Genomic DNA, 55,321 nt, shown 5'->3' with positions numbered 1-55,321 from the left:
TTAAAATGTATAAAACCATCCAAAATATGTAATACATTTCAATTGGTTTTCTATTGTTTAACAGTGCGATTTAAACTGCGATTAATTGCAATTAATTTTTGTAAGTTAATTGAGTAAGTTAATTGCGATTAATCGACAGCTCCAAATGGGGCATGTAGAAGAAATGTGGAAACACAGGAACCTCAGCCCTTAGTTTATAAACTTACGTTAGGATTTCCTATGCCAGATCAGTAACTCTGGGTACATGATTTGGACTGTTTGGACTTATCAGCATGTCACAGTGACATGACTTGAGCCTTGTATTCCCAGCATTACTTACATCAGGACAGATGACTGTTTCTGTGTGCGTCTATTTGTCTTTTTCTTTCTCCAAAAAACTCAGACCAGACAGAGAAGGAGAAAAAAGAGTAGAATTAAAAGAAAGATAACTACAGAAAAAGTGAGGAGACAGCAAGAGAACTAAAGGAAAAGACTGACAGAGACCGGAAAGGAAAAGGCATCCAGTGAGAGAGAGACCAAGATGCTGTTTCTGATTTGTGAAGGGATGCTTCTTCCATCACAGGTGAAACCACACATTCATAAGTTTGGCAGAGATGACTTGTCTATGGGAGGTAGGTTGCAGAGAGTCATGTTCCTGAGATGAAATGTACTTGCTGTGTCGTGTGTTACGGGAAGTTTGAAATATATGAATGAGAAATTAAAGACATTGAAGGTATAGATTAGTCCATATTTGGAGGGAAAGGATTGAAACATGTGGAGATTTTTGAAGTCCGTCGGTAAATAGACTGAGCTTTTAAAAAGGATTGGTTCTAAAAACATTAGAGAGCAAGAGATTCAGGGACTGAGACCTAGACAGAGCAAAGGACATGGGAGGGAGAATGGATAGCCCTCACCCTGAATATCAGCTCTGACTGGATACCTAGTGCTTAACCAGGTACCAGGTTTGGCTCATTATTGGTCTCTGGACTGAAGTATTTTAATATTTTTTGTTGCTTGATTTGAGGACAAAACTAAATCCAGTTTGTGTGATGCCACCTAGTGACATGTTCCAGCCCTTTGAAGAAATTTAAAGCTGTTGAGTTGGCACTGCTCTCCACAGCCATGGGACATTGGGCTGGAACTGACCAGCTATACAAGCCCAACAAACAGAAGACAGACAGTCCCATTGTGTTTCCACTGCTGGACTGAGTTTTACATTCCAGAGTGGGCACTGGATGAGCCATGTGGATTACAGGGTCAAAATGCAGGCTGGCCTGAATGCCAACAGAGCACAGTTTAGTCCCCTATTTCCCACACATATACTTTATATTTCTTTGTGCAGTATCATTCCCTTCTTTGACCCTTAGATGAAGTGCTGGGAATGGGATTAATTTTGTTTTCTTTTCTTTTCATGGGTCCTTAATTGAATATCTAGAAGATGGGAACTAAAGGATGCATCAGAAAAATATTTCATTGTAGAACTGTTACTGAAAATGACAGAAAATGTTTGTCTTACAAACCCAAAACATAGATATTTTATCAAGCTAGGACACCATGTAACCCAGTTCAGTCTTGTTGTGTAGGTGAGACCAATCTTTGTTATAACCCTGATACTGAAACATTCTAAACCCGTATAAAGACCGGAGGCCTTTAATGTGAACTCCTGCTCCCTGATTTGTCTCAAATGGATGCCACGTACTGAAGACTGCTGGGAAATTTTTGCATGGTATACGAAAAGTGCTCAATTTGCTCATCTCTGTATAAGACTGTCTCCCCTCCCTGAAATTACTATCACAGGAGAATAAGACTTCATACCTTTAAAAAACACTGTCACTTTCTGGAAAGAAGATAGGAAAAAGCATAACAAGCCAGTGTAGGTGGTTATATATTCCTGCACAAAAGATTCACACTGGCAGATATCAGGTCCAATGCACACACTAATGATTGTGTCATTCATGTGATTTCCAACTCCTTTACACTGACAGAGTGATGAAAAAGGGTTGGTCCATAGGAAATGATCTGGCACTTTGGGTTTGGTCCTGCTTTCAGTAAAGTCAACAGCAAAACTCCCACTGACTTCAATGGGAGCAGCATTGTACCTTGAATATATTATATGAAATCTATGGTATGTGAGGATTACACAGATGCCACTTGCTGCATACCATGACCATTTAGAACGTAATTGAGATAGTGGGAGTAAAACTGCAATTCTTCTGCTCCAACATCGTAAGTCCCTAATGCTCGAGTTGAAGGAGGCTCTCCATTAGATAGCTATTAGCAGTACAGGGTCTGTGACACTCTTGAGCCATTCTGATTCCATCCTAGAACAGAAACTAGTAGTATATAGTGTACTACGGTGAAGGGAGAGACCCATTTGGGGGTACATTACTAACTTTACTTTAGCCATGGAGGAAACAGAATTATTTTTGTATTGATTTGCATATTGGGGGTCGAAAATACAACGTAAACAGGAATTTCAATAAGAAGTGTAAGGGAGTCATACTGAAATGATTTAATTGTGGAAAATTGTGGATGTGGAAAAATTGGAAAGAGTCCAACAGAGGGCATCAAAAATGATTAGGGGGCTGGAGCACATGATTTATGAGGAGAGGCTGAGGGAACTGGGATTATTTAGTCTGCAGAAGAGGAGAATTAGGGGGATTTGATAGCAGCCTTCAACTACCTGAAAGGGGGTTCCAAAGAGGATGGATCTAGACTGTTCTCAGTGATAGTAGATGACAGAACAAGGAACAATGGTCTCAAGTTGCAGTGGGGGAGGTTTAGGTTGGATATTAGGAAAAACTTTTTCACTAGGACGGTGGTGAAGCACTGGAATGGGTTACCTAGGGAGGTGGTGGAATCTCCTTCCTTAGAGATTTTTAAGGTCAGGCTTGACAAAGCTCTGGCTGGGATGATTTAGGTGGGGATTGGTCCTGCTTTGAGCAGGGGGTTGGACTAGGTTGGACCCCTGCTTTGAGCAGGGGGTTGGACTCCTGAGGTCCCTTCCAACCCTGATTTCCTATGATTCTATGAATTATCTAGTGATTTTGCTAAAAGGCTTTCAGGAAACAATTAATACCATCCTGATAACATATATAGTATGGGCTAGCACGATTTTTTGATGCATGAGGATATGATCAGACCTCGACAGCTTCTCACCAGACATAGAGCCAGGGATCACAATGTGGAACTAGGAACTGAGGGGTATAAAGCCTATTGGAAGCCCAAGAAGGCTGGACTTGGTAACCAGTATAACTGAAGAAAAATGGAATATGAGAGACATTTTCACATCTACAGCCCAAAATATAAAGACGGACTTAAAAATTCCTCAGTCTTTCAGAAGTAGTAAACAACTTCTCGCTAAAGGGGAGGAAGGGAAACTGTACAATTTTTGGACAAAGGAAAGAGATGGCTGCAACTGCTTTACAGTATGTGAACTCCTGCCACTGAATGAGAAAAAAAAATGGTAATGCCAAATGGACACTGTGTATAATATCCATCATCCCGTTCTCACTGGGAAAACTTGCCTATGAACACATACTAGATGTACTAATGCTGGCTACATTTTATATATTTTATTAGGTCAAGGAAGTTATAAAAATAGAAATTTGAGAGAAGTGGGGGAAGGACAACTGGACAGAGACAGAGAGGGTTCAAAATGCTGCTGGAAAAGTAGAGGCTATTGAGTGACCTGCTCTCCTATCGTATTTCCCTGTTAACTGCCTTTCACCGGAGATGAACTCTCTGCTAATGCAGATGGTCACAGCTGGATGTAGGATGCTAGTGAGTGTGTAATGGCACTGGCAACTGTTTTTTCACATGCAGCCTCCATCACAAAGGTCTCATTCTTGCCTCTGTAAGGCCCTTTGAGACCCTGCATATGGCAAGTGCAGGAAGATCTACCGCTATTGACATACTGTAGTTTGTGATGAAGTCTGTAATCTGTAGCTGGCCACCAAACCTTTCCTTGATCAGAGCTGGATGAATTATGTAGTCTCCATGAAATGCCTCTCTTTTTGAACTGCTCTTGTAATCCAAAATAGCCATAGATGACAAGCATTCTATACTTTGTGAAAGGGGTTTTTAACAACATAGAAACCTACACAATGCTCCCTCCAGTCCTCAGAGGAGAGGGAAGTGGGAGTGTTTGTATTTCACTGGGGCTCAGCCTTCACAGACCAATATGTGGGACCATAGAAAAGTGGAGAGATTCAAATCTAGTGGGGTTCATTTCCTGAGCATCCATAAATTCCCATGATTCAGCTTTTCAAAGATTTAGTCTACTAAGGAGAAGAGTTAGAGGGAGCTTTGTTGAAACATGGGCTTAAGACCATGAAAACTGGTGATTCCCCCATAATGTTTAGCCCATAATGTGATAGGGCCACTCCATGAAATGTAATGTCACCTACATTTATAATAAATGCTCTTTCACACAGTGGGTGATCTGCCTATGGAATTTCACTGTTGCAGGAGATCACCAGTTTAAATACTGTGTCTGGATTTAGAAAGGAGCTAGTAAATTTTATTAACAACTATTTGTTAACAGAGGTGATCAAATCAAAAGCTATGAGGCAATATTTGATTGGCACAGAGGTCAGGAAAGAAGCTTTTCCTTCATGCATGGCACTGCATGTACATTATGATGGAGTTCCCTTGGTCTGAATCATTAGATATGGTCACTGCCAGAGGCAGGATACAGAAGCCTAAAGGATGTAGAATTTCAGGCTAGATGGACCTCAGTCAGGGCCAGATTAACTTTCCTGTGGGCCCAAGGCTATTAGATTTTGTGGGGCCCCTGTATACAAGTCTTTTTCCTGGGAAGGAGTTTGGTGCAGAAGGGGACTGGGGCGGGGGACTGGGGTGAAGGAGGGGATGCGGGGTCTGGGAGGGAGTTTGGTGCAGGAGTGGGTTCTGACCTGGGACAGGAGGTTGGGATGCGGGAGAGGGTGCCGTGTGAAGGCTCGGTCATGAGGCGCTTACTACAGGTGGCTCCCGGCCGGTGGCACAGCATGGCTCAGGCAGGCTGCCTGTCTGCTATAGCCCCATGCCGCTCCCGAAAGCGGCTGGCTGCTGGCACGTCTCTGCTCACCCCTGGGGGGAGGGGGACAGCATTGGTGGGGAACCGGCCAATGGGAGCTGCAAGGACAATGCTGGGGGTGGGGGCAGTGTGCAAAGCCACCTCCCCCACCCCACCTGCCAGGGGCTGCAGAGATGTGCCAGCAGCCAGCTGCTTCTGGGAGCGGCATGGGGCCAGGGCAGGCAGCCTGAGCATCCTGGAGATCACTGCTTGTGATTTATTTTTGTGAGCCCCTCCTTGAGCCGGGGCCCTGGGCTGCAGCCCCTAAAGACACTGCCTTAATTGTGCCTTGACCTCAGTTGGTAGGAGTGTAAGATACAGTACTAAAAGGACCAAAGGATCCACTCCAGTGACCCCTGCTTGACCCCTATGTTTAATTAAACACTAAGGCCCAGATCCTCAAATGTATTTAGGAGCCTAATTCCCATTGATTTCAGTGGGAGTTAGGCATCTAAATACCTCTGAGGAGAGGATCTGGGCCCACGTTCTGAGCAGAGCTTAGGGCTGAAAGTGTGAATGACGAGGAAGGGGAATTTGGAAATCGGTAATGAAGGTTCAAACAGAGGACTAGTCTCTGCTGGTGCTGAACAACTTAACATCCCTCACAACTGCCAACCCCCCCCCCCCCCCCCGCCTTCAAATCAGAAGAGGGAGGAGTGTTAGCTATTTAAGTACATCATTAGTTTAGATAAGAGGCAGTGGCAACAGCTCAGGTGGTCTTAGTTACTTTTTGGTCCCATCAATAGAAAGAGAAGCCAGCAACAGAAAACAGAGAGAGAGGATGTGTGTGTGTTACCTGCCTAGCCACCTCAAATTTGAGTGGTGTTGTAACCTGGTGCATGGGGTTGCAACACCACTCAAATTTGGCCCAGCCACCCCTCTGTCATTCTAGCAGGGAAGAACTCCACTGTTATGACAGCGCTGGTCAAGTGCCAAAGGGGCCTGGGCCCTCCTCCCTTGTTGCTCCCCTGTTGACAGCCTGGCTCACCAGGTTTCCTTCCTCCTCTCATACTTATCCTGGTGACTTCAGTTTCCAGGCTGCTGCCTCGTCTGATGGCACGGCCCTTCACTTCTTCTCCCTTTCCCACATGATTGACCAGTGACCTAGGGTCATCTGCCTTGGTGCCTCTCTCCACCTCACCATGTCACACACTGCTCATCTCTGATCTCTGGTAGATGATTTCCCATCTCTGTTCACCATTTTATCTCCTTTAATGTTGTTCACCATCCCTTGCTGTCCTCCTCCCCATACCCTGTGCTCACAACCTGGGTATCATGTTCACTCACTTGCTCTCCTTTCCCCACACCGCCTGTTACCAAATCCAACTGGATCTTCCCTCACATCTCTGTAAACTCTGCAGAAGTCGCCATGTGCCTTTGTCCTGAAATGCAGCATGGGAAGCAACCGGCTGAATGGAGCCATAAGAAGGATTTAATCAGGGAGCAGGGGAGTTGGGGAACCATCCATTTCTTCTGCCATTTGGTGGCCTTTAGAGGCAAGCAGAAGTGACATTCCAGTTCCCATTCTCAGCTAGGGTGACCAGACAGCAAGTGTGAAAAATCGGGACCTGGGGTGGGGGGTAATAGGAGCCTATATAAGAAAAAGACTCCAAAAATCGGGACATCTGGTCACCCTATTGTCAGCCCCCTCGCCCCCCAGCCTCGGGTGGGCCGGAGTCACTCAAGAACCAATGACATTGGGGATCTCTGCAGGGGTGGAATCCAATGTGCCGGGGTGAAACCAACCAGTTCTCGGCGAGGCGGCTGTGGGGGCGGGGTTAGGGAACAGGTTACCCAATGCGCTCTCTAGTGGGCGGGGCTGGAGGACTCCGAGGGGCGTGTCCCGGGGCAGGGCGCCGCTCGCGCTCAGGCGGACAGAGGCGGTGCTGAACTGGCAGAGCCGGCCTGAGTGCGGCGGCAGCAAGCGGGAATGGAGGAGCCGGAGCCGGCTGCGGGCTCCTCCCCGCGGCGCTTCACCTGGGAGGAGATCGGGCTCCGCACGGGCCGGGGCCACCCGCAGCAGGAGCGGTGGCTGGTGATCAACAGGAAGGTCTATGACATCAGCCAGTTCTACCGGCGCCACCCGGGGGGCCCCCGAGTCATCAGTCACTACGCGGGGCAGGACGCCACGGTGAGGGCCGGGGCTGGAGGGTTCCCTTTATTCCCCGTGCAGCGCTGAGCCCCGCACTGAGGCTGGGGCAGGTGGCGAGCGGGTCATCGCGGGTGCTGATTTTGGGTTGCACTGTGCCTGTGCCCGCCTGGTGGTGCCAGCACACCGTGGGGAGTTTTTGTGTGTGGCAAGCATTAAAGAGTTGGGGAGATCAGCAGGGGCAGTGGGGATGGGAGGTGGCAGACCCTGGGGGATGAGCTAATGGGAGAGGCGGTACTAGGCACAAGCTAAATGTTATGTAAAGGGGAGAGCACGAAGGGATTCAACTGCAGGGATTTTATTCCCTGTAGTGGGAGTGGAGAGCTGTAAATTGGAAAAATCAAAGGGCTGTATCTAGAGGCAATGCCAGGAAATGAGAGGAATGGAGGGAGCACATCAGGAGGAGGGAACAGCATGGAGTGTGTATGGGGCACAGATGGTGGAACACCTGAGTTAGCCCAGTTCCAAAGGGCCACCTGCTCTTTGAAGCCCTGTGCATATGCTGATGATACTTCCACAGTTCTGTGAACAGCACTACTCCCCACACAGAGATCCTGGTAAAGACCAGCAGGATGACTCTGTGGTCCAAGTTCTCCTATGTACCTGAGTGAGAGTCTGGGGAAGGGGCTTTCTGGAGCAGCTGTATGGTGATGGGAATCCTGAAAGTCTGTAGTAACTTAGACAGGGAGGGGAAGAAGAAAGGACAAGTTCTGTAGAACATGTGCCCCACTGGTGGCAAGGGGATGTGCTAATGGGGAGAGGGAGATAAGTAGTGGGATCTGCTTATTTCAGTTGAAGTGGTAGCTTGGCTTATTTGTTTAATTCTGATTGTGAATCAGAGATTTTGAAGCTGCAGTCTGAGGTAAAAAGCAGATCACAGTATGTTTAGCACTGGACTTACCATATATCTGCTAGCTGGAGGTTGATACAAAAGGTGAAGGGAAGGCCCCACCAGCAAAGTCCTGGTAGCATGTTGCTGAACATCTAGATTCAGCAGGGAAGAGATAATTTGGAGAGATGGGGGTTTCTTGTTTACCCCTTACAAGGGTATTGTTGTCAGTATTATCCTCAGCTCCTTCACTTAGGCCCCAATCTAGTAAAGCACTTAAGCATATGCTTATCTTTAAGCATGAAGTCAATGGGATTGCTCACACACTTAAAATTAAGCACATGCTTAACTGCTTTGGTGGACTGGGTCTCTAAAGTGCATCTGCTTTCCAGGATTTTAGTTCTGATTTATTTTTTATATAGCAGTGTAGATGTACTTGGTATTTAGGTAACTGATGCTAAACAGAGACCAAAATCCCTACCCTGCTGAGCTTTCACTTTTAAAGCACAAGCTGACTTATGCCCATTATGCTTCATGAGATCACTTGTCTGTTCACTCCACATATGGTTTCTGGGGTTTACTTGCCAGCACATGAATGCCTACTTCGTTAAAGCATGGTACATATTTTTGCATGTATGCCCTGGCTGTGTGCACCCCAACTGTCAGTTGTCCCAAGCATAGGCGTGCGCAGCCCATTTCATTAGGGTGTGCACCCAGGGAGCCCCACCCTGCCCTAGCCCCACCCCCATCCTGCCCCCATCCATTCCCTCCTACTTCCTGCCCCCTGACTGCCCCCCTCAGAACCCTCAACCCCCATTGGTCCCCTGACTACCACCTCCTGGGACCCCTGCCCTTAACTGCCCCCCGGAACCCCTCCCCCTATCTAAGCCTCCCTGCTCCTTGTCCCCTGACTGCTCCCCTAGGACCCTACCCCCTACCTGTCCCCTGACTGCCCCGACCTGACTGCCTTATCCACATCCCTGCCCCTAGACAGACCCCCAGGACTGCCACGCCTATCCAACTGCTCCCTGCCCCCTGACAGTCCCCCCCAGAACTCCTGACCCATACAACCCCCCCAGCTCCTTGTCCCCTGACCACCGCTTCCAAAGACCCCCCTCAATTGCCCCCCAGGACCTTCCTTGCTCCCTGTCCCCTGACCCCTATCTGCCCCCTGACAGACCGTGGGACTCCCATACCCCATCCAACCCCCCCTGCTCCCTGACTGCCCCCTCCAGAGACCCCCTGCCCCTAACCATCCCCCCAGGATCCCACCCCCTATCTAACCCACCCTGCTCCCTGTCCCCTGACTGCCCCCACCCCTTATCCAACCCCCCTGGCCCTGGACCCCTTACCATGAGATGAGGGTCCTAGCCTCCCTGCGGAGCCAAACACTGCCCCGCAGAAGCATGCAGCCCCAGCTCCACGGGTGGGATGGGAGACAGAGGGGCTCAGGCCAGCTCCACACAGAGTGGGGTCAGGGCTTCAGCCCTGCAACTTTCCCCACTAGGGTGGCTGGGGCTCCCGAGACGGGGACTTCAACCCCACATCTTCTGCCAGGGTCCAGGCTTCTACTCCCTGCCCCAGTGTGGCTCCTCTGCCCCCCCCCGTTCCCCCCTCCCCCAGTGCAGCTCCTGCTGGGGTCCGGGCTTCTCCCCCGCCCCCTCCCCCTCCCCAGTGCAGCTCCTGCTTGGGTCCGGGCTTCTCCCCTCCCCCACTCCCTCCCCTCACGTGGGTCCAGCCCCGTCTGGGGCTTCTTGTCCCCCACCCCCGCGTGGTTCCTGCCGGTATCTGCAGCTTCTCCCACTGCACCCAGCCCTAACCTAGCTGGGCTCCCTTGGGTCACCTGCTGCCTGCTGTGGCCGGAGTGGAGCCTGGCTGGCAGAGAGCAGCCATACACGTGGACCCCATGGCCATCAGCCCAAGAGATGCCAGCCCAAGAGGTGCGGGGCAGCCCTAGGCAAGCAGGGGCTGGCTATGCTGCTGCTGATAGCCCCGCACTCCCACTCACACCTAACCCTAAGGCTTTCTTTCTTTTTTTTTTTTTTTTTTTGTGATACTCACTCGGCCCCTGCCGGAGCAGGGAGTCAGGAAGCAGTTGATTTGAGCCTGCCCGGCAAACAGCTGAGGAGGGGGGAGGAGCAGCCTTCCCAGCTGGAGCTCAGGGCATTAGGGTGTGCTGGGGCACACGCGGCACACCCCGTGCGCACGCCTATGATCCCAAGGCATCTCAATGTGGGGAGCTGACAGCAGAGGGTAGGACTTGGGCTGGGTGAAAGTGGTAAAAAGATTTTCACACGTAAGATTTTTCACCAGTTCCCTTTGTGTGGTTTTTGCAGACCCACAAACTGTGAAGTTTGAAAAGATTTCAGAAGACCGTTTTTTGCAATGAGATGTGAGAAAACTCAAAAAGCAATTTAAATTGCCTGCTCCATTCCTGATTCAGTAGACTACAACATGCCCAGCCTAAATAATGCAGTTTAACTCTCTGGGTCTGAGAAATGGCAATGAGAACTTCTACCAGAGAGAACACCTCCAAAAAATACTGAATTTAAAATCTGCACAGCCACATGTGGGTATTACATTTTACATGTTTGGAAACTGAGGCTTAGAAAAGATTCATAGATTCATAGATTCATAGATTATAGGACTGGAAGGGACCTCGAGAGGTCATCGAGTCCAGTCCCCTGCCCGCATGGCAGGACCAAATACTGCCTAGACCATCCCTAATAGACATTTATCTAACCTACTCTTAAATATCTCCAGAGACGGAGATTCCACAACCTCCCTAGGCAATTTGTTCCAGTGTTTAACCACCCTGACAGTTAGGAACTTTTTCCTAATGTCCAATCTAGACCTCCCTTGCTGCAGTTTAAACCCATTGTTTCTGGTTCTATCCTTAGAGGCTAAGGTGAACAAGTTCTCTCCCTCCTCCTTATGACACCCTTTTAGATACCTGAAAACTGCTATCATGTCCCCTCTCAGTCTTCTCTTTTCCAAACTAAACAAACCCAATTCTTTCAGCCTTCCTTCATAGGTCATGTTCTCAAGACCTTTAATCATTCTTGTTGCTCTTCTTTGGACCCTTTCCAGTTTCTCCACATCTTTTTTAAAATGCGGCGCCCAGAACTGGACACAATACTCCAGCTGAGGCCTAACCAGAGCAGAGTAGAGCGGAAGAATGACTTCTCGTGTCTTGCTCACAACACACCTGTTAATGCATCCCAGAATCATGTTTGCTTTTTTTGCAACAGCATCACACTGTTGACTCATATTTAGCTTGTGGTCCACTATAACCCCTAGATCCCTTTCTGCCGTACTCCTTCCTAGACAGTCTTTTCCCATTCTGTATGTGTGAAATTGATTTTTCCTTCCTAAGTGGAGCACTTTGCATTTGTCTTTGTTAAACTTCATCCTGTTTAACTCAGACCATTTCTCCAATTTGTCCAGATCATTTTGAATTATGACCCTGTCCTCCAAAGTAGTTGCAATCCCTCCCAGTTTGGTATCATCCGCAAACTTAATAAGCGTACTTTCTATGCCAATATCTAAGTCGTTGATGAAGATATTGAACAGAGCCGGTCCCAAAACAGACCCCTGCGGTACCCCACTCGTTACGCCTTTCCAGCAGGATTGGGAACCATTAATAACAACTCTCTGAGTACGATTATCCAGCCAGTTATGCACCCACCTTATAGTAGCCCCATCTAATTTGTATTTGCCTAGTTTATCGATAAGAATATCATGCGAGACCGTATCAAATGCCTTACTAAAGTCTAGGTATACCACATCCACCGCTTCACCCTTATCCACAAGGCTCGTTATCCTATCAAAGAAAGCTATCAGATTGGTTTGACATGATTTGTTCTTCACAAATCCATGCTGGCTATTCCCTATCACCTTACCACCTTCCAAGTGTTGGCAGATGATTTCCTTAATTACTTGCTCCATTATCTTCCCTGGCACAGAAGTTAAACTAACTGGTCTGTAGTTACCTGGGTTGTTTTTATTTCCCTTTTTATAGATGGGCACTATATTTGCCCTTTTCCAGTCTTCTGGAATCTCTCCCGTCTCATTTTTGACTGAGGGTGCCTAGTGGTATCCATCTGTTTAAGTTGTCTTCAAATTAGGCATACAAAATTAGTGAACACTTTTGAAAATGGTGAGTCTGAACCTGTAAACACTTCTGCACATTTAATTTTATTTATCTGAGTAGTCCCATTGAGGTAAGTATTTGCATGGTCAGGGCGTTGGATCTTAACCTCTCTCAGCTGCACTTTCCTCATCTATAACAAGGAGATAATGAAAAATACCTAGTACTTCATAACTACATACATAGTGTAAGAGCACATCACTTGTTAATTGTTTTAGATAAGATCAGTATTTGCAGTGTTATTAGATACAGTAGAATATCAGAGTTACGAACTGACCAGTCAACCACATGCCTTATTTGGAACCAGAAGTACACAATAAGGCAGCAGCCGAGACAAAAAACATACAGAAATACAGTACAGTACTGTGTTAAATGTAAACTTCTAAAAAAGCAAAGGGAAAGCAGCATTTTTCTTCTGCTTAGTAAAGTTTCTAAGCTGTATTAAGTTAATGTTCAGTTGTAAACTTTTGGAAGAACAACCATAACATTTTATTGAGAGTTACGAACATTTCAGAGTTACGAACAACCTCCATTCTCAGGGTGTTCTTTACTCTGAGGTTCTACTGTATTGTCTGTACTAAGCACATGATACTGTGGTGGGTATAAACAGCTGTTCACAGGAGGTAAAACTATCTAAGGCAACACTGGAAGATTTTCAAACGCAATCTCCATAATGGGCCAGATTTTCAAGATTAGGTGCGCACTCTTGCACACATGCATTCAGACACGGACAGTCAAGCCACATCTGCATACAAATATTTCACTTGTGCATACAAGGTACACATCAAATATTTGCCTGAGTAAATTAAGCATGTGCGCACCATTATATTCCTCTACCTTTGAAAATCTAGCCCAGTGTTTGCAAAGAGCTGTATAATTGCAGAGTATTATTAAAGGGTACTATCAACTTAAAAATCACCCTGGTGTCTGAAAATGTTTTCCCTGCTATTTTTACAAGAAACAATAGCTAAGATTACTAGAACTGGAAAAATGTGTGTATTTGATAGCGCCTACATGGGTAGTCACATCACATTTGCTCTTTCCCTGTGTAGTCAGTTTCTCTCTGAGTCTTTCACACAAGGGGAGAGAAAAGCTTTTTAAAAAATTAGGACAATGTGGTTGTAAACAACAAAGTTTGGCACATGGACTCGGGGCAGACATAGTACCTGAAACTACTCTTAACTTATTGTGATTGACGACATTTCAATTTCATTAAGTCCCTTTTAATCCCAGACACTGACCGGAGTAGGAATGGAATTTGGAGCCCAATGCCTTCTAGGGCTGCACAATATGGGTATAGCCAGCAGCCTAAGGCACTGTGCGGACCTTCGCAACCTCCACAATATCATGACAATTCCATCCATTTTAAGCCCTGTTCCAGTGAAGGGGTGTCTGAGAAATGGGTCAGTCATAAGGGTCACAGGCATCTAGGGTTGGATTTATGTGCTATCAGGTATTAACAGACCCGGGGAGCAAATTGTGACAGATATGATAATATCCTGCAATAGCCTGCACAAACCTTATTGAACTGCGTTAAACCTTATTTTATTGAATTGTGTTTAATATCTTTGGAGTCCATTGTATTAAATGAGTGGTATATATATCCTTGTGGGCCAGGTATTATATGTATTTCCACGGGAAGAATAAATCCAGCTTCTCCAGGAACTGAGAAAAGAGGGGAACGTTGATTAGTCAAAGGCGTTCAGGTTATAACATCTCCAGAGAAGCACTCCTCCCTGATGAGGTTTGCATAAACTGGATTTTCCAGAGATCAACATACAAAGAAAGGACTTTTGGTTAAATAGCCTGAGTTAAAACTGACTTGGACCTTCTTTCTGATCCAGCAAACGGCCAGGCCCTCTTATCCCAGGGGGCCCCCACTCCTTAGGAGAGGGTCGGGAGGTCTTTGGTCCACTGAGGCCCCATAAAACTTGGGTTCTTGTTCTGAGCAAAGGGTGCTATAAACCTGAAACCATCGGACAACCGCTGGGAGGGGTCTGAAGGACTGTTAACCTCCCAGAGCCCATGTTGGCGTTGAGGTGATCTCTGGTAAGCATATTACCATGCCTGTAGGTTCTTTTATTGTTTTAAAATACGTTCTCTCTGTAATGCTTTTCCCTTAAGAATTAAAGTGCTTGCTTAGAAAGAGCTGTATGGTAACTCATAACTGTTGGCAATTACCCTGTTATTAATCTCTGAAAAGAAAGCAAAGCACAGACCCTGGCCTGTTGAGGCAGTCCGCCTTGCTGGGGAATAACACAGTGTAGGCAGGTAGTAAGGCATTTGATACGGTCTCGCATGATATTCTTATCGATAAACTAGGCAAATACAAATTAGATGGGGCTACTATAAGGTGGGTGCATAACTGGCTGGATAATCGTACTCAGAGAGTTGTTATTAATGGTTCCCAATCCTGCTGGAAAGGCGTAACGAGTGGGGTACCGCAGGGGTCTGTTTTGGGACCGGCTCTGTTCAATATCTTCATCAACGACTTAGATATTGGCATAGAAAGTACGCTTATTAAGTTTGCGGATGATACCAAACTGGGAGGGATTGCAACTACTTTGGAGGACAGGGTCATAATTCAAAATGATCTGGACAAATTGGAGAAATGGTCTGAGTTAAACAGGATGAAGTTTAACAAAGACAAATGCAAAGTGCTCCACTTAGGAAGGAAAAATCAATTTCACACATACAGAATGGGAAAAGACTGTCTAGGAAGGAGTACGGCAGAAAGGGATCTAGGGGTTATAGTGGACCACAAGCTAAATATGAGTCAACAGTGTGATGCTGTTGCAAACAAAGCAAACATGATTCTGGGATGCATTAACAGGTGTGTTGTGAGCAAGACACGAGAAGTCATTCTTCCGCTCTACTCTGCTCTGGTTAGGCCTCAGCTGGAGTATTGTGTCCAGTTCTGGGCGCCGCATTTTAAAAAAGATGTGGAGAAACTGGAAAGGGTCCAAAGAAGAGCAACAAGAATGATTAAAGGTCTTGAGAACATGACCTATGAAGGAAGGCTGAAAGAATTGGGTTTGTTTAGTTTGGAAAAGAGAAGACTGAGAGGGGACATGATAGCAGTTTTCAGGTATATAAAAGGGTGTCATAAGGAGGAGGGAGAGAACTTGTTCACCTTAGCCTCTAAGGATAGAACCAGAAACAATGGGTTTAAACTGCAGCAAGGGAGGTCTAGATTGGACATTAGGAAAAAGTTCCTAACTGTCAGGGTGGTTAAACACTGGAACAAATTGCCTAGGGAGGTTGTGGAATCTCCGTCTCTGGAGATATTTAAGGGTAGGTTAGATAAATGTCTACTAGGGATGGTCTAGGCAGTATTTGGTCCTGCCATGCGGGCAGGGGACTGGACTCGATGACCTCTCGAGGTCCCTTCCAGTCCTAGAATCTATGAATCTATGAATCTATAAACTATTCAGCCTGGAAATACCCTGTTCAGAAGGGAGAGAGAAATGGGTTTCCACTCAAGAGAGGCAAGGCTGGGGAGCCAAAAGTCTAGCGTGGGATGCCCTTGCTGAACCATATGGAGGGAATATGGGAGCAGTTGTCCTGAACTGTGACACACACAACAAGTGTTACGCTTTCTCATCTTCAGAGAGTAACTACAATTGGGTGAAACAGAACTGCTGACCTCTGAAGTAGCTGAGCTGGAGTGAATCCCAGCTTTTTTTGGATATTTCTATACTGGAAATCCAAAATCAGACTCCTAGAAAAAACAAAAGGAAAGGAAAAGCACTTCTCCTTTAAATGTGTGGCTTGCTTCCTCAGTACCATGATTCTTAGAAGGTACATTAAAGCCCCATCACAATCCCCTACCCCCACCCTCCCTTGAGACTTTACTGCCAGGTTGTACAACCACCACTATGATTGGTCTAAACTTGTGGTACCACCATCTCCTGGTCTGTCCATGTACAACCCCCTTATTCTCCCTCTTCCAATAGGAGAACAGAGATGAAAATACCCCTCTCCCTCTCCCCTGTTTAGGTAAGCCTGAGCTGAGAGGATGCCCTCTCCCCTTCCTGATTAAATACAACAAGGCTGAGCTGGAATTGGCTGCATCAGCCACATTTGAAAACTGTCCCTGGCTAGGTGCCATTTAAAGGGCCAGCACTTTCCAAAAGAACACAAAGCCATGTGGGCACGTGTGGTGCTGAGCAATGTACTAGAAACAAAAAAAACCAGGAGTGGGGGCAGGGATTCCCTTGAAAAGAGAAAGCAAAGTTAGTCCTGGGAAGACTGTAACTGCAATGCTAGGACAGGCACGGGGAGAGGAAATGTAACATGAGACAAAGTGGGAGACTTTCAATGGGAGTGAGGCACCAAACTAACACGTGCGCCCCCTCCAGTGGGTTTGGAATCTAAAGCCAGGTGGATTGTGAATATAGTGATACAGGTATATAAACCCTGACTTGCTTCGTTGAGGCCACGCTTTCCCAGAGAGGGCACAGGGAACATAAAACTGCTAAAAAAATCCAAGGAGTCCGATGGCACCAGACTCCTCGTTGTTTTTGTCGATACAGACTAACATGGCTACCCCTCTGATATAAGTGATTGTTAAGTGATTGATAATTTTCCCAAGTGACAAGAAGTCACTGATTTCCCTGCCAGGGCTCTCCCAAGCAGCGGTGCACAAGGGGGAGTCAGGAGCTTATTACACAGACTGTTCAGTAATGTTGTGGGAGGCACCTGAGGGAACCAAAGGCAGCTAGAGGGGGAGCAGTAGTAAGCAGTGAAGCTGGGGGATGGGCCTGTGGGAGAGTGTCAGTGGGGACGAGCCTGGAACAGCCTGGGGGGTTTGTTTGCAGTGAGTGGCAGAAGTTGGGGGAACCTCCTAAACCAGGGGTAGGCAACCTATGGCACGGGTGCCGAAGGTGGCACACGAACTGATTTTCAGTGGCACTCATGCTGCCCGGGTCCTGGCCACTGGTCTGGGGGGCTCTGCATTTTAATTTAATTTTAAATGAAGCTTCTTAAACATTTTAAAATCCATATTTACTTTACAAACAACAACAGTTTAGTGATATATTATAGACTTATAGAAAGAGACCCTCTAAAAATGTTACCATGTATTACTGGCACGAGAAACCTTAAATTAGAGGGAATAAATGAAGACTCCACACAGCACTTCTGAAAGGTTGCCGATCCCTGTCCTAAACCCTCCTTCTTCACTTGATTAACCTTTTCAATTCAGCCGGCCCAGTCCTGTCCCTACCCTCCAGTTGCCCCAGTCCCCAGCCTGTCTCCCCACTAGCTCCTGTACACCCATTCTGCAGGTCACTGAGGCAGCACTCTGCCTCCAGCCCTTTGCGGTGGATGAACCATGCTGGTTAGTCCAGTAGGGAGAGTGCAGAACATCCATTTAGCAATGCCTATTGGAGATGTCACAGCAGTTCCTGTGATTAGGGGGAGCAACTGCAGCATAAGCTTTGCTGCCTGCCCTTAGCCCAGCTGGAAGTATGGGAAGTGGAGGAAATGGGAGTAAATCATTGCTTGGAATGGTTAGAGGCACAGGAGAGGGGGAAATGGGGTATCAGAGAACCAGGTGGAGTACAGAAGAGGGCACATTGGTTCATATTTTGAAAGTGGAGAGGTTGGAGCCAGAAGAGGGAATGGCTGGTGTTGCACAAAAGGACAGAAATGAGAGGAAACAGGAAGCAGAAGAGAATGGGGTCAAGGAAGCATGTTATGGATTGGACAGGAAAAGAAAGACTTTTGATTCAGGGGTCGGGAGGAAGAGGGTCCAGATACCATGGTGACGTGCATTAGAAATATCTAGCTAGCAGAGAGCTCCTACTGCAAGGTATCTGTTTTGGCTTTGAAGAGATCACCAAGGCATTGGGAAGGAAAGAAGAAGGGTCCGGCAGCTTCACCTGCCCCAATGTGTGATTTATCTCACCCCATTCTCTTGTCTGTGTTTCAGGATCCTTTCACAGCGTTCCACCTTGACAAGGCTCTGGTGAGAAAGTACATGAACTCGCTGTTGATTGGGGAACTGGCATCGGATCAACCCAGCTTTGAGCCCAGCAAAAATGTGAGTGTCGTAAAAGTCGGATGTTGGGATGGGATTAGGGCAGCTGTTGGGATGTGCTGATATCCCTCATTTACTAGCAACCAGAACTCTCAGGAAATGGCAAATCACATTGCATCTTGGACTCATGCCTGTTTAAGGCTTCCCCTTGGTGTCCACCAATACCATCCTAGAAAAACAGGGCCTATTGGTCACAGGTTCCCTCCTGTGTTACCGCAACACTCATCAGGCGGGGAGCAGAACATGTTAGCTACAGGTTCTCCTCAGTGATACAGTCCTACTGACCAGGGGATCCCTTTGGTGTTCTAGTGACCCTCACCTGAGGGTGGGAGTGAGAAGGGCAGATCCAGTCAGCCATAGGCTCTCCCCGGTGTCACAGAGACCCTTTACCCACCCACGGGTTATTATAGCATGTCAGCTGCATACTTTCCCTGATGTCACAGCTACTGCCTCTGAGGGGACCCCAGCTTTCCACTGCTGCTGCAGTGACCCCTCTGGAGCTCCCAGGGCTCCTGAGGCTGCTGTCCTGCACACCCATGGGAGAGTGCTGAATGTTGGGTCTCCCTGCAGAAATTGCTGGTAGAGGACTTCCGCGAGCTGCGCACTACGGTCGAGAGGATGGGACTCCTCAGCCCCAACCACCTCTTCTTCTTCCTGCTTCTCCTGCACATTCTGCTGCTGGATGCTGCCGCTTGGCTCACCATCTGGTACTTTGGATCATCCTTGCTGCCTTTCCTCTTCTCTGCATTACTGCTAGGCACCGTCCAGGTAAACTGCTCAGGGATCATCCTGTACATCCACAAACTCAGGACCAATGATGTATCCCCGGGTGCCTCTGTCAGTACCTGTGATGCTCTTTTACTTGGTGAGCCAAGGAAAAATAAACTTGAAAATGCTTCAGGAATGCTGGGAGTGGGGGGGCTGAAAGCAACTGCATTTTTGGTCTCTCCCAGAAGGAGGCACTGTGAAGAGCAGTGTAGGAGTGGACATGGAGAGCTCACAGCTTCTCCATTCCTTGCCTGTCTTAACAGGAGGAGCTGGAGGGGTGGAGCATTGGTTGTGGGAAGCTCCCAGCTATCTTAGACTCCACCTCTCTTAGAAGGAGGTGCTGTTGGAAATACAGCAGAAGCTCTGGATGTGGCAGGTTCACGAGAATTACAGTCCCCTCCTTCCCAGGGTCTGGCTTGAGGGGAGGGGATGCAGCCCCTCAATGCGTGCTTTTTGAGTAAGCGGAGTTAGAACTGGTATCCTATGTATCTCCTCCCCATAGTCTGCTAGAGAGCTTCATTCGTCCCGGACTTCTTGCTATAGCTGTACTTCTCTGCTCTGTTTTGTATGAACTTTGAGAGACACTAGGCAGTAGCCACGCCCTCCTTGTGTTCCCATGGGAACACATAGTGCACTGGAGCTGAGGACATAGCAGCTATGAAAGCCCCAGCTGTTCCTCCTTTGCCCAGGTGGTCCCTCTGGAATTACAAATGCTCAGAGGAGACAGGCTTCTCCTCAAAGGCTACTTTGTTATGGCGCTCCGACCAGTTTGAAGAGAATAAATGCTCTGATTCTTAGTTCCATAGCCTTTTCTTCCTGGCCCCTCCTTCCCCACGTAAACAACTCTCCAGCGCTCTGTAACCTCACCCGGTCCAGGCTGGAGTCTAGTGGCAGTACAGTGAGGGAGCGATGTTTAGGATTGTGTGTGGAGAATGGAAATATCTCCTTGTGACCAGTACAGGGTGCTCTCACCTGCTTAAGGTGAACCGTCAGGAGAGCAGGAGTGTTGTTCCTACGACTGTATGTGTGGAGAATGAACACTGTTGCAGAAGCTCACTGAATTCTGGCTGCTTTCTCAGTGATTCCTTTTGTCTTCCAGGCCCAGGCTGGGTGGCTCCAGCACGATTTCGGGCACCTCTCGGTGTTCAGCAAATCCAAATGGAACCACTTGGTTCACAAGTTTGTGATTGGCCATCTGAAGGTAAGTGTTCGGTGCTGAGAGCAGTCGCCGGAGTTTCAACAGGACTCGTGAGCAAGGGAGCCCCACAGGTTCAAGAAACCTCTCGTTCCCTAACTGTGACAGGGAGGGGAATGTGGTGCAGCTCTTGGGAAGGGGTGAGGAGTTGACTTATTTTTGGCAGCATTGAAGTTTGAATGGTCTCATTTGTTCCTGCAGGGTGCGCCAGCCAGCTGGTGGAATCATCTGCACTTCCAGCACCATGCCAAACCCAACTGCTTCCGCAAGGACCCTGATGTTAACATGCACCCCTTATTTTTTGCTTTGGGAAAGACGCTGTCTGTGGAGGTGAGTCTGAGGGATGTCTGGGGGCAGGTTGGGTCACTGGAAGAATGCGGCATTAAAAGGATCCAAAATCAGGAAGCAGCATAAAGTTGGGGAGAACACCAACTATCATGCAGAGCTGCAGAACAGCTGGGCTGCCTCTGTATTTCAGGCATTCAGGGAAGGAGTTGGGAGGGATGGACCTCTTGCTTAAAATCCAATTTCCTGTGAGAGAGGAACAGGAAGTGAGATCATGGAGTGGCAGTAGTTTTGTTTTTTTTTTTTTTGTCCTGGTATAACTTTGACTTGGAAAATTGGTTTTGCCTGAAAATGTCCAGCTTTTACTCTGGAGGCAAAAAAGAAAGTTCATTAAACTGCTTTTGAATCAGTATAAAAATTACCCAGATTTAAAATGTTGTCTTATATTAACATTACTTTGTCTTCCCCAGCTCCAAACAACTTGTTACAACTTCTTTAAACTTTCCATACCGTTAAACTTCATTAAAAGTTGCTTTTTTTGCTATGTTTTCGAATGTGTTAAAGATTGCTTCATGATTATGAGTCAGTATTCATTTTCTTAGCTGAAGAAGAGCAATGACGAGATACAGATTTGGATACAAGTTGCTTGTTTTGTTAATTTTTAGATTAGCTTGGCTAATTTTAGTGCTCCAGGAAGTGAAACACCAGCTAGCATATAAAAGTGATTCAAGATTCCTATGCATTCAGCCAAAACACTAGCTAATTCAGTGCTGGATTCATGGGCCCACTGAAATCAGTGGGAATCTGTCAGTCAATTTCAGTGAGATTTGGAATTGGTCCCAGCTGGAGTGCAAATGCATCTCTGGTGTAACACTTCCAGAAATGGTTTTGACATTTGGGTTTTTTAAAACATGAACCCAAATGAATATAGTGACTGGCTCAGACTTTCTGATTTTTTCCCCCTGGAACTGAGGAATTGTTGGCCTACTCAGTGCAGGGAAGCAGTAAATTTGATATATCTGGACTTTAGTAATGCTTTTAACGCAGTCCCACCATGATATTCTCATAAGAAAATTAGGGAAATATGGTCTTGATGAAGTTACTATAAGGGTATGTCTACACTACGGGATTAATCCGAATTTAGATAATTCGGATTTGAGAAACAGGTTGTATAAAGTCGAAATGAGTGCGGCCACACTAGCACAGTAATTCGGTGGTGTGCGTCCAAGTACCGGGGCTAGCGTCGATTTCTGCACCGTTGCACTGTGGGTAGCAATTCCATAGCTATCCCATAGTTCCCGCAGTCTCCCGCGCCCATTGGGATTGTGGGTTAAGATCCCAGTGCCTGATGGGACAAAAAACATCGTCGCAGGTGGTTCTGGGTACAGCCTCACTTCCTCCCTCCCTCCCTCCCTGCATGAAAGCAACGGACGGCAGACAACCATTTTCGCGCCTTTTTTCCTGGGTGGGTGAACACTGCAGACTCCATACCATGGCAAGCATGGAGCCCGCTGAGGTCAAGACAGCACTCATGAATATTGCAAACACCTCGCGCGTTCTCGTGGAGTTTATGCTCAGCCAGGACCAGAGAAACGAGGCGAGGAGGCAGCGGCGGCGGCAGCGCAGCGACAAGCATGATGAGGACATGGACACGGACACGGACACAGAATTCAGTGAAACCACAGGCCCCGGTGCTTTGGAGATCATGTTGTTAATGGGGCAGATTCTATCCATGGAACGCCGATTCTGGGCAAGGGAAACAAGCACAGACTGGTGGGACCGCATAGTGTTGCAGGTCTGGGACGATTCCCAGTGGCTGCGGAACTTTCGCATGCGTAAGGGCACTTTCATGGAACTTTGTGACTTGCTGTCTCCTGCCCTGAAACGCCAGAATACCAAGATGAGAGCAGCCCTCACAGTTGAGAAGCGCGTGGCGATAGCCCTGTGGAAGCTTGCAACGCCAGACAGCTACCGGTCAGTCGGGAATCAATTTGGAGTGGGCAAATCTACTGTGGGGGCTGCTGTGATGCAAGTAGCCAAAGCAATCACTCAGGTGCTGCTACGAAAGTTAGTGACTCTGGGAAATGTGCAGGCTATAGTGGATGGTTTTGCTGCAATGGGATTCCCTAACTGTGGTGGGGCAATAGACGGAACCCATATCCCTATCTTGGCACCGGAGCACCAAGCCACCGAGTACATAAACCGCAAGGGATACTTTTCAATGGTGCTGCAAGCACTTGTGGATCACAAGGGACGTTTCACCAACATCAACGCGGGCTGGGCGGGAAGGGTTCATGACGCTCGCGTCTTCAGGAACACTACTCTGTTTAAAGGGCTGCAGCAAGGGACTTACTTTCCGGACCAGAAAATAACCGTTGGGGATGTTGAAATGCCCATAGTTATTCTTGGGGACCCAGCCTACCCCTTAATGCCATGGCTTATGAAGCCATACACAGGCAGCCTAGACAGGAGTCAGGAGCTGTTTAACTACAGGCTAAGCAAGTGCAGAATGGTGGTAGAATGTGCATTTGGCCGTTTAAAAGGTCGCTGGCGTTCATTATTGACTCGCTCTGACCTCAGCCAAAGAAATCTCCCCATTGTTATTTCTGCTTGCTGTGTGCTCCACAATCTCTGTGAAAGTAAGGGGGAGACCTTTATGGCGGGGTGGGAGGCTGAGGCAAATCGCCTGGCTGCTGATTACGCGCAGCCAGACACCAGGGCGATTAGAAGATCACACCATGAAGCGCTGTGCATCAGAGAAGCTTTGAAAACCAGTTTCATGGCTGGCCAGGCTACCGTGTGAAATATCTGTTTGTTTCTCCTTCATGAAAACCCTCCCCCTTTACTGACTGATTTTCTGTAAGGAACCCACCCTGCCCCTTCCCCCATCTTTCTTTCAAACCAAATAAAGTCACTATCATTTAAAAATCATTTATTCTTTATTAATAGATTAGAAAAAGAGGGAGGGAACCCGGGTGGTATTTGGGAGGAGGATTGCTGGGAAGGAAAAAGCCACAAAGAAAAGGTTAAAAAAATGACAGCCTTTTGCTTGGGCTGTCTACTGGGGTGGAATGGGAAGGTGTACGGAGCCTCCCCCCCCGCGTTCTTACATGTCTGGGTGAGGAGGATACGGAACATGGGGAGGGGGGAGGGTGGAACAGGGGCTGAAGCGGCAGTCTGTTTTCCAGCAGCCGTTCCTGAACCTCCACCAGACGCCGGAGCAGCCCCAGCGTTGCATCCTTCATCCTCTGGTCTTCCTGCCGCCATCTCTCATCTCGATCGTCTCTCCTCTCCTCACGTTGGTCCCTCCTCTCCTCACGTTCACTGACTTCTTTCCTATACTTTGAAACTGTTTCCTTCCACTCATTCAGATGAGCTCTGTCACTCCTGCTGGATTGCATAATTTCAGAAAACATGTCCTCCCGCGTCTTCTTCTTACGACGCCTTATCTGTGATAACCTTCGGGATGGAGGAGGGAGGCTTGAGGAATTTGCAGCTGCTGTAGGGAGGGGAAAAAAGAGAGAATTGTTTTAAAAGCTACATTTTGCAGAACAATGCTTATACTCTTTCACGGTGACCAACACTGTTCACATTACATAGCACATGTGATTTCTGTGCAAGGTCGCATTTTGCCTCTTAATGCTGAGTGCTTGTGGCTTTGCTGCTAGAGATCACAGGTCTGGGCAACAGAATTCGGCTTGCATGCGGCCATGGTAAGCCATTGTTTTACAGCTTCTGCACCCTCCTTTCCCACATACCAAGCATAGCCTGTAGAGTGCTGCAGAAGCCTGGCCAATCTCAGCCAGTTGGGGGGGGGGCAGTGTGGGGGGGCTTGTCTGGGCCCCTTCAGGCAAGTAGAGTGCTGCGGTTTTTCTGTTAACATTCAGCAGCACCAGAAAACAAACTAACCCCCCCCCCCCCGCCATGAATTCTCTGGGATGATCACGGTACCCCTCCCCCCACCGTGTGGCTGGTATCAGGGAAGATCCCTGCAGGCACCAAACTACCCCCCCCCCCGCCGCCGACCCCCCCGCTCGCCATGAATTCTCTGGGATGATCACGGTACCCTCCCCCCACCGCGTGGCTGGTAACAGGGAAGATCCCTGCTAGCCAAACGCGGAAAACTTCAGGGCCAATTTCCCATCTGCGCTTGGCTAACTGCAGGGAAGGATTTATTTTCCGCCACAGGCAAACAGCCCAGTAGGAACGGCCACCTCTGTCCCCTTAATTAAGTTCCCGTATTTCAACCAGGTTACCAGGAGTGATATCACTCTCCTGAGGATTACACAACAAGATAAAGAACGGATGTTGCTTGAATGCCAGCAAACACCGGGACCATACGCTGCCAGGCTTTGTCAGGCAATGATACCAGATTACTTGCTGCAAGCATGGCGTGGTCAAGTGTCCTACCATGGAGGAGGGAATAAGGATGCACTGCCCAGAAACCTTCTGGCAAGGCTTTCGGAGTACCTCCAGGAGAGCTTCATGGAGATGTCCCTGGAGGATTTCCGCTCCATCCCCATACACGTTAACAGACTTTTCCAGTAGCTACAGACTTTTCCAGTAGCTGAACTGACCGCGAATGCAAAGTCAGGCAAAGTAATCATTAAAAACCGTTTGCTTTTAAAACAAGTTTTATATTTTAAAAGGTAAACTCACCTGAGGTCCCTTCCATGGGGTCAGAGTCTTGGGTACTGGCTTGGGAGGCTTGGGAGGGTACTTCAGTCAGGGTGATAAAAAGATCCTGGCTGATGGGGAGAATGGAGTGCTGTGTGCTCTCTGCAAGCTCATCCTCCTCCTCCTCCTCCTCCTCCTCTACCCCATCGGCAGAATCCTCAGGCGTCGAGACTATCCCCGACCCAGAATCCACGAACAAAGGTGGGGTAGTGGTGGCAGCCCCCCCTAGAATTGCATGCAGCTCGGCGTAGTAGCGGCATGTCCGCGGCTCTGACCCGGAGCGACCGTTTGCCTCCTTTGTTTTTTGATAGGCTTGTCTGAGCTCCTTGACCTTCACGCGGCACTGCTCAGAGTCCCTATTGTGGCCTCTCTCCATCATGCCCTTGGAAATTTTTTCAAAAGTTTTTGCATTTCGTCTTTTAGAACGAAGTTCTGCAAGCACTGAATCCTCTCCCCATACAGCGATCAGATCCAGTACCTCCCTCACGGTCCATGCTGGTGCTCTTTTTCGATTATCAGCCTGCATGGTTACCTGTGCTGATGAGGTATCTGTGGTCACCTGTGCTCTCCACGCTGGGCAAACAGGAAATGAAGTTCAAATGTTCGCGGGGCTTTTCCTGTCTACCTGGCCAGTGCATCCGAGTTCGGATTGCTGTCCAGAGCGGTCACAATGATGCACTGTGGGATAGCTCCCGGAGGCCAATACCATCGAATTGCGGCCACACTAACCCTAATTTGAATTGCTAAAATCGATTTTGGCGCTACTCCGCTCGTTGGGGTGGAGTACAGAAATCGATTTAAAGGGCCCTTTACATCGAATTAAATGGCGTCGTTGTGTGGACGGTTACAGGGTTAATTCGAATTAAAGCTGATAAATCCGAATTAAAGTCGTAGTGTAGACCAGGCCTAAGATGGACGCAGAACTGGTTAAAAGACCATTCTCAAAAAGTAGTTAGCAGTGGCTCATTGTTAAACTGGTAGGGCATATCCAGTGGGGTGCTGCAAAGGTCTGTACTGGTACTATTCAGTATTTTCATTAACAGCTGGGATAATGGTGTGGAGAGTATGCTTATAAAATTTGCAGATGACACCAAGCTGGGAGAGGTTGCAAGGTCCTTGGAGGTCAGGATTAGAATTCAAAATTATCTTGATGAATTGGAGAATTGGTCTGAAATCGGTAAGATGAAATTCAGTAAATACAAGTGCAAAGTACTATACTTAGGAAGGAAGAATTAAATGCACAAATACAAAATGAGAAATAAGTGGCTAGGCAGCAGTACTGGAGAAAAGGATCTGGAGGTTATAATGGATCTCAAACTGACTATGAGTCAACAGTGTGATGATGTTGGGAAAAAGGCAAATATAATTTTGGGATGTGTTACCAGGAGTGTCATATGTAAGACTTGTGAGGTAAGTCTTCCACTCAGCTCAGCACTGGTGAGGCCTCAGTTGGAGTATTGTGAAAGATGTAGACAAATTGGAGAGAGTCCAGAGGAGAGCAACAAAAATTACATGATGTTTAGAAAAATCTGACCTATGAAGAAAGGTTAAAAAAAAACATGGGCATGTGGAGTTTAAAGAAGAGAAGGCTGAGGGGGAACATAAGTCTTCAAATGTGTTAAGGGCTGTTATGAAGAGGACAGCAATTAATTGTTCTCCGTGTCCTCCAAGGGTAGGACAAGAAGTAATCAGCTTAGTTTGCAGCAAGGGAGATTTAAGTTAGATATTAGGAAAAACTTTATAGTTAAGCACTGGAACAGATTACTCAAGAAGGTTGTGGAATCCCCATCATTGGAGGTTTTTAAGAACAGGTTAGGCAAACATCTGTTGGGGATGGTATAGGTACACTTGGTCCTGCATTAACGTGAGGGGTTGGACTAGATGACCTGTCTAAGTTACTTCCAGCCTTATGTTTCTATGATTCTGCTTATGGCAGGGGTGGGCAAACTACAGCCCGAGGGCCACATCCAGCCCTCCAGATGTTTTAATCTGGCCCTTGAGGTTTCACTGGGGAGCAGGGTCAGGGGTTTGCCCCACTCCGTGCAGCTCCTGGAAGCAGTGGCATGTCCTCCCTCCGGCTCCTACGTGTAGGGGCAGCCAGGGAGCTCTGCTTGCTGCCCCCACCCCAAGTGTGGCCCCTACAGCTCCCATTGGCCGGAAACCACAGCCAATAGCAGCGCGCGGACAGGGTCGGCTCTAGGTTTTTTGCCACCCCAAGCAAAATTTTTTGGCTGCCCCCCATCCCAGCCCTGGGCTCTCATCCCCCCCCCCCCAGGGCCCTCCCCCACCCGCACCCCCTGCCACCCCAGCCCTGGGCTCTCCTCCCACCAGTACTGACTCCACCCACTCTCCCCTCGCCTCCAGCCAGTCCGACACTGGCAGGGTCGGGGTAAGCAGCGGGGCTCCTGAGCCGCGCCTCAGCCCAGGGTCCCTCCAGCCAGGGCTCCCACCTCCAGGACCAGCGGGGACACCGGGGGGCAGAGCTGGGGGACCACCCCGGCAGGGAGTTGAGAAGTCAGGGCAGGGTAGCCCCAGAGGGAGCGGAGCCCCGGAGAGCGGGACGTGGGCCCTGCACGGCAGCGCCCCGCCCTCTATGGCCCCGCTGCTGCTTCTGGCCTCCCTGCCGCAGTCCTTGGGCGGCACGGGCCGCTTCACCCAGCCCTGGATACGGCGCTGGGGGGTGGCCGCCCTGCGGCACCTGCAGGCAGCTCCGTGTGCCCCAAGGGGTGGCCTCCAGTGCAAGTGTCCCCCGTTTGGAGCCTGCCTGGCCCAGCCACAAGGTGAGGGTGCTGCTCCCCCGTGGCGTGAACCGCAGCGGCCCCAGGGCACCCCACCGTACCACGCGCTGCTGCTGCCAGGGCGGGCTCTAGGCTTTTGCCGCCCAAAGCAAAAAAAAAAGATGTCCGGAATGCCGCCTCTGAAAATGTGCCGCCCCAAGCACGTGGTTGGTTTGCTGGTGCCTAGAGCCGGCCCTGCACGCGGAGCTGCCTGGCCACGCCTCCACATAGGAGCTGGAGTGGGGACACGCTGCTGCTTCTGGGAGCTGCTTGAGGTAAGCGCTGCCCGGAGCCTGCACCCTGACCCCCTCCCGCGCCTCAACCCTCTGCCCCAGCCCTAATCCCCCTCCCACCCTCCAAACCCCTCGGTCCCAGGGGGTGACTGGAGCACCCTCCTGCATCCCCAGCCCCTCAGCCCCACCCCAGAGCCCACACCCCCGGCTGGAGCCCTCATCCCCTCCCGGACTCCAATCCACAATTTTGTGAGCATTCATGGCCTACCATTCAATTCCCATACCCAGATGTGGCCCTTGGGCCAAAAAGTTTGCTCACTATTTGAGGATGGCAGTGATATGGTCTCACTTATCTGTACGTAGGGCACTGAAAATCAAGTGTCTCCACGATAGGAAAATCTATTCACCCTTGTTTCCATGGAGATGATCTACAGTCTAGGTGGTTATCTGTCTCTGCTTTGGAGACTAATCTGATATGGGTGGGTGTTCTAAACACTGCCACATATATTAATAGCATCATGTTTTATTTTGGTTTCTGTATTTTGGCATAGCCTACAAATTATGATTTGTACCATATGCATTTTTCCAGTTCTAGGAACTGTATTAAGCAGCTGTACTAGAAGGTAGCGTGCCTAGATATTGCCAGCTTCTGCTACCAATAGCAAGTTACAGTGGAAAGTAAGGCCCCAGTCCAGCATATGCTTAACTTTATGCAAATGAGTAGTCCCATTGACTTCAACGGGACTACGCACATGAGTATTGTTGGAGGTGAAGATGAATCTATCCCACATCCAGGACCCTGCTGCTCTCTGGTTTATTTCAGAGCATTACTGAAGGCAAAATTCAGCTACAGTTCAGTCTGTTGGCTTATCTGTATTATCCAGGTGATAAGCACTCTCTCGTGACCATGTGGAGGGAGCTTTTGTGCATGTCAGAGTGAAGGGAGCTTTCTGGATTCACATGGAGCCATTTTGCTGATTGTCATTCTTTCAGTGGAGGCAGGGTAGAGCAGAGTAGGACTGTCCGTCCGTTCTCTACAAAGGTGACAGCTCTAATCTGGGCCTGCTACAGTTCTGTCTCACTAACTGAGAGAGACAAGGTGGGTGAGGTAATATCTTTTATTGGACTAACTTCTGTTGTTGAAAGAGAGAAGCTTTTGAGCTACACCAGAGCTCTTCTTCAGGTCCCTCTGTAGCTTGAAAGCGTGTCTCTTTCACCAACAGAAGCTGGTCCACTAAAAGATATTATCTCACTCATCTTGTCTCTCTAATATCCTGGGACCAACATGGCTTCAACAACACTGCAAACATTAATAACTTGGCATACACATTAGAACATTCCTGTTTTCTGAGCCCCAGTGGCTCTGAGTTGAAAGATATGGATTGGGTGATGGTCAGGATCCTGGAGAGGTTTGGGTGTGTGTTGTCTCTCATCCTCGCTATCTTCTCCTCTTGGTTAACAGTCTGCTGTGAGTTAACCCTGAGAGCACAGGGAAACCTGAGCATATGGCCTGCTGTTGGGTGTATTATTCAGTAGTGAGTGCCACTGTTTGTCTGTTTTTGCCCCAGATTCCCAAGTGGCCCCCTCAAGGATTGAACTCACAACCCTGGGTTTAGCAGGCCAATGCTCAAACCACTGAGCTATCCCTGTGTGACTCTTATTAGCTCTGTGGTCTCTTGAGAGGACTTGTGATAAGACAAAACCTTGGTAGTGGTCATAGTAATAAATGGAATCACGTTTGTGATGTGGTTCCAGCGCCCCCTACTGGGGCAGAGCTTGTACAGGTCAGAATTCATATTTCAAGGGCCTAGACTAGACAGTTGTGCATCAGAGGCAGAGCAGGGAGGTGTCCCTTTAGAAGATATAAAATAGGGTGAAGTAGTGCTGTGGGTGACCCAGGTATGAAGAGAACTGGCAGGTACCTGATACCACCTCTCACTGGGGAGGTATTTATGCAGACATTTCTCCTGATGGAGTTGGTAGGAGATTTGTGAGCCTCTCTCTCAGGGAGGGTGATGAAAGTGCTTGTATAAGTGTCTCTGTAGCCCAGGTATCCTGCCATGATCCCTTTTCCTTTCACAGCTCGGGATGAAGAAGAAGAAGTTCATGCCTTACAACCACCAGCACAAGTACTTCTTCATCAGTGAGTATCTCAACTCCCATGCAGTACCAGCAATCATTAGTAGGAGCATTGCCAGCAGCTTGAGGGAAATGATTATTCCCTTCTATTCGGCACTGGTGAGGCCACATCTGGAGTATTGCGTCCAGTTTTGGGCCCCCCACTACAGAAAGGATGTGGACAAATTGGAGAGAGTCCAGCAGAGGGCAGCACAAATGATTAGGGGGCTGGGCACATGACTTCTGAGGAGAGGCTGAGGGAACTGGGCTTATTTAGTCTGCAGAAGAGAAGAGGGAGGGGAGATTTTGATATCAGCATTCAACTACCTGAAGGGGGTTCCAAAGAGGATGGAGCTCGGCTGTTCTCAGTGGTGGCAGATGACAGAACAAGGAGCAATGGTCTCAAGTTGCAGTGGGGGAGGTTTAGGTTGGATATTAGGAAAAACTATTTCACTAGGAGGGTGGTGAAGCACTGGAGTAGATTACCTAGGGAGGTTTTTAAGGCCCGGCTTGACAAAGCCCTGGCTGGGATGATTTAATTGGGGTTGGTCCTGCTTTCAGCAGGGGGTTGGACTAGATGACCTCCTGAGGTCTCTTCCAACCCTAATCTTCTATGATTCTATGAATCACCAGAACCCTCCGAATTAATTCCTTTGGAATATGATTACCTGCTTCATGTCTTTGTATTCTCCTTTTCTCTCCTCCAGTTGGACCCCCAGCCCTGGTGCCTCTCTACTTCCAGTGGTACATATTCTACTTCGCAGTGCAGCGCAGACAGTGGGTGGTGAGTATGTCCAGCTTTCCCAGACCCTGTGGTGCCTCCCCCTAGTTTTCTGAATAAGGTTTGGTGTGGGGAGTTGAGACTGAAATGTCGGAGGGAGGAGTCCTGAGTGTGGAGTGGCTGGTCACCATGTCTCACTGTGACACAGTGGATGGGTGTATGATTGGTGCCGAATCCTTTGACAGAAGAGCAGAGTGGTGTCTTCCTCCTAATGCTTGTGCTTCTCAGTCTGTGAGAGACCAGCTTCTGCTCTGGTAACAAAGGGAGCTGCCTGGACTCTGCTGCTGTGCAGGGATGGTCGTCAGTCAGGAAGGGTTTCTGGGGCTTTCCCCTCATGTTGTGGGGTTGCTGCAGCTCTATGGAGCCTGACCATCAAATGGCACACATGGCTGGTTTTGGGCAGGAAGGGAGACAGTACTTATCCTTCTGTGGCTGCCTGAGGGGGAAAACCATTGAAAGCTGAGGGGAGTGGGAAGGAAAGCTGTAGAAATGAGAGGGGCTGAGAATGGAATTCAATGCCTCATCTTTCTGGGACAACTACATTTAAAAAAAAAAGTTGATTTTTCTATTTGTGGGGAAGGCCCCTTTCTCCTAGTTCCCCCACCCAGTTTCAGTGGTGGGGTCTCCAGGCTCCTGCTCTACAGCCCAGCATGAGAGAGCACCCAGAGCAGCGCCAGGCTTCTGTAGCAAAGATCTGGCTGCATCTGCCACTTCTCCCTGCCCCCAGAAGGTCTCTTGTTATCCCCCCTTTACACTGTTCGGGCTTCCCAATGGCCTAGAACCCAGTCCTTCAGCAGCACAGAGTGGACCGGGCAAAGGAGAATATGGGGCGGATTCAGGGGCATGGTGGGGGGTATGCTGGGACAAGGAGGGATAATGGGGGTTGGGAGGCAAATGCAGAAAAAGAAGGGCTCTCACCTGAGATTTAGGCACAAGAGGGTCTTGACTGGAGAGAGAAGCAACTGAGAGAGGATTATTGCAGGAAAGAGAGTAAGTACCAGAGAAAAGCCCACAGGAAAGTGAAGAGGAACAAGGAATGGTGGGAGGGAAATGAGGCAGAACTAAGCTGTCTATAGCTGCTTCTGTTTTTCCACTTCCTGAGTCTCTCCTTTCTGCCCTCATTGCCCATTCTGGCTTCAGAGGTAAACAAGATATGTGCGCCTTCTTTTGGCCCATGGCCCAGGTCAGGCTGATTATGTGCCAGGGAGTGAAGGGGAGCTAAAGCATATGGGCAGGAAGCGGGGAGGAGGGTGTTTTCAGGGCTGTATTTCAGATGGCGCATGCTAGGAGAGGGGAGGGAGATAAAGACTGGGAATTATAGTGGTGGTTTCTGGGGGTACCAGTGCAGGGCAGTGGGCAGGAGCTGTAATCTACACCCTCGATGCAGGTTTCTCTCTGTCTCCTCTCTGGCAGGACCTGGCCTGGATGCTGACCTTCTACATCCGATTCTTCCTCACCTACTCACCATTACTCGGGGCGAAAGGGCTCCTGGGGCTCTTTCTTCTGGTCAGGTATCACTCACCCTGCTACCCACTATGGCTGCTTCAGCTCATAGCTGTTTCTTATAAATCCCTCTGCTGTGCCCTTCCCTAGCCTCTAGCCACCCTGCCCATCTCTCCTTTTCCTACTACCCCCTAATCTTCTGCCCATTGTGACTTTCCATGAGCTGACAGGGGAGATTATTTTCCCTGTGGTGTCATCACCTGTATGGGCCTTTCACTGTCCGGTTAGTTGGATTCCATGGGAGAGGTTTCATCAAGCAGTAACTGCTTTGGCCCAGGACGAGTGCTTGTTCCTGGGCTGTCACAGGCTTAGGTGGGCATGAGGTGAGTGACTGCTTTGTGTGTGTTTGTCTGCACAGGCTCATAGAGAGTAACTGGTTTGTCTGGGTGACGCAAATGAACCACATCCCCATGCACATCGATTACGATAAGAACGTGGACTGGTTCTCTACTCAGGTATGACCCTTTCCTTCCCCGGGAGCTGTGGGCCTGTGGGTAAATTCCAGACCAGATGGCACTTTGTCATAGATGTCATAGGGGTCAGCAGTGAGCCCGCAGAGTGTTACAAAATTCAGTAGGGAAAGGCCTTGTGAGCACTCTGAAATTTGTGGTAATGGGGTGGGAGTCTGCACTCATTGGGGGTGACATGGTTACGGCAGGGTGATCTGGGGTTTCGCCTGAAGCTTTCCCAGTGCAAGATGCTCCTATGTACTTCTCTCTTCTTGTGTCTTGACCCTGTGCCTATTTCTGTAAGGGTGAGGAGGTCTCTACAGAGGAGAGTCGGGGCAGATTTGGCTTAATCCTGCTGGTGAGGCCAGCTCTGTATTGGTTAAGACTATGTTCCCATATCCCAGAATAACAACAAAGAGTCTGGTGGCACCTTAAAGACTAACAGATTTATTAGGGCATAAGCTTTTGTGGGTAAAAACCTCACTTCTTCAGATGCATAGAGTGAACGTTACAGATGCAGGCATTATATACTGACACATGGAGAGCAGGGAGTTACTTCGCAAGTGGAGAACCAGTGTTGACGGGGCCAATTCAATCAGGGTGGATATAGTCCACTCCCAATAATAGATGAGGAGGTGTCAATTCCAGGAGAGGAAAAGCTGCTTCTGTAATGAGCCAGCCACTCCCAGTCCCTATTCAAGCCCAGATTAATGGTGTTAAATTTGCAAATGAATTTTAGTTCTGCTGTTTCTCTTTGAAGCCTGTTTCTGAAGTTTTTTTGTTCAATGATAGTGACTTTTAAATCTGTAATAGAATGACCAGGGAGATTGAAGTGTTCACTTACTGGCTTTTGTATGTTACCATTCCTGATGTCCGATTTGTGTCCATTTATTCTTTTGCGGAGGGACTGTCCGGTTCGGCCAATGTACGTGGCAGAGGGGCATTGCTGGCCCATGATAGCATATATAACATAAGTAGATGTGCAGGTAAATGAGCCCTTGATGGTGTGGCTGATGTGGTTGGGTCCTCTGATGGTGTCGCCAGAGTAGATACGGGGACAAAGTAGGCAACGAGGTTTGCTACAGGGATTGATTCCTGGGTTGGTGTTTCTGTGGTGTGGTGTGTAGTTGCTGGTGAGTATTTGCTTCAGGTTGGGGGGTTGTCTGTAAGGGAGGACTGGCCTGCCTCCCAAGGTCTGTGAGAGTGAGGGATCATTTTCCAGGATAGGCTGTAGATCGTGGATAATGCGCTGCAGAGGTTTTAGCTGGGGGCTGTATGTGATGGCCAGTGGTGTTCTGTTATTGTCCTTGTTGGGCCTGTCCTGTAGTAGGTGATTTCCGGGTACACGTCTTGCTCTGTCAATCTGTTTCCTCACTTCCCCAGGTGGGTATTGTAGTTTTAAGAATGCTTGATAAAGATCTTGTAGGTGTTTGTCTCTGTCTGAGGGGTTGGAGCAAATTTGGTTGTATCTTAGGGCTTGGCTGTAGACAATGGATCGTGTGATGTGTTTTGGTTGGAAGCTGGAGGCATGTAGGTACGTATAGCGGTCAGTAGGTTTCCGGTATAGGGTGGTGTTTGTGTGACCATCACTTATTTGCACTGTAATGTCCAGGAAGTGGCTCTCTTGTGTGGACTGGTCCAGGCTGAGGTTGATGGTGGGGTGGAAATTGTTGAAGTCCAGGTGGAATTCTTCAAGGGCCTCTTTTCCGTGGGTCCATATGATGAAGATGTCATCAATGTAGCACAAGTAGAGGAGGGGCACTAGGGGACAAGAGTTGAGGAAGCGTTGTTCTAAGTCAGCCATAAAAATGTTGGCATACTGTGGGGCCATGCGGGTACCCATAGCAGTGCCACTGACTTGAAGGTATAAGTTGTCCCCAAATCTGAAGTGGTTGTGGGTGAGGACAAAGTCACAAAGCTCAGCCACCAGGCATGCTGTGGCCTCATCAGGGATACTGTTCCTGACAGTTTGTAGTCCATCCTCATGTGGAATATTGGTGTAAAGTGCTTCTACATCCATGGCGGCCAGGATGGTGTTTTCAGGAAGAACACCAATGCATTGTAGTTTCCTCAGGAAGTCGGTGGTGTCTCAAAGATAGCTGTGAGTGCTGGTAGCGTAGGGTCTGAGGAGAGAGTCCAAATAGCCAGATAATCCTGCTGTAAGAGTGCCAGTGCCTGAGATGATGGGGCGTCCAGGGTTTCCGGGTTTATGGAGCTTGGGTAGCAAATAGAATACCCCTGGTCGGGGTTCTGGGGGGGTGTCCATGTAGATTTGTTCCTGTACTGTTGCTGGGAATTTCTTGAGCAGATGGTGTAGTTTCTTTTGGTATTCCTCAGTGGGATCAGAGGATAGTGGCCTGTAGAATATGGTCTTAGAAAGTTGCCTGGCAGCCTCCTGTTCATAATCCGACCTGTTCATTATGACTACAGCACCTCCTTTGTCAGCCCCTTTGATGATAATGTCAGAGTTGTTTCTGAGGCTGTGGGATGGCATTGTGTTCTGTACGGCTGAGGTTATGGGACAAGTGATGTTGTTTGTCCACCATTTCAGCCTGTGACGTCTGCGGAAGCACTCTATGTAGAGGTCCAGTCTGTCATTTTGACCATCAGGAGGAGTCCATGCAGAGTTCTTATTCTTGTAGTGTTGGTAGGAGGATTCCTGTGGGTCAGTGCACTGTTCAGTGGTGCGTTGAAAATATTCCTTGAGTAGGAGATGACGAAAGTAGGCTTCCAGATCACCGCAGAACTGTATCGTGTTTGTGAGGATGGTGGGACAGAAAGAGAGTCCCCAAGATAGGACAGACTCTTCTGCTGGGCTAAGTGTGTGTTTGGAAAGATTGACAGTGTTGTTAGATGAATTGAGGGTACCACTGTTGTAGCCCCCTGTGGCAGGTAGGCGTTTAGATAGCTTACTGTCCTTTTTCCTCTGTAGAGAAGTGAAGTGTGCATTGTAAATTGCTTGTCTCATTTTTGTAAAGTCCAGCCACGTGGAAGTTTGTGTGGAAGGTTGGTATTGTATGAGAGTCTCCAGTTTTGAGAGCTCATTCTTGATCTTCTGTCTGCTGTACAGGATGCTGATTAGGTGGTTCCTCAGTTTCTTTGAGAGTGTGTGGCACAGTCTCTCACCATAGTCAGTGTAGTATGTTGATTGCAATGGATTTTTTACCTTCAGTCCATTTGGTAAGATGTCCATCTGTTTGCATTTGGAGAGGAAGATGATGTCTGTCAGTATCTGTGCAAGTTTTTTGTTGAAGTTGATGGATTTCCACTCCATACGGCCAAATTTAGTGCCTTGCATGGTGTCAAGTATCAGGGGGTAGCCATGTTGAGACTAACCTGGACTTCAAAATTTCCACCCCACCATCAACCTCAGCCTGGACCAGTCCACACAAGAGATCCACTTCCTGGACACTACAGTACAAATAAGTGATGGTCACATAAACACCACCCTATACCGGAAACGTACTGACCGCTATACGTACCTATATACCTTCAGCTTCCATCCAAGACACATCACACGATCCATTGTCTACAGCCAAGCCCTAAGATACAACCAAATTTGCTCCAACCCCTCAGACAGAGACAAACACCTACAAGATCTCTAGCAAGCATTCTTAAAACTACAATACCCACCTGGGGAAGTGAGGAAACAGATTGACAGAGCAAGACGGGTACTCAGAAATCACCTACTACAGGACAGGCCCAACAAGGACAATAACAGAACACCACTGGCCATCACATACAGCCCCCAGCTAAAACCTCTGCAGCACATTATCCATGATCTACAGCCTATCCTGGAAAATGATCCCTCACTCTCACAGACCTTGGGAGGCAGGCCAGTCCTCCCTTACAGACAACCCCCCAACCTGAAGCAAATACTCACCAGCAACTACACACCACACCACAGAAACACCAACCCAGGAATCAATCCCTGTAGCAAACCTCGTTGCCTACTCTGTCCCCATATCTACTCTGGCGATACCATCAGAGGACCCAACCACATCAGCCACACCATCAAGGGCTCATTCACCTGCACATCTACTTATGTTATATATGCTATCATGGGCCAGCAATGCCCCTCTGCCACGTACATTGGCCGAACCGGACAGTCCCTCCGCAAAAGAATAAATGGACACAAATCGGACATCAGGAATGGTAACATACAAAAGCCAGTAAGTGAACACTTCAATCTCCCTGGTCATTCTATTACAGATTTAAAAGTCACTATCATTGAACAAAAAAACTTCAGAAACAGGCTTCAAAGAGAAACAGCAGAACTAAAATTCATTTGCAAATTTAACACCATTAATCTGGGCTTGAATAGGGACTGGGAGTGGCTGGCTCATTACAGAAGCAGCTTTTCCTCTCCTGGAATTGACACCTCCTCATCTATTATTGGGAGTGGACTACATCCACCCTGATTTAATTGGCCCCGTCAACACTGGTTCTCCACTTGCGAAGTAACTCCCTGCTCTCCATGTGTCAGTATATAATGCCTACATCTGTAACGTTCACTCTATGCATCTGAAGAAGTGAGGTTTTTACCCACAAAAGCTTATGCCCTAATAAATCTGTTAGTCTTTAAGGTGCCACCAGACTCCTTGTTGTTTTTGTAGACTAACAGATATCCCAGAATGCCATTCTCACCCAGGGCTGGTCTCACTGTCCTCAGGAGTGAGAGCTGTCATCCCCATCCTCAGGTGAATCTGTTCAGGCTAGAGGAGAGTGAGGATGAGAAGGTGGCACCAGGTTATCCCGCTGTCCAGGCAAATGAGAGATGAGCATTCATGGAACAACACTCACTCTCCCCTTCCTCCCCCAGCTCCAGGCAACGTGTAATGTTCACCAGTCTCTGTTCAATGACTGGTTTAGCGGGCACCTGAACTTCCAGATCGAACACCAGTGAGTATGGGCGCAGGGATGAGGGAAAGAATCTTAAGGAACACCAGTCACTGTGGGCACCAGGGGAGGGCAAGGGACCCTGTGGGGCATCAGTGAAAACACAAAGGAAAGGGCAGGAAATCTGTGGGGTACAAGACATGGAGGAGGATTGGGAACTGTATTGGGCACCAGATGGAAAGGCAGGAACTCTCTGGGGCACCAATGACTACACCCATTGAGGGAGACGGAATGGGAACCGGATGGGGTATCAGTGAGTACAGGCACTGAATATAGTGAGAAGTGAACACTATAGGGCACTAATTGATTCTAGACTGAAGGTGAGAATAAGGCACATGTAAGGTTGGGTCCTTGAGGGAAGCAGGAAGCCTGTGGAGCACTATGTGAGAGACCAGCTCTCCTGCAGTCTTAAACTAGTGTAAATGGTGGATTCTCTGTAATTTGAAGTCTTTAAATTATGATTGGAGGACTTCAGTAACTCAGCCAGAGGTTGTGGGTCTGTTACAGGGGTGGGGTGGAGTGAGGTTCTGTGGCCTGCAATGTGCAGGAGGTCAGACTAGATGATCATGATGGTTCCTTCTGGCCTTAAAGTCTATGAGTCTATGAAATCTCACTGAATCAGCCCCTTTCTCTCTCCACAGCCTTTTCCCCACAATGCCTCGACACAACTACTGGAAGGTGGCCCCCCTCGTGAAGTCCCTGTGTGCCAAGCATGGCATCGAGTACCAGTCCAAGCCCCTGTTCACTGCCTTCGCAGACATTGTGCAGTAGGTATCAGTCAACGTAAAAATGTTGTGCAGTAGCCTTTGACAAGATGGGGACGCTGGGCCTTGTGGGAAGACAGGTCCGCTAGGGATGTGGGGTGGGAGGGCCACAGCTGAAACAGAAGAGATGTAGCAGAAATAGGATTGGATGGTTCACGGGACTGAGAATAGGATATGGACCTTTTTATATCTAGCCACTGGTTTCAGTCAGTTGCAGATAGCTAGTGTGGACATTCTAATGGAGAACACTCTGCCAGCAGCCTCTTCTCCCACCTCAGGTGCCTCCCTTACTGTCACTCTAGGATTATGTCAGGGTGGGAATCTCCTAGACAGGTCTGTCCCAAGCCTCATTCATTCCATCTTTGTCTTTTTGTAGCCCTTATTTGTGGACTTGAAACCTTACCTGACCATGTCTTCTCCTTTGCTTGCCTCCGTCCTTTTTGTCTCCTGTTGGGTTGTTTAACCCTCGGATCATACAGCAGTCCTTTGTGGCTCCATAGGGACTTGTCCTATGCCTTTCCCAGGATCTGTAGCCTGAATCGTTGTGTCTTTGGGGATCTCCCTGATGTGTTCGAGACAAGGGATTTGAATATTACACTAGATTTCGTCGCCCCCCCACCCCCACCTCAAATTTGCTTTATTGATCTTTACTCTCACTGTGCTGCCACATTTCATCATTTGTTTCTAAACTAATCAGACTCTCTCTCTCTCTATCCCTGCAGCTCTCTGAAGGATTCGGGGGAGCTCTGGCTCGATGCCTATCTACATAAATAAGCAGCAGCAGCTCCAAACAGAGGTATTCCCCACCCTCGCTGCCTCCCAGGGTGGTCACCATGAAGACACAGGACAAAGAGTTGGCTGAGCCAGGGGTATGGAGCTGGGCAAGCTTAATTCCAGTAATGAGTGTGGGTTTTTTTAAAGATGTTTGTTCTTAGTCCTTCTCATGCCTCTCCTACTCCTCCTTTTTTGCGACTGAATAATAGAGAGGATCAGAATGGAGGAGACCACCCATCAGGAAGGAGGAGGAGCCTGTAGGTCTAGGAATTAACACCCTTCTGTCTGGTGACATTTCACTTGCTGTGTCTGTAGGAGAGAAACCTTTTATCTAACATAGATATTTCTGAGATGCCTGGCAGCTTGCTCCCCCCGCTCTGCTCCTTCCCCATGTGAAAGAATCAAGGAAGCTGGGACAGTCTGAGAGCACTGAAGATAGAAGTTGGGGTGGTGGGAAGAGGGAGAAATAAGGAGAAATGTAAGTGTGGAAAAGAGAAGAAACTGTGTAGGTGCTATGTTGTTAAACATCATTGTACATTTAAGAATGGTAAACCAAGTGCCCAAACCTTGGGGGAGTGGGGTAGAGAAGAAAGGCCAAACCACCAGGCAAGGGCTTAGACTACTTTGTAGGATGAGTGTGAGAAGAGAAAGACCAAACCACAGTGCAGGCACTGGTGGGATGCCAGAGCTGTTCCCTAGATGTGGAGTGCTTGGCATGCTGTGTCTAATGGGAGTGCTGCTACATATATGCACTGAGTGCTTTTTTTTTTTTTTTTTTTTGTAGAGGTAGGACAGTGAGCCCCTAGAACTCTGGGTTAATTATCATATTGCAACTTCCACTGGAGATGGCATGAGTAGCTTTCACAGTGCCATACCCTAAAAGTGAAAGAGTTGATGGACCAGTTACTGATACTCTAAAAAGATAGACATTAATGCAAGGGGAACCTCTAGTCCCCCCAGATTAGCTGCTACAGTGCCCCCAGCAATTTAGATTAGGAAGAAGAATGTATAACCAATCCATGGCTCCTTGGGAGTGTACGCTCATTATACTGCACCCTTTGGCTACTGAGGACTTTGTAAATAGGGAGAGAACTCAGGATTTTTTGCATATGAAGCACAGGATGCTCCCATGTGAGCTACAGGCAAATCTTCTTCCACTGTTGAGGCAATAGGGTTCAGGACTGCACTTGAACATGTCTAACATTCCAGCCAGCAGAAGACAGTGGGGGACACGCATTGCACACACACAAATACAGGCCAGTATGTTGTGCCTCTGGTTCTCTATGGGTAAGTATGTCTACACTGCAATAAAAAACCCACAGCACTGAGTCAGCTGACTTGGGCGGAGGGCGGGGGGCTTGGGCTGTGGGGCTAAAAATAGCAGTATAGATGTTCGAGATCAGGTGAGAGCCCAGGTTCCAAGACCCTCCCTGCAAGCCCCATGCCATGGGTCTTTGATTGCTGTGTAGATGTACCCTATTAGGTAATGTGCCTTCAAGACATGCTCTGAAAGGGTATGCGCTTCACTGTAACACTGCCAGAGTATGGCGTTTGCCGACACTACCTACAAGGCCAAACAGCCCAACTGCCAAAGTAAATGTAGCACGTAGCATGACCTTTCTAAAGGCTGCAGTTTGATCACTCGCACCCACCCTACCCCCATCACTTCTTTGTGTTTGAGCCTCCCCTCTCCAGGTTTTGGGTCCAACCTCTTTCCTTCTCTCTCTGGGGTTCTTAAATGGACAAGTGTGACGCGAGAACTCTCCCCATCTTCCCTGCCCTCCCCTCACTCCTCCTGCAGCCAGCCAGCATCATGACAACTTTTCCCAATTAAAGTAACGGGTGATTCAGGCCATGACTACACCACAGACTTCTGCTGGCACAGCTGTGTCAGAGACAAGAAGAGGGGTGATCTCTGACCAGCACAACTGTGCCAGCAAAGCCACTAGTGCAGACACAGCTATACCAGCAAAACTGTGCTTTTCCTTAGATAGCTGGTTTTGCCTGAGGGAGGAGGGTGGGGCTGGAATAAGCTATGCCATTACAAAGCATAGTGTTGTTGGTATAGCTGTATCCACACATGGCAAGCTTTGCCAGTAGAGTATTCCGCTGTGTGTCATTATGCCAGCAAAGTGCTCCTAGTGTAGACATGGCCATAGTATCTAAAGGGGATTGGGAAAGAAATGTAACTTCCCCTCTCAGGCCACCATCCAAAAGGTTGGAGGGCCTGTGAAGCAGGCGGTGTCACCTCACCCTCGACAGCGGCTGGGATGGGAATTCATTTTTGTTTAATGGAAATAATTAAATTGCCATTAAATCATAGGTCCGGAGTGTGGAATAAAGAGTGTAAATTAAATGAAATCCTCCGAGCTCCTGTGGTTGTTTTCCCCTGTTCTGTCCCTTTTCTTTTCATCGTTTTCTTTCATGTGGGGGATTAGTAAGGAAACCCCCTGCCTTCCCCAATCCCTTCCATCATAAGAGTAAATCTCATCTGTGCAGGAAACATGGCTTTCTGAGGGGCTGGTCTGCAACTGTTGAGTAAGCTCCTGCAGGCGCTAAGGACCATCACAAACCTTGCTACCTTCTGCCCCAGCACTCAGGTGCCCACCTCCCTTGGAGTACAGACCAAAGGTATATTGTCTTGCACTGTATAGAAGAATCTGCACAGCGCAAGCTCATAAAAATTTCCCATTTCCTCAATGTGAAGAAAGATATGCACAGCTTCTTGCCCCCTCTCCCCCAGATATGAATTGCACAAACTGGGTAATGTTACAAACCAAACAAATTTATTAACTATAAAAGGCAGATTTTAAGTGGTTAAAGGGATAGCCAACAGAATAAAGCGGATTACTAAACAAATAAAACAAAACCACAAACGAAGCTTGATTCACTAAAGAAGCAGATTACAGAATGTAATTTCTCACACTAAATGTTGAATTAGGTAGGATGGAGAGTTTCTTTAGCTCAGAGTTCTGGTTATTTCTTCTTAGACTGGACCCCTGTCTCAGTCTGGACTCTTCCCACCTTTCCCTTCACGTTGGTTCCTTTGTCCCTTCAGGTACTTTCAGCAGCCTTTCTTCTTGGGTAGGCAATGGAGGAGAGTCCCGTTTCCTTTCCTCCCCACTCTTAAATAAGATTTACATATGGTGGGAATCCTTTGTTTGATTCCCATCCCCCTACAGAGGAAAAATGCCAGGAGTGTCCAAGGTGGTATTTTGTATCAGGTGACAGGGCCACCTGACCTGGTAGTGTCAGAGCTATGTCCCAGGATGCCTCCCAGGAGGGAGAGAGATTAGTATCTTCACAGTCTTGTTGTTTCTTCCTAATGGCTCATCAAAGCTGATGGCCTGTTGTCTGGTGGATGTCTTCCCGATACACACCCAGTTGTAATTGTTACATAGTCCATATTCCTAACTTTAGATACAGAAATGATACATGCATACAAATTGGATAATAACATTCAGTAAATCATAACCTTTCCAATAAGTTACATGAGCCATCTTGCATAAAGTATATCTCAGTTATGCCATATTCATATCATAAGCATATTTCCATAAAGAATATGCAGTGTAATGTCACACATCTGTGAACATCTCAGAACTCTGCATTTTCTCTCTCCGTCATACTGAAAAAGAAGTAGCCACATTACAGTGATCCTGTCGTCCAGCTTACCTGGAAATACAGCATGTACTGAAATAGCAAACAGAGGTGAAACAACTGAGGGGAAGCCTTAACATGTAAAACCAAAAGGGAGACTGAGTCATGGCCCAAAATGTTGCATGTGCTGACTCTGCTCCAAGTCACACAGCTATAGGATGATCTTACAGCAGAAATAAACTCTAATAACCTTTCTATAGCAGCTTTCATCATTCAGGGCTGTTCAGAGACCACAAAAGTAGGTAATGTTGAGACTTTCAGTATCACTGTTCAGACTAGAGCCTCAGTTTCAAGATCTCATCTAAAACTTAAAATTTTAACAATATTTTTCCTCTCTGTGAAAATCCACTGGCTCGTTCATGTTCTTTAAAGATGCCCTGGGGCGTGTTATCCTGGAGTGCCACACATTCCAGAAAAGTCCTGGAGATTTCTGGTATAACAGACATTCCAGAATTTTTGCAGTGTTATTGTAGCTGTGTTGGTCCCAGGATGTAAGGTGAGGTAATATCTTTTACTGGGTCAACTTCTGCTGGTGAAAGAGACAAACTTTCAAGACACACTGAGCGCTTTTTCAGGTCAGCCCAGCATCAAGAAGATCTCTGTGTTGATCTAAAGCTTCTCTCCTTCACCAACAGAAGTTGGTCCAATAAAAGATATTACTTCACCTTGTCTGTCCCAAAATAATGCATTCTGGAACTTTTCTAGTGAATCCAGAAGAGCCACTGAACTTTCAGAGGCTGAAATTTCCACTCACACAAGGTTTCTTTTATACATACTGGAGATGGTTCAAAAGGTAAGTTAAAATTTATTCAATTGATTGCCCCGACAGTGTAGTTTAAAAAAGCATTAAGTACTCATTTTCCTTTCAACTGTATAGGTCACCTTTAACATAATTAATATAGCCTTAAATGAATGACATGAAATGACCACACAGTGGTAACAGAAAGGAGAGGAATTTGGAAGGCTGACAAGCCTTATAGGATACTTAAGAAACACTGATGAATGTTTAAAGGGTCCGAACTTTGTTCAAAAAAGCAGCAATCCACAGTTCAAAGCATGTTTTTGCTAATGTGAGAGAAGATTTCCTAAAACGTGCTGACCATTATTAAGTGGGAGAGATCAGACCATGTATGAATGTATTAAAACAACCCTTTATTGGAAGAGTGAATAACTTAGGGGCCTTTCACATTTACATCACCACGTCCAATTCAGTTCAGATCAACAGTGAATAAAAGTTGTTACAAAGGAAGTATTTTGAACCCAATGTGTATTTGATGTGCATACAAATCCATTCATTTTAAAGGTATCTGAGTCCTGGTCTACATTGCAAACGTATGTCAGTGTAACTACATCACTCGGGGGTGGAAAATCCACACCCCTGTATGATGCAGTTATACCAACTTAACTCCTGGTGTAGACAGCACTATGTTGACAAGAGGGCTTCTCCCGTTAACATAGTCACTGCCTCTTGGGGAGGAGGGGTACCTATGCTATGGGAGAAGCTCTCCTGTCGGCATAGGTAGTGTCTTCACTAAACGCTACAGCTGCTGCAGCCAAGTGTAGGTAATCCCCAAGATTGCTCGAATAGTGACAAAAGATTAAGTAATGTTCCCCTGTCATATCAACTGAGTGCACTCATTGGATTGGTCAATCAGGCAGCCAGTAAGAACATCACTCAGAATCTAATCTATATACAGGCTCGCCGAGGCCATGGTAATGACAATGGTGTAGTCCGGAGTCTGGCCTGTATTTTGAGTTTGCATGGAACAAAGTGAGTGACTTGTATCTGATTGGGCTACATTCTCCTTTAACTTTCGCCCATGTGCATTTTTATAAAATTCAAAATATTTTTTTAGTTTCTCAGTCTGTGACCCTCATGTAGCCAAAGCGGAACAATTGGCAAACCTGAAATCTCTTGTGGTAACCCAAAAATCTGGATATTCCATCTCAGCCTGGAGCAAGCACATTGAAGTCAGGCACCTAGGTGCTTATATAATTATCTTCAAAAGACTTAATAAGAAGCATTGTGTATGCTGGATTTGTATCAAACCTCAGACAGCACCCTAGAGGAGTGTTAAGCTCAAGCATGGCCATAGATGTTAGCTATGAAGGGCTGGTTAAAGCCATATTCCCCCCCACACCCCGAGGAAATGATGATGTTTGATAACTATCAACCCATTTGAGATTGTGAAGATTTTGGTATTTGTCTGATGGATGCATTTGTTGGTAACCTCTGCATCAAATGCCCTTCAGTAGATTTTTTTTTGCCCAAAGTATGATCCCTGGTGTATATTATTTATGTGAGCAAGTTTGCCTTCAGTTAATGTTGATGCAAAAGGCTATTTGTTTGTTGCCCAGAGCAACACAACGGAGCTTTCAGTGGCAGTAATGTGTAAATTGGACATTTTGAACACACCCTGAGTCTTTGCATTAATGATGTTTAACATAACCGCTGCAACCTGCCTCGTGGCTGTCAATTGGAAGCTGGTTTCAGAGTAACAGCCGTGTTAGTCTGTATCCGCAAAAAGAAGAACAGGAGTACTTGTGGCACCTTATTTGTTAGTCTCTAAGGTGCCACAAGTACTCCTGTTCTTCTTTTTAATTGGAAGCTGGTTGGCCATTTAAAGCCTTCTTCCTCCATCATCTATCCACTCAGTTTGTGACTGGACCTTGCTAAGCTCTAGCTCTTTTAGGATATTGTAGTCAAGAAATCTGGTCAAAAAAGAGAAAAAAATTGTGGGAAGTTTTAAAATTGTGAAGACATTTCCATTTTGTCCTTTTTACAAATAAACTGATTTTTCTCTTTTTGAAAATTTCCATGGAGTTATTTTATCAAAAGATTTTTTGTTTCAAAACTGGTCCTACTTTAACATGAACATTCATTTTTTAAAAGAACGACCCATCACACGATTCATCAAAATTGGGATCTCAGAAAACAAACACCGACTCCTGTAAGTCAGTGTTGACAAACAAACAGCTGTCCCTACAGGGATTTGGTAAATGCCACGGTCTTCCTTCAAGGGGGTCATCATTCACTGACTTGCTTCCACTGTCAGACCCACACTATTGCTCTGAATTGTTTCATGTTCATCCACGCACCTCACCAGGGTGTTTGGGGTACTGTTGATCTATATCTGAAAAAGCTCCTCCCTTCATGTATCCTCCACTGGAATCGCTAGGCTGCATTGCAGCTGTGATGCACAAAGATGCTTTAGCAGATGGCCAAATGGGATTTTCCTTTATTATTATTTCATTTTATACTGTGAGCCCTGGGAAGGAGGGCCATTGCAGAGGGAAAGAAGGGGCAATGGGATGAGGACAGAAGGCCTAGAGGAAGAAGGGCAGACTGGAGAGGATCGTGGAACATAGAGTGTACAAGGGGAGTAGGAGATACTGCAAAGGTGGATGTGAAGCAAATGTCTTTTATTAACTTTCTCCTTTCAGAAGGTTAATGCAGATGCCTCCTCCCCCAGTCTTTAAATTAACACTGAATTTCATTCTAAGTGCTATAGCAGCAGCTGCTATGGAGTGGCAGGAGAAAGGTTAGTGCCTAGAGGCATTCAAAAACACCTGCAGTTTTACTGGTGTTCCTGTCTGCTTGTTGTATATTGTGGACAGAAGCCCAAGAAGTGGAGATGAATCTGAAGCAATTCAGGGAAATAGCATCTTTAATTAAAAATTGTCTTTTTGCTGGTTTCTTTCCTTGCCCCACTCTCCCTAAATCATGGTCAGTAGCTCCCAAGCTCCCTCATGCTGGCACATGGGGTGTATAGGATTCATTTGCTCAGCCACAGGCTTCTGGGCCAGTTTCAATAGATAAACATCACGAACATGATGGAACTGAGGGAGTGGTTTGGGCAGGGTGGTATTGCTTTCTTCTTCTTGGAGCCTGTGGTCTGAGGACACTTGTATGACAGCCCTCTCCCTAGTAACACTTGGGCTGGCAGCCTGAGGAAATATGAGCTCCAACACCCTCCATAAGAATGTCATATGCATCCTGCTTCAACGGAGGGACCTCTGGGAAGGAGAAACACTTGCACGGTCCATAGGTACCCAGGAGCTGGAGGTGGGTAATGCTGTAATATCACAGGTATAGAGCTAGACATGTCTGGATGGCTGCCTTCTAGAGGAGCTGAGGTGGAGTGAATGCCGCCTCCTCACAACTCATTCTCTACCCTGGGAATTCAGGTCCATTAAAAGTAATCCAAGATACTTTTGTGGCTCTTTGCTCTGCTGCCTCAGTAGTGTGATTGCTAAATGGTGCATTGGAATCTACACCCCAAACTAGGGTTACCATATTTAAAAAATAAAAAAAGAGGACACTCCACGGGGCCCTGGCCCTGCCCCTTTCCCACCCCGCCCCCCCAACTCCGCCCCTACTCCGCCCATTCCCCAAAGTCCCCGCCCTAACTCCCCCTCCTCCCTCCCAGCCACGCAAAAAGGGCTGCCCAAGCGCTACCAGCTTCACGGTTTGCCGGGCAGCCTCCAGACCCTGCGCCCCCGGCCAGCGCTTCCCCAGCGCAACTGGAGCCCGGGAGGGGAAGCACCCAGCCGGGGGCGCAGGGTCTGGAGGCTGCTCGGCAAACCCGTGAAGCCGGTAGCGCTCGGGCTTTGGGCAGCCCCTATGCCTCCGGACCCTGCGCCCCCGGCCGGGCACTTTCCCTCCCGGGCTCCAGCTGCTCTGCTCCTCCCCTGACTCTTCGGCTCTGTTTAAGAGCCAAGCTGCCCGAGCCAGTGCTACCGGCTTCGGGCAGCCCCCTTGCCTCCAGACCCTGCGCCGCCGGAGCAGAGCAGCTGGAGCCTGGGAAGGGAAGTGCCCGGCCGGCGGCTGGGGTCCGAAGGCAAGGGGAGGCTGCCCGAAGCCAGTAGCGCTGGCTCGGGCAGCTTGGCTCTTAAACAGAGCCGAAGTCTGAGTCAGGGGAGGAGCAGAGCAGCCGCAGGAGGGGAAGTGCCCGTCCGGTATTTTTCCTGGACATGTTCGGCTTTTTGGCAATTCCCCCCGGACAGGCTGGACATGTCCGGGAAAAATCGGACGTATGGTAACCCTACGTGACTGGTGCTCGGGGCCGGGGCGCAGCTCCAGCCCCAGGGGGGACGCAAATCCGGACAGTGCCGGCTCCCCGCAACGCGCTGGCATCCACAACCCCCCCGGGGGCGCCCCCCAGCCCTCCGATGGCTGCCGAGCGGCGCCCAGAGACACCCCCCACCCAAAGGACAGGGGCCCGCGCCCCCCCCCCCATGGCTTGCTTCCTCACAGGGGCACGTTGGTCACGTCGCAGGGGCTGCTGGGAGTTGTAGTTCTTGGCCGCTCCCCTCTCCCGGCTCTCCCTGGAGCGTGAGGCCCGGCCGGACTACAGCCCCCAGCATGCCCTGGGCAGGAGCCGAGTGTCGCACCGAGATGATGTCACAGTGGGTGACCCACACACACAGATTCGGAGATCCTAGCCTCCCTATTTCCCCGGACATGTCCGGCTTTTTGGCAATTCCCCCCGGACGGGGATTTGGGGACCAAAAAGCCGGACATGTCCGGGGAAATCCGGACATATGGTAACCCTACCCCAAACTCTCAGCCAGAGCTGAATTTTATTTATTTGGGGCCTCCCTGTGGCTCTCTTCCCCTTGGGTGGAGCAGGGGTGGCAGCAAAGGGTCATGGTACTGGAGACCATGCCTTTAAGGACTGAGCTTCCCAGACAGAGATCCAGGGTGGGGTGCTGTGAAGTTCTTGTTATGCACAGCCACTTGGTGGATCTAGACACAGAATAAATCCAATTTCTTACAATCACTGAATGATCACAGAACACCAGATGGCAAAAGAAAAACAGGAGTTCTTTGAGTGAAAGAAAGCTGTGGTTAAAAGCCCTAACACAGCTGAAACTTCCAAGAAATGTGAAAACTGGAAAAGATTCAAAGAACACATCACACAGACACCACCTCCAAGTACCTACCCCCAGCCCACTCTCAACTCATTTGGCTTTGGAACCCATGTCCCCTGCCTAGCAAATGCCAGTAAGTAAGGGTGAGTCCCTCCATCAGGGTATGCCGGGTACAGTTCTGCTGCCTTCGGATCACACAACAAGGATAACAACCCTTTATTACTCCTGCCCCAATAACAAGGAGACTGGGGATCCAACACCAGCCACAAGTGATCATTTGGGCAAGCAATCCCATCATGCTGAGTACTTAGGCCGAGTGGGTGTGTCCATGCAAATGAGATCAGCTCCTGAAGTCTTTTCCACAGCTCACCACTAGATGTCAGGGATCAGCTCATTCAGACTCTGCTTACACCAAATTAATGCCAGGTTACTGCCCTTCTTTTACTAAAAGCTTCTTTTCTACACTCAGACACTGTGTTTGCAAGAGGGGAAGTATTGTCTCTTAGAGGCACCCAGGCAGTGGTATGTAAGTGTCCCGGGTTATTGGGTGGGGGCTTGATCCGGTTTTGTGTTGTATTGTTGAAAAGGAACCCCTAGGTATTGAACCCGGCCCTTGTTGCTGCCAACTACAATTGGCAGAAGGGTTACATCAGCAAAGAGTCAGGAACAGGAAAGGTCTAGAAGCCTTTATAATAACTGAGAAGCATTGTTCTGCAAATCACTTACAGTTCATTAAGGGAACAGTTTTCTATAAATAATTCTAAATACTGGCTGTGCTACTTATTCTTTTGCTCTGCTGCTATCACTGCCTTCCTTACTGTGTTATGGATTCTGCAAAGTTAGACATATATGTACTATGTGATAGAGTTACCATTTGTGCCATCAGTGATTTTTTGGGGTATCTTCCTTCTAATACGTTTGTGCCTGGGCGCTTTGGAGGTGTTTGTCTAATCCTGCAAGAACAATCACTACCAGAGAGATATGGATGTAAACACCTCAGAACTGGAAACAGAGTTGTCTTGGTTGCTTCTTGAACTTGATTCTTCTATTTGTCTGTTGACATCAAGTCTACTGACTTTCATGGAGTGTAGTGTTTAAGAAGCAGTTAATGAATAACATTGCATCTCTGTAAGGTCCTTTAGACATTTGAACCAAAATGACCATCTGTCTCTATAAGCTAGGTTTTAATAGATCACTCATTACCATGGTATCAGGATTTATTCTTCCATTATACAAGTGCCACAATTTGTAAATATTGTTTGTTAATGAGCAGGCTCAAGCAGTCAAGGAATTGTTGCCAAGCTGTTTGAAGTTTGCCTCTGTGGTCTCTAGGGGCCACTGTTCACTTGCATTTCCTCTGGTGCCCCCCTCTGCTCTAAGTGCCAGTGACCTCCCTTCTCTCACCAGTCACAGAATGCTTAAGACACAAATGGAACAAATGTGCGAGGTGTTTGTGGCCATGTTTTCATGTGTACAGAATGGGGCCTCTTATCATGAACTATATTCATATCACTTAATTATTGGATAAATAATTACTTGGGGCAAAGGGGTGGTGGGGACATGAAAATAAAACCAGATATTTGGGCAGCTAGGGCAAGGGTGATTATGCATCATGTAAATTTAACAGCAGAATTTAATTAAAATGACTATGGCTCCTAATTTTGGTTCTCTCTTCTCTTTTCTCTCCTTTTTCAGCCTTCCAGCTTTTTCTCTAACTTCATTTATTTTCTCTCTTTGCAGTTCTCTCTCTTCTGTAATTCTTTTTCATTGATATACATTTTTAGCTCTAATTTATCTTTTCTTCTGCTGCTTCTAGCCTCCCCATGTGCTTCCCCCTCTACCACTACCCATGTTATAGCCATTTGACTGGTGTCCCATTTCTTTTTCTCCTGTTATTAGGTGGAACCCACCCATCTACACTCTCTCTATGGAATACCTTTTCTGCCCTTCCATCCCCAGTTTCCATTATGTCCTACTACCAGGGCTGGCTCTAGGTTTTTTGCCGCCCCAAGCAAAATTTTTTGGCTGCCCCCACCCCAGCCCTGGGCTCTCACCCCACCCCACCAGTGCCCTCCCCCACCCACACCCCCTGCCACCCCAGCCCTGGGCTCTCCCCCAACCAGTGCTGACTCCACCCGCACCCCCCTCGCCTCCAGCCAGTCTGGCACTGGCAGGGTCGGGGTAAGCAGCGGGGCTCCTGGGCCGCGCCTCAGCCCAGGGTCCCTCCAGCCAGGGCTCCCACCTCCAGGACCAGCGGGGACACCGGGGGGCAGAGCTGGGGGACCACCCCGGGAGGGAGTTGAGGAGCCAGGGCAGGGTAGCCCCAGAGGGAGCGGCGCCCCGGAGAGCGGGACGTGGGCCCCGCACGGCAGCGCCCCGCCCTCTATGGCCCCGCTGCTGCTTCTGGCCTCCCTGCCGCAGTCCTTGGGCGGCACGGGCCTCTTCACCCAGCCCCGGATACGGCGCTGGGGGGTGGCCGCCCTGCGGCACCTGCAGGCAGCTCCGTGTGCCCCGAGGGGTGACCTCCAGCGCAAGTGTCCCCCGTTTGGAGCCTGCCTGGCCCAGCCACAAGGTGAGGGTGCTGCTCCCCCGTGGCGTGAACCGCAGCGGCCCCAGGGCACCCCACCGTACCACGCGCTGCTGCTGCCAGGGCCGGCTCTAGTCCAAAGCGGAAAAAAAAAAAAGATGTCCGGAATGCCGCCCCTGAAAATGTGCCGCCCCAAGCACGTGCTTGGTTTGCTGGTGCCTAGAGCCGGCCCTGCCTACTACTTGGCTCTTACTGTATGTGATCCTCCAATATCCTTGCTGTCCGTGTCCCCTCATGTCCTGTTTGTCTTTTTCCTACTTCCCACACAAAGCCATCCTGGCAGCTCCTTTCAATTACTGTGTCCCATTCTCAGCTCCTGCTGCCTCCGTCTCTAACAATGGAGGTTGCACCTACCCAGGCCCTCCTCCAAACCTAGTAGCAAGACTCAACAGGGCTGCTCTGCATACCAGACAGGCACTACTTTTCTCCTTCCACCGGTGGAAGGTCAGCAGAAGTGGGGAGAGCAGATCTAGTCCCATTCTGTGGCTAACAGAATGAGGGCAGTGGAAACCCTTTAAAGGGTCTAGTCCAGGAAGGGAATGGTTCTCTAGGGATCCAGCAGAAGAAGAAGACAGTCTGTGAGCACAGATCCTTGCGGGGGAGTAGGTTGTTCCTGGCAGATACTGCAGCGTGATACAGGTCTAAACAGCAGAGCTGAACAAACAAGGGCCTAAAGGGGCTCTTAGAAGCACTGAGACAATCGCCCACCCCCAAAGTCCCTCGCAGGCGCTTAGAAGGGCAATAACTATAACTGGACACAAATTGTTGCCACCAAAGTGCCCGGATGTGGGGATTGATACAACTGCATTAGGTCCACAGTGGAGAATCTGTTGTTCTCATAGGGCAGATGTAGGATGTACCTGATGGGGACAGTCAGGAAGGGCTTGCAGCCTAATTGTTGCCCACAGTCAGAAATTGTGTGGGAACCACTATGTCAATACCAGCACAATGTGCCAAGGGGTCCCAAGGAAATAACAAAGCAGAGAACTCTATCTTGGCCAGTAGGATCTGCAGGCTGATACCTAATTGTCTCTAACAGTGGAACAGACCAAAAGGGGTATTCCAGCTAATAATAGAAGCTGTAACACTATATTAGACTGACCTCTATGGGCCAAGATAGGAAGTGTTATGCATATTTGCTGGTGTTACTGACGAAGCAGCTGGACCCAAGTTATGGGTGTGCTTTTTTCTGGCAGCACTAGAAATGCAGGAATAGGGTGGGCTGCTGGAGTCTACTGGGGTGGTAGAAGGAGGAGTAAGGGGTTTCCTGCAGTTTCTCATAGAGGAGGGTGAACCAAACTGAGGAGAGCTGGAATGTGCCAAAGACAAGGCAAGGGAAACAAGAGCCAGTTAGGGATGGAGTCTGTTAGAGGCTAGTTATGGCAAAACAGGGGTGGTTGCAGTTTGAGGGGTTGGGGCAGTAGGCTCAGAGGGGCTAAAAGAAATGTAGAAGGGAGAAGAGCAGCAGGATTGGGGATGCTGGAGAGTACTAAGGGCAGGGTGCACAGAGTGAAGGGATGTCATCTCAAAGGTAACAGAAAGAAAGTAAAAAGAAGAACAGGAGTACTTGTGGCACCTTAGAGACTAACAAATTTATTAGAGCATAAGCTTTCGTGGACTACAGCCCACTTCTTCGAGGCTCCTTGTTAGAAGGAAGACAAGGAAGCTCCTCCCCCATTCCCATTTTTACATGTGCATTTCCTGTTTGTTTGAGGTTGAATTTTCATCCTGAGACAGGCACAGGGCCGCCCAGAGGATTCAGGGGGCCTGGGGTCTTCGGTGGCGGGGGGCCCCCGCTGCCGAATTGCCGCCGAAGACCCAGGTCTTCGGCAGCGGGTCCCGGGGCAGGAGGACCCCCCACCACGGGTCTTTAGGGCACTTCAGCGGTGGGTCCCGGAGTGGAAGGACCCTCTGCTGCCGAATTGCCACCGAAGACCCGGAGCAGAAGAAGCTCCGGGGGACCGGGCCCCACGAGAGTTTTCCGGGCCCCTGGAGCGAGTGAAGGACCCCGCTCCAGGGCCCCCAAAAAACTCTCGTAGGGGCCCCTGCGGGGCCCAGGGCCTGGGGCAAATTGCCCCACTTGCCCCCACCCCCCGGGCAGCCCTGGACAGGCATACAAGTAGGAATCAGTAAGATTTCAAACAAGAGGTCAAAAATCAGGGGCTGGAAATAAAAAAATGCGTAAATAAATCTCATGATTTTATGTATAGGTGTGTGCATGTGCTTGTGAGAGAGAAGTGTTTCTCAGTTCTTTGAACTGGCAATATTGTCATGGCGGGAAACTGCAAAGGAGTCTTACCAAATCCACTCTTCGAGAACAGTACATTCTTCAGAAATATCTGATGTGTGTGCAGGTATAAACCGGTATACTTGGTCCTGCCTCAGGACAGGGGTCTTGACTACATAATGTCTCAAGGTCCCTTGCAACCCTACATTGCTATGGTTTTGTAACTAACAACAAAGCAATGCATGCTTACTGAAATATACAACCACATTCATAGACCTTGGTGGCCTAAATACCAAACCATAAATTTAGTAAATGATGCCAAGAATAAGCAAAGAGAAAAATTCATTAACTCATAGGAACATGCAGCTCTGGCAAGTTACAGCCTGCTATCCACACTGAGATCTTGCAAGCCCATCAGAGAAATTAACGAGTGGTATTGCTACAATAAAGAAAGCAGGGAGCACAATGCAAATTTTTACGAAGCTGCCCACACAGAACACAGATGAAAGCAGATTTCTGGCATTCCCACAGTGCAAGAAGTAATCCGCTTGCAAAATCTTGTGAGTGTAAGATAAGTTTCTGCTGTGCCAGGGTAATTTTGAAAAAACTAGTAATAGTGTCTTATAAATGTAGAAAATTACAAAAAACAACAAGAACTATAAAGTCCTCTTTTACTAGAGAGAAACTGAATTAGATAAGAGAACAAGATGGAAAAACATGTTCTGTCAGTAACCTATATAATAAATACAATTACTATTGTACAGAAAGAAAGGCAACTAATTGTGATTACAAATGAAGCCTAAAAGCAACACATGGCAATTTGATAAGAAATGACAATGTAATTCCCAGCAAAGAGGAAACAGTCACTTACACCGATTGGGACTTCAAAGGTGAAAAGGAACTGCTCTAGATGGTAGATAGCCTGGTCAATCTGTGCTGCCTTCACTTAATATATTGAATTGAGTGTTTCTCATTATCTAGCTGATTCAAGACATAGTGGTAATACAGAGAATGCTCTGCTCTTACTAGTCAGTGATCTCCTCTGGCAATGGAGACAGTCCAAAATATCCAGTAATTAGTACTGGATGATTCCTCTCAGCTGAGGAGTCTCATGAGGGATATTGCAAGTTTCTTTTGTCACTGTTAATTTTACCCAGGGAAGTGTTGGATTCTCCATCTCTTGATGTCTTCAAATCAAGACTGGATGCCTTTCTGTAAAATATGCTTTAGACAAGCACAAATTATTGGGCTCAGTACAGGGGTATCTGGATGAACTTTAATGGCCTGTTATACACAGAGGGTCAGACTAGATAATCTAATGGTCCCTTCTGGCATTAAGCTCTATGAATAATGTGAAGTTGCTGAGGGAAACGACGACATAGTTCTGGCTGCAATTCCATCAGTATGCTAAGAACACTCAGCTCTTTTTCTCTTTTTGATCAAATTTGGACAGGATAGTCACTTAGTTTGCCCAATGTCTTGCCAAGATTGGTATCCTGATGGCTACTTAAGTAAGACAGATGTGC

The 55,321-nt window shown here is 48.1% G+C and overlaps 1 protein-coding gene across 1 annotated transcript; it reads left to right on the top strand.

Annotated features, from left to right (window-relative positions):
- Window positions 1–6,928: 6,928 nt before the first annotated feature.
- LOC128837442 (acyl-CoA (8-3)-desaturase-like) lies at window positions 6,929–41,811 on the top strand. The gene is made up of 12 exons (XM_054028645.1): window positions 6,929–7,187; window positions 18,120–18,230; window positions 18,798–18,995; window positions 20,095–20,196; window positions 20,392–20,520; window positions 30,245–30,305; window positions 30,988–31,064; window positions 32,475–32,572; window positions 32,923–33,019; window positions 37,836–37,915; window positions 38,554–38,679; window positions 39,399–41,811. The coding sequence occupies exons 1-12, from the start codon at window positions 6,987–6,989 to the stop codon at window positions 39,448–39,450; spliced, it is 1,332 nt and encodes a 443-aa protein (XP_053884620.1). The 5' UTR covers window positions 6,929–6,986; the 3' UTR covers window positions 39,451–41,811.
- The last annotated feature ends 13,510 nt before the right edge of the window (window positions 41,812–55,321 follow it).

The sequence above is a fragment of the Malaclemys terrapin genome, chromosome 4, assembly GCF_027887155.1.
Source record: "Malaclemys terrapin pileata isolate rMalTer1 chromosome 4, rMalTer1.hap1, whole genome shotgun sequence".
Classification (NCBI taxonomy): domain Eukaryota; kingdom Metazoa; phylum Chordata; order Testudines; family Emydidae; genus Malaclemys; species Malaclemys terrapin.
The sequence above is the reverse complement of the archived record's forward strand: the minus strand, read 5'-3'. Positions and strand labels throughout refer to the sequence as shown.

Coding starts and splice junctions, on each gene's coding strand:
- LOC128837442 (XM_054028645.1), top strand. CDS start 6,987: ATGGAGGAGCCGGAGCCGGCTGCGGGCTCCTCCCCGCGGCGCTTCACC. Junction 30,306..30,987: donor GCACAAGTACTTCTTCATCA/GTGAGTATCTCA, acceptor TCTCTCCTCCAG/TTGGACCCCCAGCCCTGGTG. Junction 38,680..39,398: donor GCCTTCGCAGACATTGTGCA/GTAGGTATCAGT, acceptor CTATCCCTGCAG/CTCTCTGAAGGATTCGGGGG.